At 37.6% G+C, this 72,089-nt stretch overlaps 1 protein-coding gene across 1 annotated transcript; it reads left to right on the forward strand.

The window, feature by feature from the left end:
* The first annotated feature begins 15,658 nt into the window (after positions 1 to 15,658).
* Positions 15,659 to 57,279, forward strand: FHL5 (four and a half LIM domains 5). The gene is made up of 6 exons (XM_044005057.1): positions 15,659 to 15,765; positions 29,513 to 29,681; positions 40,427 to 40,601; positions 41,683 to 41,852; positions 47,396 to 47,582; positions 57,042 to 57,279. The coding sequence occupies exons 1-6, from the start codon at positions 15,659 to 15,661 to the stop codon at positions 57,203 to 57,205; spliced, it is 972 nt and encodes a 323-aa protein (XP_043860992.1). The 3' UTR covers positions 57,206 to 57,279.
* Positions 57,280 to 72,089: the final 14,810 nt, after the last annotated feature.

Genomic DNA, 72,089 nt, shown 5'->3' on the forward strand with positions numbered 1-72,089 from the left:
AAGCTTCTTGTAGAAGGTAGGGCTTTAGCTGAGCTTTCAAGTAAGTCAGAGAAACTAGGAGACAGATGAGAACAACTTGTAGTCACACTTATCTTTTTGTTTATGTTGTTGTGGTGGTGGTGGTGGTAGTGGTGTTTTTTTGTTTTTTGGGGGTTTTTTTGTGGGGCAATGAGGATAAAGTGACTTGTCCAGGGTCACACAGCTACTAAGTGTCAAGTGTCTGAGGCTGGATCTGAACTCAGGTCCTCCTGAATCCAGGGCTGGTGCTTTATCCACTTCACCACTTAGCTGCCCCCTATCTTTTTGTTTTAACTGCTATTTTTTCTCATTTTTGTATCGCAGTAGAAAATTATCATCATAGTCTATTCAAGTTTCACCTATCTCCTTCCACTTCAACCCCCAGGGCCTCCTTCACCTTTTTCCTAGACTATTTTGTCTGCTAACCAATCTCCTTGCCTTCTGCCTCTCCCTTCTCCAGTCTATCTTGTATGCCACTACCAGAATACTCTCCTTAAAGCACAGGTCAGTCCTGTTACTCCTCTGTACACAAAAGTCTTTGCATATATTATAAACCTTCAGGTATGTCCATAAGAGAGAAGGATGTAACTTTCTGCATAATCGCTTGGACTAAGAATAAATAAACTTGAATTTTTTTTTTGCAGGCCAATGGGGGTTAAGTGACTTGCCCAGGACACACAGCTAGTAAGTGTCAAGTGTCTAAGGCCAGATTTGAACTCGGGTCCTCCTGAATCCAGGGCCAGTGCCTTATCCACTGCACCACCTAGCTGCCCCAGAATAAGTAAACTGGGATTCTGCTCCTGGTCCTGCTATCAACCAATTAGCTGTGTGATCTTGAGCATGTCTCTGGGTTTCTGCTCTCTCATACATTACATCAGCTGGCCTAGCTGATCTTTAAGGACCCTTCTGATGCTTATACTCAGTTCAATTGAATTTGATTTAATTGGAGGCAGCTGGGTAGTGCAGCCTCTGAGACTTGCTAGCTGTGTGACCTTGTGCAAGTCACTAAACCTCTGAACCGTCTGCTTTAGTTTCACTGTTTTTAAAATGAGGATAATAATGGTGCCTAACTCACAGGGTTGTTGTGAAGATCAGATGAAATAAGATTCTTAAAATGCTTAGCATAGTGCCTATCATTTCCTGGAAAAGATACTGGAGAGTGGCTTGCTATTTCCTTCCCCAACTCATTTTACAGATGAGGAAACTGAGGCAAGTAGGGTTAAGTGACTTGTCCAAGGTCACACAACTAATAAGTGTCTGAGGCTGGATTTGAACTCATGAAAGTAAGTCTTCCTGATTCCAAGCCCAGTGATCTATCTACTGAACCACCTAGTTATCCTTTGTTCTTCCACATTCTCCTCTTAAGGACCCTTCTAGCTCTTAAGATTCATTTCAATTCAATTCAATCTAACAAGCATTTTAAAGCTCCTCAGGCACTGCCTGAGATACTGGTAAATACAGAGATAAAAGCCAAACAGTCCATGACAAAGGAGCCTGGATTCTATCAGAGGAAAACAATATATACACAAATGAGTTAGATATAAAATATATACAAAGTAAGGAAAAAGTAATTTTGGGGAGAGGGAGCACTAAAAACTGTGGGAATCAGGAAAAGCATCTCATAGGAGGTAGGAAGTGAGTGGAATCTTTTGTGTGTGTGTGTGTGTGTGTGTGTGTGTGTGTGTGTGTGTGTGGCAATTGGGGTTAAGTGACTTGCCCAGGGTCACACAGCTAGTAAGTGTTAAGTGTCTGAGGCCAGATTTGAACTCAGGTACTCCTGACTCCAGGGCTGGTGCTCTATCCACTGTGCCACCTAGCTGCCACTGAGTGGAATCTTGAATGAAGCTAGAGATCCCAGTAGGTAGAGGCTAGGAGGGAAGCCATTCTGGGAATGGGGAAAACCTGTGGTATGGAACTAGGAAATGGAATATCGTACAAGGAGACCAACAAGGAGGCAGTCTGATTAGAATGCTGAGTGTGTGAGGGAGAGTAATGTGAAATCAACCATGAATATGGGTGGAAATCAGATTGTGAGGGGCTTTCAATGCCAGAGAAGTTTACATGTTAGCTTGCATGTATCTAAATCTCAACTTCTGCCAGAAACCTTTTCTGATCAGCCAGAAGCAAATATGAAGAAGTTCCTTCTTTCTGTGATCATCTCCATATATATGTGTATATGTATATGCATATATGCACACATATACATATATATACAGAGAGATAATATATCTATGTACATATAGATATGTATCTCCTTTGTAAATAGTTGTTTGCATGTTGTCTCCCCCATTAGCCCTATGGACAATGAATTTGTTAGAGGTGAAACTAGATACAAGGATACCCAATAGGAAGCTATTACATGAAGTCTAGGTGAGAGGGTTGAACTAGAAAGATGGCTATATGAATGAAGGGATAAGGATGGATTCAAGAGATGTTGTAGAGGTAGAATGTACAAGACTTGGGAACTTGTGACTGGATGTGGAAGGTAAAAGGGGGAAGAATTGAAAATTACTCTGAAGGTTCATATTTGGAATTTATGGAAATACGTTTAGCCAATAATCATAACATCGACTAGTAAATATTGACAGTCATAAGTCAATATTGCATCAACAGTCACTAAGCCTTTATTAAGGAGCTACTGTGTGCCAGGTACTGTGGAAAATGCTGGGGCCATAAAGAAAGGTGAAAGACAGTCCCTGCCCTCAAGGAGTTGACAATCTAATGGTTAATATAGAATTGGTTTCTGTAAGAGACACAAAGAATCAAAATCCCTTGGAGCCTAGCACACTAACGAGGTGGCTAATAAATGTTTTATGAACTAAGTCCAAAATTGAAGGTAAATAAAACTGTATACTACATAGTAACTAGATAGAGGCCATGTTTCGATTGTTTTCTTCCAGATACCTCATTAAAACACAACACTGCCCTCATTTTTATGATTAATGTTTCTTATCTCTGAGAGAACTTTTACTAAAGATGGCTGAGTTTTATTGGAGGGAGGAAAGAGAGGCTGTTAAAAAAAAATCCTTCCTGAGAAAACTAGGCTAAGCTAAAGGAGAGCTGCGGGAAAAGAAATAGAGCAGAATGGCCAAAGTGGTGATAAACATAGTTTGCTCTTAAGTGGGTCAATAAACTGATGTCCAACTTTGGCTAACTTTTAAAAAAAAGAGTTTAGTTTGTTCCAAGTCTTTTCATTGCTACTTTAAAAGCTGCTTTTAAATAGGTCATTGATTATAAAGCTCCAGGATATCTATAAAAGAGGCATGCAGAAGTTAATTTGGATTACTAATATAGCCTTGCAGTTAAGTATTTTCAAGCTATTTACTTGAAATTATTAACAAATGATAAAATGTGTATTTGCTTCCTCTTTCTTTCCTGATCAAGCACTTCCTGTTTCTATTGCCAAGTTTGGGACCACAGGCAATCACTTCATTCTCTGAGTCTTGTTGTCTTAATCTAAAAGATGAAGGACTTGAACTAGATGATTGTCAAGGTCTCTTCCAGTTCTAAAACATGATGCTTTCTGTTCTTCAGACCAAAGGATGCTGCTATCCCATAATAATAATAATAACTCATGGTTATATATCACTTGAAGGATTGCAGAATTTACATTTGATCATCACAACCATCTTCCAAAGTCAATGCTATTGCCCATTTGACAGATGAAAAATCTGAGCCTCTGAGAGATTAAATGATTTATCCAGTTATGGTTATATAGCTACTGAGATGGGATCCTATATGGGTTATATATGATATACATGGGTTATATAGTTACTGAGATTGAACCAGTGGCTTCCTGACTTCTAGTACAATGTTTTATTGTGAAAAAATAATTATTAATGATGGATTTCTTGGGGGGACCCAGTGATCCAGTTTTATTTGGGTTTCTCTTCTCACCACTTCAGAGGGTTCAATTTTTAGAAGGAAGTCCTACAATAGAAAAGGAGAATAGACCCTTTTGACTAGCTCAATGAGCTGATAGAATTATACTACACCTATCTGAATGCCGCCATTGTCGCTAAAGGGGTCTCCTACATTAGGCCTTGATGTCATCATGTTACAGCTCATTTTGATATGGACCACCTTCAAGTCATGTCAACCAATGGAGTTAATGATGCTAACTAATTAGCTTTGATCAGTGTGTGGTGACCCACCTCTATCAAAAGAAGATAAAAGCCAAACCCACGAGGCAGGCCCAATCTGGGGCTTGCACTCTAAGTTTAGAATACTGTCTGGGTTGGCGAGCGCTCTCCTTTTAGGACAGGGTAGGCTTTTAGGTCATGTGCTCTCTTAGAGACAATATGGTGTTGGGGTTTTTTCTGCTTGTGTTAAAGGCCATGTGGTCACTACTTTTATAATATTTTATCTATTTTGGGGCAGCTAGGTGGTGCAGTGGATAAAGCAGTGGCCCTGGATTCAGGAGTACCTGAGTTCAAATCCGGCCTCAGACATTTGACACTTACTAGCTGTGTGACCCTGGGCAAGTCACTTAACCCCCATTGCCCTGCAAAAAAAAAAAAATTATCTATTTTAATAATAAATACTGCCAAAAGGGGTGCAATAGCCATTATTATATAAATAGCCATTAATATATAAGTAGCAAATAATTTAGAAAACCCAGCTTAGTCCCCTATTAATTTAGCAAATACAATATGGCGACCACAAAATACACTATCCACTACACCACATTGCCTCTCTGGAGTGGAAAATGGTGGGTGTATTTTCAGTCAGGTGTCAAATGTCACACTGAAATTCAGAACATTATTATTATCATCTTAAGACAGGACTATTGTTTTCTACGGACAACTTTATTTCATCTCAGAAGACTATCCTCACCTCATGCTTTATCTGAAACATTCTCAATGAACAATAATGCCCCTTCCAAAGACAGTTTTGTTATGTGTATGTTTCTGCCAAATGCACTGTATTTAGATGTTACCAAAGTACTTAGGTAAGTAATGATATATTCATTTTGTCCCTTACTACTTTAAGGGATGTCCCTCACTGTTGTGAGGGATGATATGGCATGCACTAAAAAAAACAAGCACAATCTGTGTGGAGAATGTCAAAACAGAAGTTAGGACACAGGTGAGAAATTAAGAGGTGAATATAGGACAACACTCACTCAAGACTCTTGATTGTGGCCCTTGGTTGTATTGTCCCCAGCCTCATGGGAGGATGTGATAGGGAAATCTCAATACTGTCTTTTGTTCTACATTCTTACCAACCTTGAAGGAGGCACAAGCAGCAAACTGTCTTTGTCCACCCACTCCCATTCCATTCCACCCCGAAAATGCCCCTATGTAGCTCAGTTCACTGGAGGCTATAGAGATGGAGGTATTCTCCACATTTTAGAAAGCTTATTAAAGTCTCCTAAAAAACAAAAAAAAATCATTCATATATTTCCTTCCCCTTCCCTGGGGCATTATAAGGGCTTCACAGAAGGTAAGAATTGAAATAACCATTGCTTGCCTCCCTATAATTGGGGGGGGAAGGAATCCATAATGTCCCAATTTGGGGGGGGCACAGAATGTAATGGAATAAACATCAACTCTGAATTCAGAGAACCTATTTTCAATCCCATTTCTCATGTTCATAATGTCCTTATTTAAGAGGAGACAATTTGATATAATGGAAAGACAGCTAACTCTGGTGTCAGTGAACATAGATTTAAATCTCACCTCTGAGATTTACTAGCAGTGTAACCTTAAGCAAGTCATTTAAACTTCCATGGGCAGCCTTCATTATCTGTAAAATGAAGAGATTAGATCAGGGTTCTTCACTTCTTTGGCAGTTTGGTGAAGCCTATGGACCCTTTCTCAGGATAATGTTTTTAAATATATAAAGTAAAATACATTGGATTATAAAGGAAATTAATTATATTTAAATGCAATTACCAAAACATATATATTTTATGAATAATGCATCTATGCAATTATATATGTGCATGCATAAATACATACATACAAAAGGTTATGGAGTCCAATTTAAGAACCTCTAGACTGAATGATGTCTGAGGTCTAGATCTATGAATCTGTAACTGCTAAGAAGAAGACACCCCTATAACATCTGGTCATAGCCAAGGATGACAGAGTCCCTTTCTTGACTTTGGAACAGTATCATTTCACTAAATCATAAAGTTTTCTAAATGTCATCAGTTTTATTTTTCATACCTCACATTATATTTTAATGATCAAAACTTGAGACATTTCAATAACAGATATCTCAAACTGATGTCTAGTCAAGGGAGGAAAGAAATAAACAAACAACTTTTAGCAGCTTTAGAACCAGAGGGGAAATAGAAAATGTTGACAGGCCCTTATCTCAGTAGACAGAATAAAACATAGATGAGCACTCCTCTCATCAGCTTGTTTCATGAATTTGAAGAAGATGGTCATAAACCATTAGTCTCCAGAACACACATCAATGTCAGAATATATGAAACCCAATATATTATACAGTTAGACCTAGCTGTGTTATCAGGGAAGAATTATGTGATTACATGTAAAACTGTATTTATTCCTCTTATGTAAGTGGCTGAAAGTTTTTCCTAACAAACTTGTTTAACTCAAGATGTCAGGTTCAGAGTTTTGGACAAATTCTGTGTGTGTGTGTGTGTGTGTGTGTGTGTGTAGGGAATTTATACCTGGGCATTGCTTTGTGCCATCATTGCCACCCACTTATGAGGACTTCTAACACTGGAAGGGGAAACTTTAGCATTATAGCATCTTTGAGAATCATTGAGCCATGACTAGTCTTAACCCTGAACTATGTCCTTGGGTTTAGGCTCTATAAAGAAAATGAGAAACAGACATAGAGGGAGAGGACAAGAACTAAGAGAAGTTGATAGGGGAACTACACATGGAAACAAGGACTCAGGTCCCAAACCTGTAAGGCTGCTCCAGAGAAGCACATGACCCTAGGAGAGTAGGAATCTTAGGGTCCAGGACAGAGGGAAATCCACCACATGGCCTTAAAGATGGCAGCAAAATGAGTGACTTGCACTCATGGATTGCACCAGAGGCTGAGCTAGTTAGTAGCTGTGGTGTGGCAATGATGGAGTGACCAAGGAGAACCTATAAAGGCAGAGGAATTCCAGGTCCCAGAGGAGGAGGTGCTAAGCAGCGCCAAATTTCTAGACCAGCAGTTATCAAAGTGTGGTCTGGGAATCCTTGAGGATCTCCAAGACCCTTTTAAGGGGCTTAGAAGGTAAACACTATTTTAATAATAAAATCAAGACATTTAAAATTTATAATATGGTAAATATCAATATAAACCATATAAACCAAAGCTCTTTGGGGATCCTCAATAATTTTTTTTGATTAATTTTTTTTTTGCGGGGCAAATGAAGGTTAAGTGACTTGCCCAGGGCCACACAACTAGTAAGTGTCAAGTGTCTGAGGTTGGATTTGAACTCAGGTCCTCCTGAATCCAGGGCCAGTGCTTTATCCACTGTGCCACCTAACTGCCCCCTCAATAATTTTTAAGGGTGTAAAGGGGTTCTGAGACCAAAAAGTTTGAGAACCACTGTTCTATTTATTTATTTTTTTTGAAGGGCAGTGGAGGTTAAGTGACTTGCCCAGGGTCATACGGCTAGTAAGTGTTAAGTGTCTGAGGTCGGATTTGAACGCAGGTATTCCTGAATCCAGGGCCAGTCAGTGCTTTATCTACTATGCCACTTAGCTGCCCCCGAGAACCACTGTTCTAGACCAAGCTTCCTAGAGAGAAATATTTCTACAATGTTGTCCAGGAACTAAGATAAAGGGATTGTAGGTTACCTGTTCAAAGGGACCTTCTTAAAGGTCCTCATGCCCAATGTCCTCATTGAACATATGAAGAAATTGAGAGCCAGAGAAGCTGAATAATTTGCCCAAGGCCATAATAGTAGCAAAGTGTGCAAGTTGAGAATCTTAATGCATGTCCTAAATCCACATTTCACCATCTCCCATGATACTTTCCTAGGTCTACAGTTACCTATCTTACATATCAGCAAAATCTGTTATTTTTTTTTTAAATCAGGGGCAGTTAGATGGCACAGTGGATAGAGCACTGGCCCTTGATTCAGGAGAATCTGAGTTCAAATCAGGGTCACCTGGGCAAGTCACTTAACCCCCATTGCCCCAGGGGAAAAAAAAAGCAGCTCTCATAGGAAGTCACTTGTGTTTGATTATCTCATACTTTGAAGGACATGTAAATCTAGCTCTTTAGAATGACATAAAGCAAATGTGTTATCAACTAAAATAATTTGTATTTGTGTTTATGTGTGTGTATGTGTGTATGTTTGACTTTATATAACAACTCAATATGGCCTAAGCTACATGTCTTCAAACCAGTGAAAAAATTGGATTCCTATTGTTGTCTTGCTAGTTAGAAAAGTAAATATAACCATCAGAATTCTAAATTGACCTAAACTACATAAGAAAATTAACCCAAATAAGCTGTGGACTTTTATTTCTTTCATTTTTTTTCCAGGGGGGGGGGTGGTTAATGTTAATAATAGCTAACAGTTACATAGTACTTTAAAGTTTGTAAAGCTTTTTGCACTTATCTCATTTTATCCTCACAATAATCCTGGAAGGGAGGTGTTATGACTATTCTCATTTTAAAGATGAGAAAACTGAGGCAGACAGAAGTTATGTAGCTTGCCCTAGGGTCACACAGTTGGGAAGTATAGAAGGGCAGACTTGAATTCAGTTTTTCCTGACTCAAGTTCCCATGGGCCACCTAGATGCTTCATAATGAGTCATAAGTAAGGATCTAATCAGTTGTCTTCTCTGAAGCCTAAATTTGGCTCTGCTCAGCTCCATTCCAAGTTCAACTCTTATTTGAGCCCCAAACTTGGTCTGGTAGCTAACAGCAGGTGGCACATCTTTCCCTCTAGTCATTTCTTCCAGCAATATAAAACTTTTGAGTCTTTTTCTCAAACTGAAACAGAGGTCTCTCATGGTCTCAGTTCTGAAGATCCTTCTCAGACTCAGTTTAGAGATCTTTTGTGACTCACTCAAAGGTCTGGCTTTGACTAACTCTCCTTCTTCAAAAATGGAGTCTGGTATGAGAAGGCTCTTTTCTCTGTTGGGTGAGAAACCAAAATCCACACTTCTGCCAGCTGAGTCACAACTATGTAATATATTTTGTCCTATAGTCACCAATTCAGGGTAAACTAGATATTAGAGGTTCTAAGCTATCAATTCTAAGAGCCTCATATCAGATATGAAAATCAGAGGCTGGGAAGCAATATACTTTGGCTAGCTTCACCTGTTTATCTTTGCCTTTGTCTCTGTAGGCTGCTTTCTGCCTCTTTCTGTGAAAAAAACTTGTCAGATCAGAAAGGAACACCAATTTATATAGAAATAATTATAATGCAAGGTAGCATGTGGAAGCTATGAAAGTGAAATGAAAGGTACAAAGTATTGTGTTCATTTAAATGAAGGAGAGAACACATCAGGCTAGGTTATTAATGATCTTATTTTCTAAATCTAATGGCCTTTCCTCACTCTTCATCCTTCTTGACCTCTCTGCAGCCTTTGACAATATGAAATCATCCTCTTTTTCTTAACACTCTTTTCTTTCTACTTTACTAACTACTCTCTATTGGTTCTCGAAATGATCTGTCCAATCCTTCTCAGTCTTCTTTGCTGACTCTCCAACCAAGTGAATACCTGCTAATTGTAGGTATCCCACACAACTCTTTTCAGAAGTCTCTTCTCTCCTCCCTCTATCCTATTTCTCATGGTGATCTCATTAGCTCCCATCCAGTTTGAAGGCATGTAACTTAAACCACACTGAGTTGGTTCATATAGAGATTCAGTACACATACAAATACCATTTTAGTGGACAAAATATTTGCTTTATGTGTTCCAAGGAGCTAAATTCAATTATCTTTATGTTGATTTCTCACATTTACTTATCTAGTCCTAATCTCTATATTAACTTCTAGTTTCAAGTCTCCAACTGCCTATTGGACATCTCAAACTGGATGTCCCATAGATATCTTAAACTTAACAGGTCTGAAACTGAATTCATTATTTTCCCTCCCCAAGCCCTTCCCTCTTCCCAACTTTCCTATTATGGTTGAAGGTATCACTATCTTCCCATTCACGCAGGCTCAAAATCTAGATATCATTCTCATTCTCTCACTCCTCATTTCTAATGTTTTTTCCAAGTCCTATTGATTTTACCTTCATAATATCTCTCATCTACTTCTGCTTTCTCTCCTCTGATACTACCTCAACCTTAATGTAGACTACCATTTGCTCACACCTGGACTATTTCTATAGCTGATCTCTCAAGCCTCTCTCCACTCTAGTCTTCCATTCAGCTGTCATAGTGATATTTTTTTCTTTTTTTAAAAAAAAACAGGGCAATGAAGATTAAGTGACTCGCCCAGGGTCTTGCAGCTAGTAAGTGTCAAGTGTCTGAGGCCAGACATGAACTCAGGTCCTTCTGAATCCAGGGCTGGTGCTCTATCTACTGTGCCACTTAGCTGCCCCCACAGTGATCTTAATAAAGCAAAGGGCTGAACATATCACCCCTACCAATAAGTTAAGTCCACTAAGTTTCAACATATTCCAAAGATCCTAAATCCTGGGGAATAACCCACATATACTGTTGGCTACAGTAGGGCAACTACGTGGCACAGTGGATAGAGTGCGAGGCCTAAAGTCAGGAAGATTTATTTTTCTGAGTTTCAATCTGGCTTCAGACACGTATAAGCTGTGTGACCCTAGGTAAGTTCCTTAACCCTGTGTGTCTCAGTTCTTCATCTGTAAAATGAGCTGGAGAAGAAAATGCCAAACCACTCTCTTATCTCTGCCAAGAAAATTACAAATGGGGTAACAAAGAGTCAGACAACGGAACAACAACAAAAATCAATAAACCACAGAGGCTCCTTATTGTTACCAAATATAAAATCATGTTTGAGATTCAAAGTCCTTTTTAACGTGCCCCTGCCTCTTTCTCTTTTTATACCTTATACCCCCCACAAACCATGCAATACTGTGAGACTGGCCTTACTATTCCTGGAACAAGATACTTCCAATCCTAGTTATTTTTATTAACTGTCTCCAATACCTGGAATTCTCTTTCTCCTTATCACTCCTTCTTGGCTTCAGGTACCAGCTAAACTTCTATAGGAAGCCATTCCCAATCTTCTTTAATTTTAATTCTTTCCCCTATTGATTTTTTGTTTGCATATTGTCTTTCTTATTAGATTGTGAGCTGCTTTTGAACAGGGACTGTTTTTTTTACCATTCTGTGTATTCTCAGTATTTAGCACAGTGCCTGGCCCATGTTATATTATTGTTCAGTTGTTTCAGTTGCATCCTGACCCTTAATGGCAACTTTTTTGGGGTTTTCTTGGCAAAGATACTAAAGCAGTTTGCCATTTCCTTCTCCATTTCATTTTTTTTTTAGTGAGGCAATTGGGGTTAAGTGACTTGCCCAGGGTTAAGTGTCTGAGGCTGGATTTGAACTCAGGTAGGTATTCCTGACTCCAGGGCTGGTGCTTTATACACCGCATCACCTAGCTGCCCCTCTCCATCTCATTTTACAGATGAGGAAACTAAGGCAAACAGGGTTAAAGTGACTTTCCCAGGGTCACACAGCTAGTAAGTGTCTAAGACCAGATTTGAACTTAGGAAGATGAATCTTCCTGATTCGAAGCCCAGTGCCCTATACACTTCACTACCTAACTGGCCCATAGTAGGTGCTTAATTATAGGTTATCAACTGAATGACTGACTAGGGGGGGGAAAGACTTCAAGACAAAGATGACCTTTCATCTATTAACATAACATAGCCTATAAACAAGAATATAACACACATACATGTACTGTATAACAAAGCACTGACATTGGAGTCAGCAGTCTGAGGTCTTCTATTTGACAGCTGTAAAACCTTGGACAACTTAATTTACTTCTCTAAACCACACCTTCCTCATTGGCAAAAAGAGGGGAATAAAAAAAACCCCTCTGTTCTCCCTTCTAATTTTGATGTTCTGGGGTCTGTGTGGTTTTTTTCTAATCACATGTCTGCTATAGGCCCCAGTAAAGTGTTTTTAATTTTGACTCACAGAAGCCAATAATCATGACCAGACTGAGTGCCAGGTACAACTGTGGGTTATTCAACTAATGAGCAGGATGTCAGTGTAATTGGGGTTATAGGTTCAATGCTGACATGGTCCATTAAGTTTCAACATATTCCAAAGAAATACTGGGAAATAACCCACATATATTGTTGACTATAACAGACACTAAAAAAACTTGAGAAATTACCACACAACCAGCCCCAGTACTGGAAAAAAACAATTCTTAAAACTTATCCCATTGATGGGTTAGTAGCATCATCTTCAAATAGAAAAGGCAGATGAAAATTTATAGACAATCCTTGCTCTTGAGACATGAAATATTATGGGATCATAGAATTTGGGAGTAGGAAGAGATCTCAGAAATCCTCTGTTCCATAGGATCATAGATTTATAGCTGGAAAAGGAGACCTCAGAGAACATCTAGCCCAACTCCCTTATTTTAAGAATAAGTAAACTGAAGCCCAGAGAGGTGAAATGATTTTTCACTAGTCACATTGATGGTCACAACACAGGAATTTAAAAATTGTTTGATTATCCTGATTAGAAGAAAAGGGCTAATTTTATTAAATGCACCTTCAGTGAAACCCTAGGAAACTATCATAGACATTTGATTTTGTTCCCACTGAGTCCTGGATTGAATCAAATCCTCAAACCTGGAGATAATATAATGTTGCTTGATTATGGCGGGGAAGGAATGGGGAAATATGCTGATCTTGCTATAACTGTGGATTTGTATTTATAATTGTGGTTTTTTTATGTTGTCTACAAGATGCATCATCAGAGGTGAGAGACCCAAGTTTGAATCATAACAAAGTACCCTAAGATAGGGAAGTGTTTGAAGCTAGTAGTGAAAAAGCATATGAAAGTATATAGGTCCCAGTAGGGCAGCTAGGTGGTGCAGTGGATAGAGCACCGGCCCTGAGTTCAAATCCAGACTCAGACACTTAACACTTACTAGCTGTGTGCCCCTGGGCAAGTCACTTAACCCCAATTGCCTCACCAAAAGAAAAAAAAGGAAGTATATAGGTCCCAATGGCTCTAAGGTATGTAAATCCACTCATCTGATGAGGAAAACTAGGTTGCAAAAGGGGGCACAGAATCCGAAAATAATTTCACTTATCTAATTGTCTGTGGGGGAAGAAGGAAATGCCACAATCAGATAAATGCCACTATTCTCTGACACCCAAGTCCATAGCCAAGATGAAATATCACATGGAATGGCTTAAGTGACTTCTCCCCATATGTAAAATGAGAAGGTTGAATTAGATGTCCATATCATCTGATTATATCATCCCTATGACCCTATGATCCCAAGGAAATCGAGTATTTCTATTTTAAGGTAGAGAGGTTTCTTCTCTAAGGCACTTTAAGAAGCACCAGGCTATGCACTTTCCCACCTATACCTGAGAGTTGGGGAAGCAGATTTCAGGACATCCAACAGCCTCACCAACTAAGTCCACATGGGAAAAAGATAGAATTGAGTTATCATCAAGGATAAAAAAAGTTTTTAAAAATTAGACAAAAAAGCAGAGGTATCCAAGAGAGATGCCTAGTGTCCAATGGTTAGCACTTTGGGTCCATATTACAAGCTACAAACTTTTATAGCTTGTCTCTCACATGCATTTTTTTTTCTGATGTAGTCAATGTCCTTTTAAAAAGTACATAAGGTGGTGTACTGTTTTGGGAGAGCATATAAAAGGCAATGAGCTCTGGTCTCCCATCTTCATTTGTTGAAATCCCTCTTTTCTTTCAAGATCCATGTCCAATGCTGCCACATCTATTAAGTGCTCTTTGATCCCTAGTTAAAAATGATCTTTCCATCTTCAAATTTCTTTTAGCACTTTGCCCTGACCTCCTCTTTACATGTATCTCACATTACCATTTATTACAATTATTTGTGCACATGTGATACCATTGTTATTTGCATAAGTCTCCATGACCTTACAATGCCCTCATTTTCTATCTTCTTTCATAATACTTTTCGCCATGGGTTGTATATTTCAGCCAAACTTCTCATCTTTCTTACACCTCTTACCTATCCCCAATAGATGCTTTCCTTCTTCCAAAAAAAGCACATTCTGTTCTCTATGCCTAGAATGCCCTCTTTATTACCCTTCTATCCAACCTGTTGAATTCTTACTCCTCTTGTAAAGGCTATCTCAAACACTACCTTTTCCCAAAAGCCTTCCTTGACCTCCCCATATCAGCAATAACCTTTCTACACTTAAATATCACATTGCTCTTATGCACTCAGGTACTACCATTACTTTTATAGATGCTATATCCACTTACTCAATTGTAAGCTCATTAAAGACAGGGATTCTGTCTTATCTCTAGCACCTCCAATACCTAGCACATACTAGGTATTGCTATATACTGCTACATAAAGTAGATACTAAATAAATGTATGTTCAATTGAATTCATGATTTTAGGGATACCACATCTCAAAATGTTATGTTGACTGCTTTGGTCTACATTTTGGATAACTGTTGGAGTAAAATATGTAAGAAGCAATGGATTGCTTCAAAGGCAAACAACAGCAGTGGAGAAGAATAGAAGACATGATCTGGACAATCCATAGACTGTATAGTATGAAGTTGACTCAATTTAATAAACAATCCTTTGTTTTATAAGCTATGTTGGGAAATTAGCTTCTTATGAAAGAACCATAGTTGGACAAACCTAAAACCCTTAAAAATTAAATAGTCTTACTTTGTTGGTTTTAAAAAAAATACAAAACTCTTTAAAATATGGGCATCACCTATATATATTTCCAGTAAGTGTTTCCCTTTTGAATTTGTATCTTTGGTGCCAAGCAGAATGAATAGCACATGGCAGACAATTGAAAGGGAGGCAGATTGGCCCAGTGGTAAAAATGTTAGCTCTGGACTCAAAGGGTGTGGGTACAAATTCTACTTCTTATGCTTACTACCTGAGTGATTTTGGGTAAATCACTTAACATCCTTGGGCCTCAGTTTCCTCTTATGTAAAGAAAGAGAGAAAAAGGGAGGGAGGGAGGAGGGAGGGAGGAGGGAGGGAGGGAGAGGGAGAGAGAGAGAGAGAAGGAGGGAAGAGGAGAGAGAGAGAGAGAGAGAGAGAGAGAGAGAGAGAGAGAGAGAGAGAGAGAGAGAGAGAGAGAGAGAATAAACCATTGGTCATTTCAGCTCTAGAGCTATAAATAAGTTCTTGTTGACTGATTGAATTACCATTTATCTTTATTCTAGTAAGAGAAACCATAATTACATCAGTCTCTGCAAAGAGTGAAGCATTTATTATTTCAGCATCCAGAGAACAAATTAACCCACTGGAAAGTTGTAGTCAGCTGTTATTATTTCATGGGAGAGCTGTTTGTCAACTCCCCAGAGAATCTGGAGTTGAATGTCCAACATAAGACATTCAGCTTCCAACCAAACAGGCCCAGTAAAATATATCCCTAGAGATTAATATCAAACATTCCACTCCAATTCTCTGATGCTTGTTTTGGATTATTTTGATTGATGGTGGAATTAAAAACTCAAGTTATTTTTAAAAGGAGAAACAGACTTTTCTGTTAGTATGATAAATACAGATGCAGAACCCAAAGTCAATATTCCAGAGAGCTCCAGCATCTCAGAGCAAGAAAGGACCTGGAGACCATCTCATTCAACCCACTTATTTTCCAGGTGAGGAAAATGAGGCCCAGGGATATAAAGTTTTAGAGGCTGCTAGATGGCATGGTGGATAGAGAACTGGACCTGGGATCAGGAAGAAATGAATTCAAATCTTGCTATGGATGCTTATTAGCTGTTCTACCCTGGTTTTAAGTCCCTTATCCTCTATTGGTGTTTTTCCTCTTATGTAAAATGGAGATGCTAATATCACCTAATTTACAGAGTTATTGTGAAGATCAAGTGAGACCATATATGCAAAGTGTTTTACAAGCCTTAAAGTGTTATATAAATGTTTTTCATTATTCTTATTGATCATAGAGCTAGGTATAAAGAGTTAGAGCTAAAGCCCTGGTTTCCTGACCTCCAGTCCATTGCTCTTTCTATTATAAACTGGCAGTACTAAATGACCATGGCTAGAGCCTGACTTATCCAAGTATTGGTACATCCATAATTGCTTTTGATCCTGACAACAACCCTGTGAACTAAGTAATGCTAGTATTGATGTCCTCACTTTATTGTTGGGGAAGCTGAGATCTAGAGATGCTAAGTAACCTGCTCAGGATCAGCTGGAACTGGTATTAATAGCCTCGTTTTGCAGTTGGGGAAACTGAGGCCTAGAAAAACTGAGTGCCTTGCCAAGTGACAAAATAGCACTAGACACTGCACTAGAATGTGAACCTCACTACTCATCTAGTGTTCTTACCACTATGCCATGCTTCTACTTGTGCGATGCTTTTCCCATTTGCAAGTTTGTAAGTTTAAAAGGTTTCCCTGTTTGCAATAGAAATCTTTGGAAAGAATATGAAAGGAATTTAAGGTTCTTCATACACTTTGGAGAAGCAAACCACATGTATTCTGTTGAATACTCTTCAAGTTAACTAATTTCCCGTCAATTTCGCTATTTCCTAAGGCTAGAATATTATGCTCTACTTGTATAATTTATACTCGCCTTTCGAGAATCAGATCAAATGCTATCTCTAGGAAGCCTTCCCTGACAGCTTCTAGAGAAGGGGTTATTAACCTTTTTGGGTGCTATATGGTCCCAATGGCAGTCTAATGAAGTCTATAGATAGAACTCTCTTCAGAATAGTGTTTTTAAATAATGGAAGGAGACAACTAGATTTCAGTTAGATATTAATGAAAATAAAGCTGCATCTCTTTCCTATTCAAATTCACAAATCTCTTATTCCAAGAGGTCTGTGGTCCCCAGGCTAAGAACCCTTGCACTAGAGTAACACCTGTTTCACTGGGCTCTCCCACAAAGAGGACAGATACTGTTATTTTACCTTAAAGATCCAAATGGAATGTTACAGAAAGCATAGTCTGGCTGACAGTTTGGAGAGTTTTAGCTGTCATTCCAGAGATGCTTGTCATGCCAGTGAGGTGAGTGAAATGCCTATCACGTTTGTGTGAAAGTGAAAAAGAAAGACAATGGGTAAAATGTTGTTTGAACTTATGAAAAAAACCTTAGAAAGAAAATTGTATGAGAAATGAGTCTAGTGAAGACAGTTTTCCTCTCAAAGATGGAGAGAAGTTGGAGAAGCCAGGGAGAAAGTGGGCACAGAAATCTTTTCTGGTGAACCTGTTTTTGAATGTTTGAAAGTATAAATAAACAAATGAATGAAAATAGCATTTAATAAGTGCTTACTATGGGCCAAAAAGCAAAGATAGACTCAGCTCTCTAGAAGCTCACACTCTGAGGTAAACAACATAAAAAGGAATTTCAGCCATGAGGTGTATGAAAAGGCCCAGAAGATCTAAGGGTTCAGCAATAAAATTGATGTCAAGACCCAGAGGCTGATAATGTCTGGGGGTCTGATGGGTAGAACTGCAGGATAAATGGTATGACCTTGAGTACATTAGATGGCAAAGACAGGGGAGGTGATAAGATTTTTTGACTCTCCCTCTTACCCAAGTGATATGAGTAGTAAAGCAGCCTGGAAGAGTTGATGAAGGGAAAAGAAGGGTAGAGAGTTCTCCTAGAGGTGGCAGATTTTTTTTCTTTATCTTGTAAGAAAGATTCTTGAGAAGAGCTTAGACTTATTATCTTTGTTGTTGGTGTTGTTTTGGGGAGGCAGTCAGGTTAATAATTAATATTCAGTTCAAGTTTTTCTCTCTTCCATTTACATTGTTGTTATTGTGTATATTGATTTCCTAGCTCTTATGTTACTCTTCATCCTGGAGATCACATCAGCCCTGGTATTCAAACCTCATCAGTACCCTCTGCCCTCAGACCCTTCTGATTAGAGGTCAGAGTTCCTCCCTAAACCTCAAGTCAAAGAAAATTTTCTTTCCAGCCATCTCTTTCTCTTCCCCATCCCACGCTACCACGCTTTTTAGCCTCTTTTTTGTGTTGTCTTACCCCATTAGAGTGCAAGCTCCTTGAGATCAGGGACTATTTTCCTTTTTCATATTTATATCCTCAACACCTACTAGAGTGCCAGGCACATAGTAGGCACTTATTAATGTTTATTGACTAGATGACTGACTACTCTATATCAATTTATTTGTATTTTCACCCTTCTTTGAATTCTTCATATTCACTCTCTTATGTACAAAATGATATTCCATTATATACAACAACTGTGGTACAATTAATGTGCTACAATTAATTTAGTCAATTTTCTAACTGGTAGGAAACTACTTTGTTTCCAGGTAGTTGGTTTTTGTTTGTTTGTTTGTTTTTAGTGAGGCAATTGTGGTTAAGTGACTTGCCCAGGGTCACACAGCTAGTTAAGTATTAAGTGTCTGAGGCCGGATCTGAACTCAGGTACTCCTGACTCCACGGCCGGTACTCTATCCACTGCACCATCTAGCTGCCCCTCAGGTAGTTTTCTATTAAGGAAAGTGATACTATGAATCTTTAGATATATCTAGATCTAGATCTGTCTGTCTGTCTGTCTGTATGCAAATGTCAGTCACCTCATTTTACAGATGATGAAACTGAGTCCCAGGGGAGTTAAATGATTCACCCATGGTTACACAATAACATACATAATACTACTACACAGTAGTAGTCACCAGGATCAGGATTTGAACCCAGGTTCAAATTGGTAAAGTAAAGACCATATGAATTCTGAATGTCACACATTCAATTGGGGATACATCATTTAAGGATCTTCTTTTGACCTCCTGGGTTCTTTCAGGGCTTATCTTGCAACTGGTATAAAACAGTGAACCCAGAAGGTTGGGTACCATTTCCAAGATTATGCACGACCAGGTAAAAGGTAAATATAATAGAAATATGTATATACCTCTACTTGGCCAGTAGGGCTGTGGCATGGACATTTCTGGCTTAAAGGAAGCCTGTCCTTACAATCTATCCCCTTTATAGATTAGTATCAACTATAGCAATGTGGGTCTTTAAATTAAACAAAAAATTAAGACATACTTGTTGGTGACATATTCCCTATTTGAAATTTCACTATTTTTATGCATGACTAGGTTTGTCAAACACAGCCAACTAGGATCCTCCCAGCTCTCTCTCCCTCTCTCTTCCTCCTTTCTCTCTTCTTTTCTTTCCTCCCTCCTTCTATTACTTCTTTCCTGCCCCATTTTCCCTCCTCTCTCCCTTCTTTCCGTTATTCTGTCCTTCCAACCTTCCTTTCACAAATAAGTTATAAACACCTATTTATGCAGCATGCACTCTGCTAAGCACCAGGGAGAAATTAACTAAATCACAGACGGTTTTGCCCTCTAGGAGTTTGTAGTCTAATTTGTATGTATGTACACATATGATTTTTATAAATGAGAATATAACACAACTCAGAAGCCTGTGATTTAGTTGAGAATTGCCTTTACCCAAGGCTATCTGCAACCCATCTTTAACATACAGTCCAATAGAATTGAGTGAGGCAACTTAGAATATAATAAATATAGACAATGTCCTTAGGAGTTCAGGTGAAACGATAGCCTACTTGCAAAATGAGGGAAGCTCAAGGAAGGGCTTCATGGAGAAGATGGCATAGAAGTTGTCCCTTAAAGGATAGGTAGGATTTTAGTATGGAAAGATTGATGTGGGGAGGGCTCTTCTGATATAGGAAATACAGAAGCATGGGACATATTTAAGAAACAGTGATTACTCTAATTTGGTTACAGTGTAGAGATCATATGGGGTATGATATAAGATAAATGTAAATTGGGGCCAGATTGTGAAGAATTTCTGGGAAATGAAACAAGCATTAATTTAGCTCTTAGTGTCAGCTTGAGTCTTTTTATCAAAAATGCTTGAAATGGAGGCAGCTAGGTGGTGCAGTGGATAAAGCACCAGCATTGGATTCAGGAGGACCTGAGTTCAAATCTGACCTCAGACACTTGACACTTACTAGCTGTGTGACCCTGGGCAAGTCACTTTACCTCCATTGCCCAGCAAAAAAAGAAATTAAAAACAAAAAAAAATGCTTGAAAGTACTCTCATTACATATCCATTTTCCTCTGTTGTACTCAGTTTTGCTGGTTTTGTTATTCTTGCTTGTAATCTTACCTCCTTTGCCTTCCGGAGTATCATATTACAAGCCCTCTGATCCTTTAATGAGGAGTTGCTAAATTTTGTGTGATCCCGACTGTGACTCCATGATACTTGAATTTTTTATTTCTGGCTGCTTGCAACATTCTCTCTTTGACCTTACAGTTTTGGAATTTGGCTATAATACTCCTGAGAGTTTTTATTTGGGGATCTCTTTCAGGAGGTGAATGGTAGATTCCTTCAATTTCTATTCTACCCCCTGGCTTTAGGATATCAGGGCAGGGTTACATGATAATTTCTTAAAATGTGATTTCTAGACTCTTTTTTTAAAAATCATGACTTTTAAATAGTTAATTCTTAAATTATCTCTCGTGTCTATTTTCCAGTTCAGTTATTTTTCCAATGAGATATTTAACATTTTCTTCTATTTTTCAATGTTTTTGTTTCTTGGTGTCTCATGGAATCATTAGCTTCTTCCTGCCTAGTTCTAATTTGTAAGGAATTATATTCTTCAGTGAGCTTTTGTACCACTTTTTTCCATTTGAATGTTTACTTTTTAAGAAATTCTTTTGGGGGCTAGGTGGCACAGTGGATAAATCACCAGGCCTGGATTCAGGAGGACCTGAGTTCAAATCTGGCCTCAGACACTTGACAATTACTAGCTGTGTGACCCTGGGCAAATCACTTAACCCTCATTACCCTGCAAATAATAATTAAAATATAAAGATATTCTTTTAATATGTGAATTTTTGTACCTCTTTTTCCATTTGGCCACTTTTTTTAAGGTGTTATTTTCTTCAGGATTTGTGTGTGTGTGTGTGTTTCTTATACCAAACTGTTGCCCCTTTATTTTCCCCATTTCCCCATAATTTTCTTGCATCATTCCCATTTCTTTCCCAAAATTTTCCTCTAGATATCTTATTTTAATTTTAAAATCCTTTTTGGGGGGCAGCTAGATGGCACAGTGGATAAAGCACTGGCCCTGGATTCAGGAGGACCTGAGTTCAAATCCGGCCTCAGACACTTGACGATTACTAGCTGTGTGACCCTAGGCAAGTCACTTAACCCCAATTACCTCATTAAAAAAAATCCTTTTTGAGTTCTTCTAGGAATTCTTTTTTGGGGCTTGTATACCACTCACATTTTCTCTCTTAGGTTTTGCTTGTAGCTGTTTTGACATTGTTTCTTCTTCTGAGTTTGCCTTTTGATCTTCCCTGTCACCAAACTAACTCTTTATGGTCAGATTCTCCTTTGCTGTTGTTTGCTTATTTCCAAACCTCTTGACTTTGTGAAAGTTGGGCATTTCTCCTAGGGTGAAAAAGAGCACTGACCCAAGCTTCAGATTTTTTGTGATGCTATCCTAAGAGTTAATTCTGGGGGTCTGTAAGGTGGCATGATCCAAGGGGAAACATGGTCATTGTTCTCCTGGCCTGTACTCTAGTATTTACCCAGGAAGGAGCCATGTTCCCCTATAGACACAACTGATAGTGCTCCTCTTGTCCCTAGAACTGTGACAGGTCCCCTTCCCTCCTGAAGCTGCAATCACTGGTGTTTCTTTCTTCTTTGGAACTGAGACTTGGGGTTCCTACTCTCTTGGGAATGATTACAAGCATTCTTCTACACCATGGAACTGTGATCAGCATCCCTGTTCCCTTGCAGACATTAAGTGTTAGTTCTCTCCTTTGCCCTGGAACTGCAACCTAGAACTATGTATGGGTAGTGCAACAGGGTCCTGAACCCAGTGCCAACAAAGGGTCCCCTGTAATCCATTTCTTTTTTTTTTTTTAGTGAGGCAATTGGGGTTAAGTGATTTGCCCAGGGTCACACAGCTAGTAAGTGTTAAGTGTCTGAGGCCGGATTTGAACTCAGGTCCTTCTGAATCCAGGGCCAGTGCTCTATCCATTGTGCCACCTAGCTGCCCCTGTAATCCATTTCTGACCAGTTGTCTGACACCCTAACCATCTGTTCCCAAATCTATTGCTGCTGCTAGCACTGTGGCAACCTCCACTGAACTCTAGGCCAATCACCACCCTGGTATGACAGACCTTTCTTTCGACCTCCTAAGATGTCTTGTGCTAGAAAATTGTTTCACCTGCCTTTGTGTCTATACTACTGCTCCAGAATTCCATTTGAAGCATTATTATTTTTTGTGTGTGAGGCAATTGTGGTTAAGTGACTTGCCCAGGGTCACACAGCTAGTAAGTGTTAAGTGTCTGAGGCCAGATTTGAACTCAGGTCCTCCTGAATCCAGGGTCAGTGCTCTATCCACTACACCACCTAGCTGCCCCAGAAACATTATTTTAAAGTTTGGAGGGGAATTTGGGAAAGGTCAATAAGTTCCTGCTTTTACTCCAACATCTTGCCTCTGCCTCCTCCCTATTATGATGATGATGACTGGTCCTGCTGCCACTGCTATTACTATTCTTATTGCTGCTACTAGTGAGTATTTACAGCTGTTTTAAGGTTTAAAATATTTATCATTCCTTATCTCATTTGAATCTCACCACAACCCTATGAGGAAGATACCACAAATATGATTTACAAATGAGGGAACTAAGGCTCAGAGAGAGGTATGATTTGAGAACTCCCATCTGTTTGGGGGAGAGAGTGATGCAGAAGGTTCCAGAAACAAGGTGGAATTTGAACTAGGATTTACCAAATTTCAGAGTTGGAAATGGCCTCAGAAGACATGCAGTCTAATCCATAGAAGAAAAAATTTTTAAAGGTAATAATTCCTTATACAATATACCAGGAAAATGATCATCAAGACCACTTAAAGTGATCCAATGAGGGTGAACTCACTACCCCCTGAGGCAGCCTATTCCATTTTGGGGACATCTATAATTGTTCGGAAGTTCTTTTCCATACATTAAGCCTAATTATGCCCATCTGTTGCTCCTAATTCTTCTCTGTGAAGCCAAGTATGGAATCAATTTAATTTCAGAAGCAGAAAAGACTTTCAGTAGGTTAGATTAAGGAGAGTGTTCCAGGTAGAGGGAATAGCAATGAGAAAAGATAGAGGAGAGAAGACACAGGACATTTTCAAGAAAGAATCAGAGGGGCAGCTAGATGGCACAGTGGTTAGAGCACCGGCCCTGGAGTCAGGAGTACCTGAGTTCAAATCCGGCCTCAGACACTTAACACTTACTAGCTGTGTGACCCTGGGCAAGTCACTTAACCCCAATTGCCTCACTAAAAAAAAAAAAAAAAAAGAATCAGTAGTTTACTTTGAGTGGGGAGAGATAACTGGTATAATACATTGAAACCAAACATGAAAAGTCTCAAATTTTCATAGAATCTAGGTTTAATTATTAGCCAATAGTGAACCTTAGAAGGTATCTCAGCAGAAAAGTAACATGACAGGATCTACTCCTTATGGAGATGAATAAGGTAACACAGAGCATCAAATGAATTGGACCAGGGATGAAAGGAGAGGACAAAGAGTGAAAGCAGTGATACAAGTTAGGAGGCTATTGCCATAGGCTCAGTCTCAGTGACACTGAGGATATAAACTAAAAAGGAAAAGGGGAGAAAGATTTCAATTATGATGATTAAGATTGACAATCTTTTAAATTCTAAATGTAAATGTTATATAAAAACTATCTACTTGTATAGCTTTGGGCAAATTAATTAACCTCTCTGAGCCTAACTTCTAAGGTTTCTTTTAATTCTTTAGATTTGATTTATTAACAATTGGCAATAAAGCATGGGATGGGATAAGGGATATAGAGTGGGTAGGAGAAGGAAACCTGATGGTTTTTAATATGAATCAGACATGTATTTTTAAATATTTCAAGAGAACCAAATCTATTTTCCTCCTGTTTCTAAGCCCTCTATAACCTTTTTGAGAGTGCTTCTATTAACTGGAGAATGACATTTTCTGTTGCAGTAATCAAATATGGAATTCAGTGATCCTTGCAAAGAGTTTTGGTCATATTTCAGTGGGAACTTTCTGGCCTAAATATCTTTTTTTTCTATGATCTCAGAGGAGCACTGACAAAATCCATATTTTGAAACTCTTAGTAGTAAAGGATAATAAAATAATACCTTTATTAATAATGAGCATGTATTCTAATAACTATTTGCCAGAAACTTTTTTTACCAGGAGTAGAAATAAAAGGAGGCATAGGGATTGAATGTCTAATGGGAGTTGAGATGGATGGATTTATATTATGAAAATATTAAAACTAAAAAACAAATCATTCAGCATGCATCGTGTTAAGAAATTTAAAATGAAAAAAGTAGTTACTCCCAGTCATCACTGTTACATGGAAGTGATTTTAAGCTCTTGAAGTCTGCCATTAGAGCTTTATCTTTGACGGGTTCTACCAAATCGGAAAGGCCTTAAGTGTAGGCCCAATAACAGCCCACATGCCTGTCATCCACGGACCAGGTGAATACGAAGAAGCTCAACATCAAGCTGACCATAGGGCAATGACTTTTTTGACCCAAGCACCCACTGAAAACCATTTACTTAGAGTGGAGAGGAATTTCAATGTCAAAAAAGGTAAAATGAAGTATGGTTGCTTAAAATATTGGAGTATATCACATACTAAGATAACATAATACATATGTGTATGTAACAGGCTTTAGAGATGGTTTCCACTCATAACCCATTCTGAGTATCAAGTGCTTGCTCTCATTGGCAGTCATGTCAACATTCACCCTCTCTACCTGCTGTTAGCTTATTGATTCTCTATGTGGGTTCTAAGATTTATATTTTGATATTTCCTTGAAAATAAAGAAAAATAGACAATTTCTCTCAATAATTATCCCTGATCTTGATCTCACTTTATAAGTAAATGAAAGAAACATCTTTTTCCATAAATTCTCTCTTCCTCTCCATTTCTTCCCATTCTGCCTCTCCTCCTCCTCCTCCTCCATCTCTTCCTCCCCGCCCCCATCTGCCTGATCTCATAGATTAGACAAACATCAATGTTATTGGCTAAATAATTTATTAACAGTGTAAAAAAATAACACAAAGACATATTTAAATATTCCTAGAATGTATCTTCCATGTGAAAGATCACAGCCAGAGTTACTTCTGTTAGCTGCAACTACTGATGCCTCCTTACCATAGGTACCACAATTCTCTCAGAATAGAAGTCACAGTTCCTCAAGAATTCTTAACAAACTTCTCTATAGAATGAGTTAAACTTAATTCTCTCAAAATGTTTCTTCAAACTCTTTTCCATGACAGTTCATTCACTCAGACTCTTTTTTTTTTTTTGGTGAGACAATTGATGTTAAGTGACTTGCCCCAGGGTCACACAGCTAGTATCAGGTGTCTGAGGCCGGATTTGAACTCAAGTATTCCTGAATCCAGGGCCATTGCTTTATCCACTGTGCCACCTAGCTACCCCCACTCAAACTCTTAAGAAAAAAAATCATTTAGTCTTTTTTCCCCACTGTGCCTTATATGATATCTCTCAATCATAATAATCAACTCTTTACATATTCACAATTAAACTATAACTCCCCAAGAATATATTTCCTGTCTATCAAAAGCATATTAATATGGATTCAGGAGTACCCGGAGTACCCAAGTTCAAATCCAGCCTCAGACACTTGACACTTAACTAGCTGTGTGACCCTGGGCAAGTCACTTAACCCTTATTGCCCTGCAAAAATTAAAAAAAAAGCATATTAATAGTTAATGCAGGGGGCAGCTTGGTGGCACAGTGGATAAAGCAATGGCCCTGGATTCAGGAGTACCTGAGTTCAAATCTGGTCTTAGACACTTGACACTTACTAGCTGTGTGACCCTGGGCAAGTCACTTCATTGCCCTGCAAAAAAAAAAATAATTAATGCAATCTGTGGGAATGGCTAATGAAGCTGGTATTACACGTGGACTACCATTTTTGCTAAGGACCTGCTCCTTTTGCACTGGCTAGAATGTTTTGTTTTATTTTTTTAAAAACTTTTTCTTTAATTCTGGAAGTGTTTCAGTGGGGTTCGATACTCTTGCTAAATTTCCCTCCTACACACACACACACACACACACACCCCTCTCCTCTCCTCCCCTCCCCTCAAATAAACTGAGAGTATAAGTATAATTAAATAAATCCTAATCCACATAGTAGCTATGTCCAAAAAATATGTCTCTATACCTTGTGTCCATCAATTATCCATCAGAAGGTAAGTAAAATGCTTTATCATTGATCCTCCAGAGACATGACTGGTCATTACTTTCACCAGAGTTGTTAATTCTGTCAAAGTTGTTCTTTTCACACTATTGTTGTCATATAAATTGTTCATCTGGTTGTGCTCACTTAACTCTGTGTCAGTTAATAAGAGCCAGTATTCTCTGAAATAATAATTCTCATAATTTCTTATGATACAATAACATTGCCTTATATTTATATTGCACAATTTATTCATCCATTCCCTAATTATCTAAGAGGCAGTATAAGGTAACCCCCAAATTCTTTTCTTCCTCTCTCTTTCCCTCTTCAAAATTAGCAAGTTTGGGGGCAGCTAGGTGGCGCAGTGGATAGAGCACTGGCCCTGGAGTCAGGAGTACCTGAGTTCAAATCCGGCCTCAGACACGTACTAGCTGTGTCACCCTGGGCAAGTCACTTAACCCCAATTGCCTCGCTAAAAAAAAAAAAAAAATTAGCAAGTTTGTTTTGCTTTTGACTGTTTCCTACCTAGAGTTTTTCTGCCTCTTAATACCATACAACTCTGTTGGTTTCCCTGTTGAGTGTGATGTATTTTTACATGAAGCTCTCTGTATTTAAATCTTCCTTTGTCCATTTCAGATAGGAGCAAGATTCATCTGATGACCACTCCTCCCTCATTTCTTCCTGAATGTGTGTATATTTTTTCTTCTCATTCACTCTAACGATAGCAAGTTCCACCCCTTTTTATCCTCCTTTATACACTAGTGTTTTCATTCTTTTATCTTCCTTTCTCTTTTGTCTATTAAAACACTCAGAACTGAACCTATCCATTCCTAAGACCTTGTGTTTTTTCTATTTTATTCTTTAATACCCTTTGAAGATATCAAGGTTCTGAAGGGATACATGTTCTCTCCTATTAGAAGGTCAGCAACATACCCTCATATGTCCCTTATAACTGCTGAAATAAATTTACCTTTGTAGGTTTCTATTGACTCTTATTTGTATTTCCAAACTCAGTGCTAGGTCTTTTTATATTTTTCATCGGTAATGCTTTAAAGTCCTCAATTCCATTAAAAATTTTATTTTTTTCTTTTAAGATTATACTCAGACTTGTAAGTTTATTATTCTTGGTTGCAAGCCTCTCTCTTTTCCGTTGGAATATCATATTATAAAATCTCTCATTAATAGTAGAAACTGACAGGTAATGTGTGATACTACCTATAATTCTGTGTATTTAAAGTGCTTCATCCAGGATCCCTGTAATATTTGTTCTTTGATATGGAAGCTCTGTATTTTGAATATGACTTTCATAAGAATTTTCCTTTTGGGAATTTCTTTCAGGAAGTGATTTATGGATCCTTTTCATCTTTATTTTGCCTTCTGGTTCTAATAGATTCTGGGCAGTTTAAATTTATAATTTCTTAACATATTAATGCTCATGGTTTTCTGGGAGTTCAAGGATTCTCAAATTATCTCTCCTTGACTTGTTTCCCAAGTCAAGCTATCTTTATTTTTATTATATTTTTTCAACCTTTCCATCTTATTCTAATATTATTTGTTATCTCATGGAAACATTGATTTCTGTTTGGTCTGGTTTTCAGTGAATCCATACCCTGGGTAAGGTTTACCACTTTCTCTTCTAAACTATGTATTATTCCTTCAATTCTTTCCTGACTCATCATTCATTATCTGAATTCAGCACCTCATCTTATAACACCTTGTAGCATTTTCATTCTTGTTGTCTACTGTTATTTAGCTTTTTGTATGTAAGTCTTAATAGGTGCTTGGCAGAGTTATTAGAAGGTCAAATCTGGTGTCAGGGATATCTTGCTTCAAACTCATTCTGTGACACTTTCTAGTAATGTGATTTGGGGCAAGTCATAACCTTAGGAAACTTCTATGTTTTATCTAGTCACAGACTCTAAGTTGGTGGACTGGGAAATTCTCTCCCTACCATCTTCCCCCTGTGCTTTCTCCTATCCCCTGCACAGTGAAATCACAGATCTTTCAAATATTCATATATGTCTTATCTTAGGAAAGTATCCCCAAGACAAGAAGTAAAAGGAAGTACTTTGTATTTAAGATAAGAAGATCTGTATTTGAGCTCCTCCTTCATTAGTTTTAAATTATACAAATTTAAATGAGTAATTTAGACTCCCTAAGACTGGTTTATAAAATGGAAATAATAATACATGCACTGTCTGATTCCCTGGGTTTCTGAAAGAAACTAATAGGAAAATATACACATGTTTTATAACAGTTAAGTCAAATTCTATCAGCAACTATAATTAGTACCATCATTGCAATTGTGCATGCTATACTTCCTCTTGTGTCCCATAGTAATCAGTGTGAAAAGAAGCAATGGTACAGTCAAAAGAGCATTGAAATTGAAATCAGAGGATGCAGCTTTCTCTGGACCACTTCCTTATTGGGTATGGGATCTTGGACAAGTCACTTAACCTCTTTGGCCTTCAGTTCTTCATCTGTAAAAGGAAGGTGCTATGGATGAATGCCCTTTCAAGTGCTAAATCTATGGTTCTGTTAAACCAGCATAGCACTGGGAATTGATTAGGTGCCTTCATTTATGAAATGAATAAATGAAATGGGAAATGACGGTGTATATAAATTATTATTTCATTAAGTTGGAAAAGCAGAGAACTAGAAGCATTCCTATAGAATTCAACCTCCTGAACTTTCCCACAAGTGATAGCATACTCAGGGAAATGTTTGTAGATTGTATTTATTCCCCTGTGGTCAAACTTCCTCATTTCAACATAAACAGAACTTTCTGCTGATTGCTGGGGCTTCTGTGCATGGTAAGTACAAGACCCCTGTCATCATTTGGCTACTGACTTGATGCATGTTGTTAATTGCTCTTATAAAGTAGAATGTGTAGCCAGGATACGTGAACTGCCTTTAGTCAAAGTGCCACCATGGGGGGGGCAGAGGGAGGGCAGGGGTGGAGGAGAGAGAGAGGGGGAAGTAGAGAGAGAGAGAGATCTTTTTTTTCTGAATCTGTCTTGATTTCTTTAGGAAACATGCTGAGCTGAAGTGACTTTGAAAATTTCTGGCTCTTACCAAGCCAAGAACTCATTCCTTCCTATGAAAGGCAAAAAAAAAAAATGCATCCATATAATTTATTCCCTTCATATTTCATTTCTTCCTGAACAGAATCAACTCCAAAATGACTAATCAAACTCAGTGTCAACACTGCATGAAATTACTTTTTGGAAAGAAGTATACACTAAAGGACAACGAGGCTTACTGTATTCCTTGTTACGACCAACTCTTTTCTAACATCTGTGAGGAATGCAAGAAAACCATTGGGTGTGATTCAAAGGTAAGCCTTTGCCTTCTCCACTGGGGTCTTCTTATTCCTAGGCAGTAGAACTCACTGAAATGCCTAAAAATGAACATCAGAAACTAACAAACTGAACTGATTCTTTTGTATTTTCTATTTTTTCTCAAGATCAGAGGGAATTTAAAATCATTATATTATTGAGATGTGGCCATTGAACACATAATATCACTGACTCTTTAAGTTACTTCATCACAAATGTCAAAGAAACATTAAATTGTACTAGACTCAAATACAAATTCCTTTGTCTAGTGTTTAGGCCCTTTACAACCTCATTCCAACTAACCATCCTTCAGCCAAACAGACCTTCTTACTGTTCCTGACAAGTGGCATTCAATGTCCCTAATGCCCAGAATACATTTCTTGCTCATGGAGTGCCTAGTTTCCTTCAAAGATTAGTCCAAATACCACCTCCTACATGAAGCTTTTCATAATACTCCCAGATACTAATGCCTATCCCCCAATGACCTTTTATCTATTTTGAATATACATATGCACATGTGCAAGTAAATATATCTACATTGAAATATAGATAGGCAGAGTGGTGCAACAAATAGAGAGCTAGTCTAGAAGTCAGGAAGAGCTGGGTTCAGGTTCTAACTCTGACACATACTTACTAGATGAAACTGGGCAAGACACTTAGCTTCTCAGTATTATAAGCAACTCTCAAAGACTAAGTTCCAGAGAAGGTGCTGACCTCCCAGTATTTTCTCAACTGGGAGTGAAAAATCATAGATCTAGTCCCTACCCCCTATACTTGTATGTGTCCTTGGAGGTAGGGTCGATTTAATTTTTTACTTTATATTCCTAGAACCTAGCACAGTTTTTGTTTTTTGTTGTTGGTCCTTCACATTCTAAAAGGACCAAAGCGACTTCATGATGTGTCAGGGTCAATGTATACAGTGCTCAACTGTGGCTGATGGATCATATCAAGATAGGAAGACTCTACCACAGGTTAAGAACAAATAGTCCATTATGACCATTTGGGTCAGAGATGCCTCTAAATTTGTTCATCTTATGTTTCTTTTGAGCTCTGCAGCAATTCTGCTTTGCTCATAGAGAACATAGATGTGGACAAGCCATTCTGGGCAGTCCTGTGCCAGTGTCCCATGTCTCAGTATCGATAGCAAATTTTTTTTGGAGAGACACTGAGAGTGTCCTTTTATTATGGCTTCTTTTGATCTCCATGTGAGTGGCTGCTTTGTATGGGTTTTCTGAAAAACAGCCTTTTAGGCAAACATACATTTGGCATTCAAACAATGGTTCCAGCCCCCCTTGGAGCTGTGCCCTCTGCAGAAGAGTTTGAATGCTTGACAGTTCAGCTTCAGAAAGAAACTCAGTGTCTGGTATCTTATCCTGCAAGGTGATCTTCAGAATCTTCCTAAGACAATTCAAATGGAAATGGTTCAATTTCCTGGCATGGCACTAGTATACTGTCTAGGTTTCACAAGCATACAACAATGAGGTCAGCATAATGGCTCTGTAGACCTTCAGTTTGGTAGGCATATTAATATCTCTCCTCTACCACACATTCTTTTGTAACCTCCCAAATGCTGAACTAGTTCTGGCAACGAATGTGCCAATCTCATTATCCATGCATACATCCCTGCAAAATATACTGCCAAGGTAAGTGGATTTATGCACAACATTTAAAAATTCTCCATTTGCTGTAACCAATGGTGAATGGTGTAGGGATGGCTGGTGGAGAACCTCCGTTCTCTTGTTGTTAACTGTTAGGCTAGAATTAGCACAAGCAGTAGAGAATCAATCCATATGTGGTACATCTCAGTCTCACAGGTTGAACTGAGTTCACAATCTATTTATGAACAAAAAGTCACATACTAACTCTCCCTGGAGTTTAGTCTTGGCTTGTAATCTTTTCAAGTTAAATAATTTACTGTTAGTGTGGTGGTTGACCTTGATGGCATTTTTGCCCTCATCTGACAAGATGAAAATATGCTAAAAATCATGGGAGCAAGCACACAGCCCTGTTTCACTCCATTGGTGACTGAAAAAGCATGAGAGCATCATCCATTATCCTGAACCTGTGCAAGTATGCCATCACGATATTGGCAGATAATACTGATGAATTTCTCCAGGCAACCCAATTCTGTCATAGGGTATTCTAGGAGAAGTAGCATCTCTGTTGTGAGGACTGAAAATCCTTTTTTAGGGTTTCTACCTCTGGTGTCCATCTGTCATTGAGCTCTCACCAGTGGCTCAAAAAAGTTATAGTATGCACAGCAGCCACATGCCATTAAAACCATCTCAGCAGACAAGTTAAACCATGTTGAGGGTAATTCAAACCCAGTAGTGAGTTAGAGGGGTGTCTATCCCAACCATTTGAAGACTTCCCCAGAAGAAGAGGCAGATGTTTCAATGGGCCATGAAGGCTGTGGAAGCAAGTTCCTAGTGCTTGGTCAGACACCAAAGACACTGCATCCAGAAACATCTCCAGTTGTCTTGACTTTTGTCTTGCCACTGGGCTTTGATGACTGGAAGAGAGAAAGTGAAGCTAAGAACTTTGAGCAACTCTGCCTCAGTTAAATCCAATTTACATTCAAATCGAAAGACACTATACCATTTTATCTAGCACAGTACTGACACACAGTACATGCATGACAAAATCCAATTGATTGAATTCAATTTTTAAAATGTGTATTAAAAACCTACATAATAATTGATATAACATTTCTTGCCTTACAATGGGTACAAGGTAGGAGGGAGAGAATTCAGAAATTAACAGTTTTTTAAAAAATGAATGCTAAAATATCCCAAAGACATCCCCAAAAGGAGAAAAACACCTGTTTGTACAAAAATATTTATAGCAGCTCTTTCTGTGGTGGCTAAGAATTGGAAATCAAAGGAATGCCCATCAATTGGAGAATAGCTAAACAAGCCATGGTAAATTATTGTGATGGAATATTATTGTACTATAAGAAATGACAAGCAGGACAATTTAAGAAGGCCTGGAAAGACTTGTATGCACTGATATACAATGAAGTGAGCAGAACCGGGAAACGATTGTGCACAGTGACAGCAACATTTTTTGATGAAGAACTGTGAATCACCTAATTTCTCAGCAATGCAATGATTCAAGACAATCCCAAAGAACTAATGATGAAACATACTATCCAACATCAGAGAAAGAACTGATATTGATTGAACACAGACTGAAGCATGTTCTTCTTTCATTTTTTTCTTTTATTCAAGTTTCTTCTTTTTTTTTTTTTACAAAATGACTAATATGGTAATATTTTACATAATTGCACATGTATAACCCATATTTGATGGCTTACTACCTCAGGGAGGCAGGGGAGGGGAGGGAGGAAAGAAGAACAGAATTTGGAACTCAAAATTTTAAATTAAAATGTTTATTATAGGGGATGGCTAGGTGGCACAGTGGATAAAGCACTGGCCCTGGATTCAGGAGGACCTGAGTTCAAATCTGGCCTCAGATACTTGACACTTACTAGCTGTGTGACCCTGGGCAAGTCACTTAACCCCCTCTGTCCCACAAAAAAAACCCCACAAAAACAAAAAAAACAAAAATAGATAAATAATGACTCTCATAAAGATTTTCTAAAGATAGGAGAGCATTTATCTAGATTAGTAGTTAATCTCAGTCACTGTTTTTCTATATTAACATGATCCAAGCACTTTCCTTATCTTTTAGTATTTTTTCCTCCTTCAGATACCTTGAATATTAGTCCCTCAAATGCACTTATAATGCCCTGTAGATTGTAAAACCACCTTAAGGGTATTTATAATCACTCAAAGAAATTTGTTCTGTTCAGCCACATCATAAAGATCTAGTAGATGAAGAACGTCTACTGTTTAGATTTTAACATACATTTGGATGGACATTCCATATAGCCTATCCAACAGAGAGAGAGAGAGAGAGAGAGAGTGTGTGTGTGTGTGTGTGTGTGTGTGTGTGCACGCACATATATACATATACATATGTAAATACATGCACATGCATACACACATTTTATAAACACACATCTGGAATTGATAGTAGTTCAGGTGGACAACGGGTTGACTCCAAGGTTGAAAAGTAATAGGAGAGGTGGCTGGATTGCTTTCTGGAAAGAGAAAGCTCTTTTACTGACCCCAAGCTAAAGCTAAGGCCCATCTTTTCCAAGTAAACCATTATATCACCAGCAAACAAATCCTCCTTATCTCATCATATATCATTATTCCTTTAATTCCTGTCTTATTGATATTGCTAACATTTTTTCAAAACTATATCAAATAATAGTGGGCATTCTTTCTTCACTCACATATTTATTGGAAAATGTTCTAGTGTATCTCCATTTCAAAGGATGCTTGCTTTTGATTTTAGATACTTTTTGTGATGTAAAAATGTTGCTCTGTGCCTATACTTTCTAATGCTTTTAGCATAAATGAGTGTTAGACATTGTCAAAAACTTTTTTCTCCACCTACTGAAATGATCATGCAGTTTAGGATGTTTGGGGTTTTAATATGATTAATTATGTTGATTTTTTCCCTCATGTTGAACCATCTTTGCACCTGGGGAAGGCTTACCTTTTCAGTACTAACATTTGTCAGGGTTGCTACAGGAGAGTGATATTTGTAACACCATTGTCTTATAAGAAGTAAAAATGGGCAATGGAGAGGTACATAGTGTGTATGAACAGGCAGCGACAAAACCAATGAAGAATTCTAAAGAATAAGAATAAAGGATGTAAAGAGGAAAGAATGACATGTGACAGCCGAAGTGCATCACTTGTAGACTTGCAAAGTCAGGAGAAAGTAAGGAAAATTTCCAGTATAGAGGGTGAATATCCTATGGGCAACTTGTGGGGAGGAAAAGGGCATATGTTACACAGGATGGGCAGACATGGCTAGGATGCAACCTTCCTTGTTAGAGGGAATTCCCAAATCCATAAGCTCATGGATCCATTTGAGTATTGGAGTAGCCAATAAAAGTGCTTATGTCTACACTTTGTGGATTTTTATTTTTTAGTATAAAATAGTATTCAGTATTTGTTTAAGACATTTTCTGCATCTTTTATATCATGTGATTGTAAATGTTTTGTTTTTAGTGTAGCTAATTGTTTTCCTAATATTGAACCACCTTTTAATCCTTTGTATAAGGACAATTTGATCAGAGTGAATATTTGCCAGGATTTTATTTATAGTTATTGAATCAATTTTATTGATGATATTAGTTCTTTTTCTTTGTTTTATTCTTCCCTAGATTTTGGTATTAGGACTATATTTGTCTCATAAAAGTAGTTTGCTATAAAGTTTGGGCTTTTGTTTTTGTGTTTCTTTTCCCTCAGTTTTTTAATATAGTATAGTAACCTTAAAAGCTTGGTGCAATTTTATAAATCCATCTGGACCAGCTCTACTCCCCCTCCAGCTAGTTCAATTTCTCTTTCCAAAATTGGATTATTAAGAATCACTATCAGGTACATTAAATTAAAAAGATTTTGTACAAACAGAAGCAATGCAGCCAAAATTAGAAGGGAAGAAGAAAGCTGGGAAACAATTTTTACAGTCAGTGTTCCTGATAAAGACATCATTTCTAAAATATACAGGGAACTAAATCAAATTTATAAGAATGCAAGTCATTCCCCAATTAAGAAATGGTCAAAGGATATGAACAGGCAGTTTTCAAATGAAGAAATCAAAGTTCTCTATTGCCATATGAAAAAATGCTCTAAATCACTATTGATTAGAGAAATGCAAATTAAAACAACTATGAGGTACCACCTTGCACCTATCAGATTGACTAATGTGACAAAAAAGGAAAACAATAAATGTTGGAGAAGCTGTGGGAAAATTGGAACACTAATGCATTGTTGGTGGAGTTGTAAACTGATCCAACCATTTTGGAGAGCAATTTGGAACTATGCCCAAAGGGCTATGTTTGAACCCTTTGAACCCAGTAATACCACTACTAGGTCTGTATCCCAAAGAGATCATAAAAACGGGAAAAGGACCCACATGTACAAAAATATTTATAGCAGCTCTCTTTGTGGTGGCAAAGAATTGGAAATCAAGGGAATGCCCATCAAGTGGGGAATGGCTGAACGAGTTGTGGTATATGAATGTAATGGAATACTATTGTGCTGTAAGAAATGATGAGCAGGAGGATTTCAGAGAAACCTGGGAGGACTTACATGAACTGATGCTGAGTGAAAGGAGCAGAACCAGGAGAACTTTGTACACAGTAACAGCAACATTGTGTGATGATCAACTGTGATAGACAGTTCTTTTCAGCAATACAATGATCCAGGACATTTCCAAAGAACTCATGGTGGAAAATGTTCTCCACATCCAGAAAAAAGAACCGTGGATTCTGAATACAGATTGAACCATACTGTTTCTACTTTTGTTTTTGTTTTTTTCTTTTTTTGAGGTCTTTCCCTTTTGTTATGATTCTTCTTTCACAACATGACTAATGCAGAAATATGTTTAATGTGATTGTACATATATAACCTAAATCAGATTGCTTTCTGTCTTGGGAAAGAGAAAAATTTGGAACCAAAAATCCTGTGAAAACAAATATTTAAAACTATCTTCACATGTAACTGGAAAATAATAAAATACTTTTATGATTAAAAAAGAATCATTCTCAGGGTTCTATTATCATCCAACCAAAACAGTTATCTTCAAAGTTACCAATGATTTCTTAATTGTTGAATCCCATAACCTTTTTCCAAACCTTATCCTTCTTAACATTTCTGTATCCTTTGACATTATCATCCTCCCTCTCCTCTTTGTTCTTCTTTTCTTTCTAGGTTTTCAGGACACTACTCTCTCCTGGTTATCCTTTTACCTATCTTACCATTTCTTCTCACTTTGCTGAGTCTTCATGCAGGCTTTCCCAGTGAGGATATACCACAGGCCTCTCTGTGCCAGGTCCTCTTCTCTTCTCCTTCTTTATTATTTCATTTGGTCCTTTCATCAGTACCAATGATCCAGCTTTAATCTCTCTTCTGACCTTCAGTTTCCTTTTTCCACCTGCCAACTAGACATCTAGAACTGGATGTCATAGATGTCCAAAATTATATTCATTTTCTTTCCTCCCAAACCTTCCCCTCTCCAAACTTCCCAGTTACTTTTGAGGGCACTACCATTTTCCCAGGACCCCAGGATTGCAACCAAGGTGTCATATTTGAATCCTATCTCTCACCTTCCCCTCCCACTCCCAACATCCAATCTCTTGCCAGGGCCTGCCAATTTCAGCTTTGTAAACATTGTTGTAACATCTTCATAATTTCTCAAATGTGCGCCTTTCTTTCCTGGGATACTGATACCATCTTGATTCAGGGACTCATCTGCTTAAGCCTGAACTATTGCAAAAGCCTTCTATTTGGTCTGTCTGCTAACATGTTTCTCCCCACTCCAGTCCATTTTCCCCTAAGCCACCAAAGCTATTTTTCTAAGGCACAGGTCTGACCATATCAACCCCAACTCACTAAACTCCAGCGACTCCCTATGGCCTCCAGGATCAAATAGAAAACCCTCTGTTTGAAATTCAGAGTCTTTCATAACCTAGCCACAGACTTCCCTTCCCTCCCATCCCCCACCCACAACCTTTCCAGTCTTCTTATACCTCATTCCCCACCATATACTCTTTGATTCAGTGACACTGACCTCCTTGCTGTTGTTGGAACAAGAAATTCTATCTCCTGACTCCAGGTATTTTCTCTGGCTATTCCTTGCCTGGAATCCTCTCCCTCCTCATCTTGCTTCCTTCAAGTCCCAGTTAAAATCCCAACTTCTATAGAAGCCTTCTCAGTCTCATAATTCTAATGCCTTCCCTTTGTTGATTATTTCCTATTTGCATACCCCATTAGATTGTGAGCTTGACAAGGGCAGGCATTTTCTTTTATATTTCTTTGAATTACCAGTACTAAGCATCATACCTGGTAAATAGTAGGCATTTAATTAATGTTTATTGACTGTAAATTTTGGTATTTAATATTTTTAAGGTAATCTTTTTCTTTAAAATTCTAAGTTTTTATATATATATATATTACTACATATACTTAGGCTATGATCATTATTTTGATTTCTTCTCTCATTTCATCTTGTTCTATTTATTTTGATAATTTGATTTTCCTCCTTCACTTTACTCAGTTTAGCTTAAGGTTTATCAATTTTTTTGTTTATCTAAAAAAACCATTTTATCAGTTTTATAACCATTTTGGTTTTGATTTTAGCTATTACTCCTCTAGTTTTCAAGATTTCCTCTTTGGTGCTTGTTGTGGATTTACTTATGTAAATACACTAGCTGTGTGACCCTGGGCAAGTCACTTAACCCTAATTGCCTCACACACACACACACACACACACACACAAAGATATGCTAGCATTCTTCATTTTTACAATTAATTGTAATTTGTGCTAACTACATGATCCTTTTTAATTTTTATTTATTTATTTTTGCTTATTTATTTGTTTGTTTGTTTTGGGTGGGGTGATAAGGGTTAAGTGACTGGCCTAAGGTCACATAGCTAGGAAGTGTCAAGTGTCTGAGGCTGGATTTGAACTCAGGTCCTCCTAAATCCAGGGCCAGTGCTTTATCCACTGTGCCACCTAGCTGTCCCCACATGGTCCTTTAAAAAAAAAGTTACCATGTAGTGTTGAAAAATATGTATTTTCCTTAAATTTCCCATTCAAAAGCTGTTGTGAATCTTTTAGCTTGGAATCCTTCATTTAGTTTCTATATTTTCATTTTTATTTATCTTTTGTTGGATTTGTCCAGCTTTGAGAGGGTTAGGGTAAGTTCAAGTACTATAATTGTGTTACTATTTTGTTACTTTATTTTTAAGCAAAATTGGCTTTTTTAGTTAGCAATTTAGATGTGCTTGCCATTTGAAAAATGTTTATTGCTTAAATTAATTCATTGTCAAAGTTTCCTTAAAGCATAATATAATTTCTTGGGTTTTTTCTATTATTTTTGTCTAGATCTTGCTTTAATTGATATATGTAGCTCCCCAACAGGAACTTCTAGTAATATAATTAACCTCTGAATTTTGATTTATACAATTAGAGAGTTTCCTGGAGCACTAAGAAGTTAAGTGTCACATAGGGCCAAGGTCACACAGTCAGTATGTGTCAGAAGGCCTGGAATGTCAATTTAAAGCATTTGGGTTTTAGTTTTTTAGCAGTAGAAGAGTGACATGACCAAATTTGAATGGTTAACCTAATAGCAATGTGAATAATAATTTCAAGTATGAGAGTTTAGGTTGGGAGAGCAATTAGGAAACTATTAAAATAGTCCTTCAGAACAGAAATGAGGTCCTGAACTTTGGTGGTATCAGAGATTATGGTAAGGAAAGGAAAAATCAAGATTATTATATTATAAAAGAAGAATCCACAGTATTTGGCAATGAATAAACAACCTTTAGGTCTGAGAGAGAGAGTAGTTCTTACCAATCAAATAAGAAGAAATGACATACTTTATACATTTTGTTTAATTTTCCTTTACATTGTTTAACATTATATTTCTTAAAGAAAATGAATTATTTGCTTTATTTTTGGTTACTATAAATGAATGTGGAATATTTTTTTAACAGTATACTATTTGCATAAAGATAACAAGGCATAGCAGGTAAAGTATATGTCTAAGAGTCAGGAAGAAATGGGTTCAAATGTCATCTATGACAGTTAACCTATATCTAAAAGTAGAATGTACTACCTTGGGAAATGATGGGTTCTCTCAATCAGAAATCTTCAAAGAGAAGGTATGTGATAATTTTTCAAGTATGTTACAATCGAGATTTCTTCTGGGTCTAGGCTAGACTAAGTGGCTGCCAAGGTTTCTTCCAACTCTAAAAAATCATGGGGGTCTGTGATCCACCCAGAATTTACCTACTAAATCATAAATGGGTTTTAATTCTCATTACAGAGATAATTCTCATAATGGGAAGTACTTCCCTTCTCTTCTGACACCATAGTTCCTTCATGTTTTCATTTGAATAGTAATTGTATAATATTTCCTTTGTGGTTCTTAGTGTTCTGGTCCTAAGGGCCAACTTTTAATCATGATGGCAGCCATACTGTCTTAACTTGCAGCATCAATTAACCTGTTGGCAGCATTTAAAGGGGAAGGCACAGTCCACAGGAGGCACTAATACCAATCCCCTTTAGAACTTGCCCCAACTTTCTATGAAAAAAATATTTCAAGTTATAGAGACAGGATGATAATGATAACAATAATTAATAATAATAATAAGTAGCACTTATATAGCATTTTAAGGTTTGCAAAAACACTTTACATGTGGAACTTATACATATGGAACTTCACAATAACCTTGTGAAATGGGTGCTATTATTACTCCCATTTTTACACATGAGGATAGTGAGGTAGACAGAGATTAAGTGATTTGCCCAGGCTTACAGATCTAATAAGTGTTTGATGTAGGATTTGAATTCAGGTGTTCCTAAGGTCCAGGTCCTGTGCCCTATCCATGATAACACCTCACTGCAGAGGACAAGCAAAGCTTCAGCTTATTCTGCCACAACCTTTTGGTGATCCACCAAGAAGGCCTCAGGCTTTGTCCCATAATGAGCTCATAGATTTCTTCTCCCTGTAGATAATAGAATCACTGACAACTTTTCCCTCAAGCAACCAGCACACCTACTGGTACCAGGGTCCTGGGAGTCTTTCGTTTTGTCTTATAAAATGGCCTATTTTGCAGCAAATGCTTTTAATTAACATTTATTTACTGTCTCAAAGGATCTTTCCTACAAAGACCGACATTGGCATGAAGAGTGCTTCAAGTGTGCCAAGTGTAATCACTCTTTGGTGGAAAAGCCTTTTGCTGCCAAGGATGAAGTCTTGCTGTGTACTGAGTGTTATTCTAATGAGTATTCCTCCAAGTGCTTCCAGTGTAAGAAGACCATTATGCCTGGTAAGATAACAAGGACTCTTCAGTCTCTAAATAAAAGTGTCATATTACAGTTTTTAATTAAATTCAGGCACTTCAATAGACTAGCAGCTGACAAAGGATTATCCCTTAGTTTTGTGTAAGACATCTTTCCAAAGATCATCTAGTGTTGCTTCTCCATTTAAAACAAAAGCAAAAAACAACCTGAAAACCACTGTCTTCTCCCGGTACATAAATAAACTAAATTACCATGTGTTTCTCCTTAAAATGAAAGTTTATGATCATAGGAAGAATTCAAAAAGCAGTATTAAGATAAATGTGAAGTCCCCATAGTAACTAACCATATACCAAGTTATCCAGGGCATAATCAAATGGGATCAGAAAAAATGGTTTAAATAGTTTTACTCATCCCCAATTTCTTGGAGCAAACTTTTGGGACTTTCATGTATCATCCATTTTCATAAGGACAAAAGGCCAGAATGAATGGAGTTATAGGTTAATCCTTTCATTGAGACATACACAACCTTTCTTTTTTCTGCTAGTAACCCTCTTTAGGCTCCAAGTGTTCACTTGAAAAGTGCAAAAATGTTTATTGTTGGTTCTTAGAAAACAATTGGTTTTGGAGCACCTCAATATTCTACTCAATTCTATAGCATGTCCTTGACACTGGCACCATGAACATTTTGTGGGAGGGTAGGGAATTAATTCTCAAAAAGTTAAAGATGGATTCTGAGCATCCTTAGACTCTTTAAAAACTGGCATAGGTCTAAAATGCACAATTTTTTTTTCTATACCACTTGAAACTATTCATGTACTTCACTGCTATCACTTTCTGGAGGGCAACGTTTCCAAGTTGGTAGTATGTACAGCACTTGGAGTGTGTCTCCAAGAAAAACATTCTATTATTTTTTGGTGGCTGACAATAATATATTTTTAAGAAACAAAGAGTGTCAATTTTAATTAAGCCACAATCCTTCCTCCAAATCCAATCCTCCTTAACTTAAAAAATTACTAAAAAGGTTGAGGTATGGCTAGACAAGATGGAAGAGATATGCTTAAATTGGTTTTTTTTTAAGATTCTGATTTTTATTTTTATATTTTTCAGGCTCTCGCAAAATGGAATTCAAGGGAAATGAATGGCATGAAACCTGTTTTGTTTGCTATTCTTGCCAACAACCTATAGGAACAGACCCTTTAATCTCCAGAGAGAATAAAATCTACTGTGTGCCCTGTTTTGAGAAGCAGTTTGCTCCACGCTGCAGCTCTTGCAAGAAGGTAATTCATTCCCTTTAAAATTTGGAAAACATAGAATCTTGTAAGCTCACAGAGTTTTTATTTGGGCACATCATGGGCACAGATGAGGTCACTGGCTACATTTGATTAGGCTATCACCCTTGTATTTTGTTCATTTTAACAGGGAACCCAAACCTTTCCAGAACACTGTGTTCATGCAGTAAGAGTGTGTATAAAATCCACTAAGAAATGACTAATTCATCCTCCCCAATCAGTTTAGGACTTTTGATATTCAGTTCCATTGACTGCTGTGAAACATGAATTCCTGTTTTCAAGTTGGTGGCCAAAAGCGTTTTGAATACAAAATAGTTCTTAGAAAACAAATGTTGATCCATTGAGTGTAACTGAATGAGAGAAATACAGCTTTGGCTCAGAAAGTGTTGGAGGAAGCCAATTTAAACAGGATGCTCCACTACTCACTGTTATGCTCTGGCAATGCTAATGGCTCCTTGGTTTAAAGCTTTTGTATTTCCAAGTTGTTTGCCACTGGGCACTTGGCCCAAGGGAATTACATGATCATTAGAAAACTTTAGTCCTGACAGCAGGAAGGAAGACTGGACAAAACTGGAGCTTCTTTATCCTGAGTATAGAACCACAGAGACAGTCAAAGCATCATGTGACCTAGTAGTCACCTGAATACTTGGGGTGAGAAAAGTCCATTTTGGAGAGCATGAACTTCCCTCCATTCTGTTTTTTCTCCTCCAGGTTTTTGTGTGGAGAAAAATCCTCTGTTTCACTAGTTTGATGAAACTGGTCTCCATCCTATTAAGGACCAAGTCATGGTGCTTTGCTCTGCATTTAATTTGTGAAGTATTTATTTGTAAATAAAACAATACAAACCATGGACAGAACAGTCGGGCATGGCAACACACTCGTTTAAAATAATAATTCTTAATTTTTCAAAATTGTTTTTATCTAGTAAGGCAAAAGGCTACATGGGCTCCCCGACCCTACCTGCTCTCCCTCTCAAATATTGATTGATCTATCATCTGTCGATCTGTCTGTCTGATCGATTGATCTGTCTGTCTGATCGATTGATCTTTCTGTCTGATTGATTGATCTGTCTTTCCATCTATCTATCTGTCTGATCGATTGATCTATCCATCTATCTGTCTGTCTGATCATCTGTCTGTCTGATCGATTGATCTGTCTTCTGTCTGATCGATTGATCTCTCTATATGTCTGTCTGTCTATCCATCTATGTCTATGTCTACATTTGTAAATATGTATTGGCCCACATCTGTGATTTCACTAGTGTAGGAAGCTTCCTATTGAAGTTCCCTCTATCAATACATATGTGGAAAAGTTCTGAAGGTGCTGAACTGTCTTGGACAATTGACTGGGCCACTGAGAGCAATGGGATATTTAGACAATAGACAAGAATGGAACACCCAGACTATGCTTTATGCATACCCATGCTTAGGAACTTATGTGACTTACTGGGTGTCACAAAGCCAGAATATGTTAGAGCATGGACATGAACTCATGTGGTTCTGATTCCAAAGTATCCGTCCATTATGCTCTCTATCCATTATGTATCCTCCCACAAATATATACACATATATATGTTCATGGGTGTATGTTCAAATATATAATATGATAATTAGTATGATATATATACAGTATATAGCTAGAATAATATACATACATAAACCCATATATGTACATATGAAATTCTTGAGAGAAAGGATCATTTTATTACATCACTTAGCACAGTACCAAACATATAGTAGTTACTTGATAAATAATTTTTTAAATAATAATAAACATTTTTATTTAAAGTTTTGAGTTCCAAATTCTATCCCTCCTTCCATCTTTCCCCTCCCTACCTCCCTGGGGAGATAAGCAATCAGATATAGTTTATACATGTGCAATTATATAAAACATTACCATATTAGTCATTTTGTATAAACTTGAATAAAAGGAAAAAAATGAAAGAGTAAAAATAGAATGCTTCAATCTGTGTTCAATCAATATCGGTTTTTTCTTTGGAGGTAGATAGTATGCTTTATTATTAGTCCTTTGGAACTCTCTTGGATTATTATAATGCTGAGAATGGTTAGGTTTATTCATAGTTCTTCCTCAAACAATCATGCTGTCACTGTGTACAATGTTCTCCTAGTTCTGCTCACATCAGTTCATATAAGTTTTCCCAGCCTTTTCTGAAATCATCTTGTTTGCCTTTTATAATAGCACAATAATATTCTAACTTGATAGGTTCTTACTGATAGATTCTGTACCTGTGTCTATTCATTTCTTCCTTAATGTCTTCCTCTTATGGCTCATTATGGTGTGGAGGTCGCATAGAACTCTTGAAGGCTATACCAGAAGGATATTAACTCAATCTGGCCCTACCAGGCTGAAAGGGGACAGCTAAATGACAGTGTATAGAGCACCAGGTCTGGAATCAGGAAGACCTAATCTCAAATCTGGCCTTAGATACATAGTAGTTGTATGACCCTGGGCAAATCATTTAATCCTGTTTGCCTCAGTTCCCTCATCTGTCAAATAAGCTGGAGAAGGAAATGGCAAGCCACTCCAGTATCTTGCCAAAAAAACCCAAATGGGATCACACAAATTCAGACATGACTGAAATGACTGAACAACAATATGTTGGAATGGCCTCGATTATGAGCCCAGTAATAGATCATGTCTGTCAGTCAAAGATCAGCCTAACTCACTTTCAGAGAAATGCATCATGAAGTTAGTTGCAGAGAAATATGCTTTTTTGTATCTTAAAGAGGCTTAAAAAAACTCTTAAAGCCCATCTACCACATACATCTACCACAACAATCTCCATGAGGACAGTCCCCATCCAGGCCCTTCAAATATTTTTTTATATTTAAGTGTAAGTCTCCCTGAGCATACGAACACTGTTGGTGGTAAGATACCAATGACTTTTCCTCAATATGAATGATAACACTGTCATAAATAAAAGGCATCAAGATCATCAGAATGCATATGGATAGGACATGAGACTTCCACTGGGCTCCAGGCATACTTTGGGAAGCACGGCCCTGGTTTAGAGAGCTTTTTCGCCCATTGAGAGGCAGGGTTCTTGATAATATACAGACACAATTATATATAGTTTAAAACCATTCAAGTCAAAGATATTATTTTATTCAGAGACAAGGTTCTTAACCTGGGGTCCATGTATAAATTTCATATGGTTTGTAACTTTGGATGGGGAAAAAAGTTACATCTCATTGAAATTTAAGCATTTCTTTCCATTGTGAATGTGGGCAACAAACCATTATTCTGAAAGGGCATTCCTAGGCCTTATAAGACTGCCAAAAAGGTTCTTGACACATACAAAAAAAAGTTAAGAACTTGTGGTCTAAAAAAAAAATGATTTGACATTCCTCAGCTAAATGTCCTGTGTACTTGGGCCAAGATATAGATAGAGTCATGGGAATGATAGAAAAGTACTAGGCACAGGGAACAGTTTGTCTTCATGCTAAGAGATCCTGGGGTGGGGGCTTTTCTGCTTAATCAAAGCTACATATGACCTGGGTGCAAAAAGCCTGCATTTTGGCAGGGCAGGACGCCTTCATAACTATATATGAGTTTTTTAGGGTAATCAAGAATTTTTGAAATGTTTACATTGGATAAGAAATAGGGTATCCCTTGCCAGGTCCCACCCCACCCCATCCCGAAGGCTTCCATTTGGATTTGGAAACCACATAGCTTTTCAGGCAAGCTTAGTAATATATATGTATCTGGCCAATGTGACCAAACTTAGGAAAATGTTTTCCCAGTCAAAGGCCTTTGATTTCTTGACCTTTAAAAAATGTTTTGTTTTGGTTTTTTTTGTTACTGTTGTTATCAGTGTTGGCCATGAGCTTTTATTTTAGAAAGTGGAAATGTAATATTTTTCTAAAAGTAAATAAAGTCAGACCCAAAGTACTATGAATCCTAAATCCCTTGAGTTAAAATGGAGTCAAAACGTGATTTAAAAAATATTCTCTGATACCTCAATTAATTACCCACCATCTACTGAGCTTCATCTTTTTAAAGAAGAAACTTGTTCTAAATGCCACAGGATCAATCCAGGGCAAAGCCAGGCTGAGAACTGTGAGAAGGTAGAAATGCCAGGCCTAATCTTAGGCCACTCTACCTCCCACTAAGGGCCAGAATCTAATCCAAATTCTGAATGCTACAGGGTTTCTTCTTCCTAATTAAACAGCATGGGGGGGGCGGTGTCTGGTTCTGATTTGCTATGAATGTACTTTATTCAAGTTTCCAATCTTTTAAGCTTTGCTTGCTAGTTACTTTATAGAACAAATCAAAGAAAACCTGAATTCTGCTTTGGCTGCCGCAAAACAGCCAGCCGTTTTTGAAGTCTGTGAGAATTATTTTAAATTGCTTTATTTCTTACCATTATGCGTCCTATTTACTTATCCGAGCAGCTTTTAAAGCTGTTTTTTTTTTTAAACCAGAGGAAAATCTAACCATCCTCTGTCTGATATCTTTACTTTCCAAAAGAAAAAAGAAAATAAATCTCAGAACTAACTCATAACAGAAATAATTTTCTACAGAAGCATAAACCAGGAAGAAATGGCCCCATGGAATGTTTTTTAACCTTTAAATGCTTTAAGATATCCTCTACAGAGGACTTACAGAACAGTTTGCATAAATTCACAGGAACAATTGAAGATGTCACATTGCTCCCTGTATCATATAAGATTTACATAGGCTCACTGCAGAGTATGCAGCTTCAAACCACTAGCTTAATCTTCTCTTTTTAATCACATTTTAAAAAGCCAGAACTATGATTTCCTCAATGCAGAGAGCTCCTAGGGAGGTACTCCTTACAGTGCAAAGGTCTCTACTCTCCAACTTTACAGTCTGAAGAGAGTTGCCCGAGGCAATAGAGTTAAAGGCTTTGCCAAAGGCTCACATTATAATTTATGGCTATTTGTGGGTACCCCAGGTTGGCCGTAACATCCTCACTAGGTTGCAAATTGCTTTGTTGCACGATAGTGGGTGATTGATCAAGCTTTGCTGAATTTAATTGAATTTTAAGGGAAAATATGTGATTTCAAAAGCTTTGCTTTTTTTTGGTTTAGGTTTTTGAAGGAAGGCAATATCCCATTGCAAATGGATACAATAATAATAGTAATGATAATAGTTAATAATAACTAGCATTTCTACAAAGCTTTAAGGTTTGCAAAGCATTTTACATGTTCTCTCACTTAATTCTCTGATAACCCTGTGAGGAAAGTAGTATTTTTATAGATGTGGAAAGTGAGTCTGAAAGAAGCTTAATAACTTGCCCAGGGTCACATAGCTAATATATTTGTGAAGTAAAATTAAAACTCATGTCTTCTTGACTCCAAGTTCAGCACCCTACCTACTAGATCACCTTGTGCCTGAGTCAATACTGAGTTGGGTTGTAAAGGGGGAAGGGAATAAGGACCGACTATGCTCCTGGTGCTGTGTTAGAATGGCCTCTATGTCCCTAGCAAAACGTCCTTATTCAAGTGGGGCTCCCAAGTTCATCTGCCTTGTTTTTCCCAAATTAGGTGATAACTACTGGAGGAATGACTTACCATGACCAGCCCTGGCATAAGGAATGCTTTCTGTGCACTGGTTGCAAGAAACAGCTGTTTGGAGAAAGTTTTGTTTCCAGAGACGATCATCCGTATTGCCAAGATTGCTTTGCCAACCTTTATGCCCAGAAGTGTGAGGCCTGTAACAAACCCATCACTGGTAAGTTGCCCCATATTTTTCTGTGGCCCTTTCACATAAAGGCCATGATTTTATTTAGTGAGATGCATGCAAAAGAAAAAGTTATTTATACACCAGAAAAGCCTAATAATATTCAATGGTCAGCACCTCAATAAGTATTTACTGAACACAACAAAACACCGAGCACAAAGATATGGTCTTTCCCTTCAAGGAACTTTTTAGATTAGCTGGGAAAAAATGATAAGGAGATTATAAACTTCATCAAGGCAGGGACTGTTTCATTTTTATCTTTTTCTTCCCAGGACTTAACACAGTATTTTGCCCATAGTAGTTGCCTATTGAAGTGAATGGCAGTTAAGGAGTCAGTGATCAACAAGCATTTATTAAGTGCCAGGGAAGGGAATAAGCATTTATATAGAACCTCTGTACTAAGCACCTTTTTCCTTTTTTTTTTTTTTTTTGACAAATATCTCATTTGATCCTCACAAGAATGCTATGAGGTAGGTGCACTTATTATCATCATTTTACACTTGAGGAAAATGAGGCAAACAGAGGTTAAATAACGTGTCAGGGTTACACAGCCAGTGTTTGAGGTCAGATTTCAACACAAGTCTTTCTGACTCCAAGCCCAGTGCTGTATCCATTGTGCCAATGGCTGCCTCAGTTCCAGGTACTATGCTAAGCCCTGGGAATACAAAGAAAGGGTAAAAATGGGTGTGAATTGTAGACACCAGGGAGGGTTTCAGAAGTGAAATGGGATTGGAGTTAAGTCCTAAAGGATCCTGGATCCCAGAGATCTCAAAGGTCATCTAGGCCAGGGTTTCTTAAACTTTTCCCCCTTGTTACATCTTTTCGCCAAAGAAATTTTTACTAGATCCCAGGTATATAGGTATATAAAAAAGCATACAAATCAAACATTTACTGCCAAAATTTTTACAACCCCCATCTTCAGTTAGATGACCCCATATGGGGTCATGACCCACATTTTAAGAAGCTTTGATCTAGTTCAATCATCTCATTTTATAGATAAGGAAACTGAGGCCCAGAGAGATTAAGTTACTTGCCCAAGGTCACACAGTAAGTATAGTATCAGTAGCAAAATTTGAACCCAAGTCTTCTGATTCTAGAACCAGGGTTCTTTCTGTTCTGTCATACTACTTCCCAGAATTCTTTTGGCACACCTAATTCAGATAAAAACGTACCTCCTACAAGAGGCCTAACCTCATTCCCTCGTTTGCTAGGGTCTTATACTCTAGAAATTGCTTTTGGATTTACTTTGTGTGAATTTGCCTATTTACTTAGCTGTATAAAAGAGTCTTTTGGGGGCAGCTAGGTGGTGCAGTGGATGCATAGAGCACCATCCCTGGAGTCAGGAGGACCTGAGTTCATATCCAGCCTCAGACACTTGACACTTACTAGCTGTGTGACCCTGGGCACTTAACCCTTATTGCCTCAATTTAAAAAAAAAAAAAAGAATTTTTTCTCTTCCAATATAATGTAAGCTCCTTGAGGGCAGGAACTGCTTCTTCTTTGCCTTTGTATCCCAGCACTTTAGTACAGTGTCTGGCTCTTAATTAATGCTTGTTGAATGAATAAATGAATTAAGGAATAAAGGAATGAGTAGAAGGGAATGAGCAAAATTTGGAAGGACTAAGGAGAGGCAGTATTTATAAATGAGAATCTAAAATGATTTTCTACTAGGCCTATGCGACCTTCAAAAGGCAAGGGTTTAATTAAATGCAAGTATTGATATGAATAATCCACCATGGTAATCATGCAGGTCACACAGGTCAGACATTCATTAATCAGAATTTGAAATCCTGCTAACAAGTCTAGCATTCAATTTTTTCTCTGTTCACTTGAAATGAGTTTTAATTAAGAACTAGCCAGAAACCGGTACGATAGTCTTCTACCAAAGGAACAAAATGCCTGTAAAATGATCTGAAAATAACATTAATGGTAAATTGATCCATGCTAAATAGGTTTCCATGAATAAAATAAACATTACCTTTCCCTCAGAGACCCGGCTGAAATGTTAATCATAGAACAGGAGAACCACAGCTTGTGGGACACCTGCTCAGGTGCACACACAAAGCAGCAGCTCATCTTGGAAGTAATTTATGGACACATTTAGCAGTGTGGCAGAACCGTATTTCTGATCCCCACTCTCTTACTACATAGGCTCCTGGAGCCTACTGCAGTTTCCAAGATTAATATTTATATATTATACTCAATTTTATTCACTCTGCCTTGGTGGCACATGATTAAAGAATCACATTCCCCATACCTCCCTTTTTTTCACTACCTCCAATCTCAAAGGTGTTATGAAATACCAAGCAGACATTTCACCATCTTCCTCCCCACACACCCCACTTAATAAACTTCTCCCTACAATTTGCCACCAGGGGAATCCTTCTTTTATTTAATTAATAGAATTACTTCTACTTTGCACATTTTGGAGGGGGGTTGGGTAGCTACTGTTAGTACCCTCCAACTATAAAAGGAAGAATCACTTGGGTTGCTTGTGATCTCTAAATGGGCCTGTCCAATGGGTCCCAAGATGTACTTTTAAAAAAAATTCTTAGCTTAGTATGATCTAACAATCTTTAGACATCTGGATAAGAAAAAAAATCAGTCAAATGTTTTCTGGCTATTTCTAAATATACAGATGTTTGAAATGATGAGAATAAAATACCAGCTATTTGATGTTTTTTCCATCTGAATTTGTGATAGTTACAGCAATGTCACCCTAGGACCATATTATAACCATCATTAACCAAAATGATTGGACACCTGTGTACCTGGTTGGGTCTATTCTATGGTAAAGTTCTAATACAGAAAATAAAGGTCCTTAAGAGCCTCAAGTTGTACATAAAAGAAGCACATGTTAATTGAGAGCCAAAGCGTGATGTTTGATCAGCATCTGTCTGAAATGTTTGACAATATAGAACCCAGGTTGGTAGAAACAGATAATCTCAGCATGTACAGAAAATACATTAAATAACACAACAAACTTATATTAAGCCAGTCACCATTGCAAATAATCCCTTTTTAAAAGCTTATGTAGGGGGGCAGCTAGGTGGCACAGTGCATAGAACACTGGCCCTGGATTCAGTAGTACCTGAGTTCAAATCCGGCCTCAGACACTTGACACTTACTAGCTGTGTGACCCTGGGCAAGTCACTTAACCCTCACTGCCCCACAAAAAAGGTTATGTGCGTATGTACATATACTCACACACAACTTTTGGACATATATGTGCATATGCTTTATATGTACATATATAGTATGTATACATATATGTATAATAGTTAAAACGTAAATAAATCTGTTTCCCTGAATATTGGAAAATTGGCAAGGAATTCTGTGTATTCAAGTGCCAGACTCTTTTGGATACTAAAAAAAAATTAAGCAAAATTACAAAAATAGTCAATTACTTAGAATTCAAAAACCATAAATGTTCAAGTAACTGGATTTTTAAATGCTCCACTCACCTTTTAGGATAAACTGGAAAAAAGTTTTTAAAGATGGGGGGGCACGTGTGTAAGAAAGAGGAGGGAGAGAAGAGGGAAGAGGGGAGAGAGGAGAGAAGAGAGGACAGCAGAGGAGATTACAGGACAGGAGAGGGACATATGTTTGTATGATTTTTGTGTGAGTTCTTAATTCAGGAACAAAAATATCCACCAGTTTTCTCAGCCACTTATTTACAACAGAAAAAAGCAATGGTTGTGAAGAAATTCCCCCTCCTAACTCATTAACAACTGAATTGCAATTTATAGTATTAAAGATATGGCTAAGGCACTGAGAGGTTAAGTGATTTTGATATTCACACAGTAACAGGCTGTGATATGTGGCTACCCTAAATCAGAGAATAGCCCTTTAACCACTATGCCTCACTGCAAGTGAAGGTGGATCTTTAGGATTTAAAAAAGGATAACTTTCAAAGTTTATCATTATCAAAAAAGATTCAGTACAACCCCCTTCATCTTTTATATTTACATACTTTAAAATGAGAAACCATCTTCATGTTGATGGGTTGAAGGCCTGAACTAGTTTCTACACCAAATAAATGTTACATCAAGTTCATTTTAATTTTAGTGTTAATTATATTTGCCTATATTCTTATTTTCTGAAAATTAGCCACCCATGTAGCACGTGTGTGTGTATATATGGCAAAGCAGAATGTATATCTACATTCATATACATATTCATGTGGTAGAAATAATATACAAGATAAAACAAAACATATATTCTGTGTATGTTATACACACATATATATAAAACACATTATATATACATATATGTATTATGTTTTCTGTTTTGCCTTATAATGAAATCAGCATTCTGCTTGCCCTTAGCAAATTTAGGCAATAAATTCTCAACATCACATACCCTGTAGTTCATATCCTGTTGCCCTCCTGTTCAGCATACTCTGTATCTACTGAAACTCATATGTGTGAACTTTAAGTGAGCTACTTGATAACTACTTGTTGCTCCCTGGTTGGTTTTGCAACATTCTCTTTCCAATGAAGTTGAAAAAATGGAATCCCCAAAGCCTAAGAATATTTCAGCTCTTGGTAGATACTAATTGAGTGTAGAGTTGCATCCCTTTTGCTTACGTAGGTTGGTTAACAAATTGTTTGAGCAAGACAGCTAAAAGCCCACATAATGGAGTTTTAAAGACATCCTAAACTACTAACTTTGCTCTACACATAGCCTCCTATAATTCCCTACCCACTTTAGCATCAACATATTGCAGAGGGGAATTCCACCTTGCATGGAAAAGTAAATAGGCCCATCCCTAAGCTTCCATGTGGCAGCTAGGTGGTGCAGTGGATAGAGTGCCAGGCCTGGAAGTCAAGAAGACTCATAATCATGAGTTCAAATCAGTCCTCAAATACTTATTACCTGTGTGACCCTAAGCAAACCACTTAATCCTTTTTACCTCAGTTTCCTCATTTGTAAAATAAGCTGGAGAAGGAAATGGCAAACTACTCTAGTATCTTTGCCAAGAAAACCAAAAAAAACAAAAACCAAAACCTCCAAATGAGGTCATAGAGAGTTGAAAACTAAAACAACTGAAGAACGAAGCTTTCTTGTGTTTGCCTATACAAGTGGGGACACTGATAATTCTATTAGTTCTTAGTTCAATCGATAAAAATCATAAGCTAGGATTTTTTTAAATGGACTGACCACCAATCATTGAGTCCCCTTTTTACATCATTAAAATAATTGAAACTTGATGGAACTAGATAGTTCTTTAGGAGACCATCAGGAAAATTCAGTAACAATACATTTAACCACCCTCACATGGTTAAATATGTACATCAAGTAAAAAGTGCTATAAAAATAATTATTCTAGAAGCAACTTCCAGGGATCATCTTGTCTAACCCAATCTTCCTCCAAATATGCAATAAAGAAGGAGACAAGGGAGATTAAACTAGCTACAGAAATTTTATGGTCAATTCATCTTACACTTAAAGAAACAAAAACCAAACTCATTTAGTTATAAAATGTAATTGTCTGGATAAAGAAGCCCTTCTTGAAAACCTTTAGTAGTTTGAATTATTAATGTGCTATAAGGAATTCTGAGCTTTATAAACTATATTTATCCTCAAAAGGGAGAAACTCACGTAAAAGTGATTTTTCCCCTTGTCAAAAAATGTGCCACCATTTTGTATTTTCTTAGAGCAAGGAAACTACAGAAAAAGACTGTGGTACAGTGGGAAGAACACTGGCAGGAAGTACACTTGATTCTTAATCCTTTCTCTACTACTGACTACCTATGAAGCCTTAAACAAATCACTTGACCTCTCAGGGCCTCAGTTTTCTTATCTGTAGAGAGGGGGCCTGGATTCCCAGCTCTAAATCTATGAGCCTGTAAGCCTGTGATTTCTAATCCCTTGTAGCTCTGACACGCTCTGATTCTATATAAAGACAATTAAAAGACTGTGGTCTCTTCAAAAGGAATCACTAATATCATACCATTGTGTTGTTCTGTGCAAATGAAGTCTGACTTGTCTGTCATGGAAGGAGGAAATCTTTCTCTTTTGGTTTCTAGTTAATAGATGATCTCACTTTCAACAAAAAAGCCTCATTGCCAGAGAGTAAATGAAAATCTGAGAATGGCACAATTTGCTACTCTCTTACAAGTTAGGTCAGGCCTATTTCAAATCACTGCTACCAGCTGCTTCTGTTTTCATGTTCGAATTTAATTTGAGATGAACTACCTTGATGACTCTCTGCCACACGAATAAGGTTTATTTATGAACTTGAGAAATACCCCTGCATATGGAAACACTGAAGAAATTGAGGATGATGAGCTATTTGTGCATAATTTGAATATAATTAGCACACTAGGGCAACATTCATTGTTTATTAGAGATTTTTTTAAAAAACTTCATTTGAACCAATCAGCAGAGATTTCATTTATCCTTGCTTCATGCAGTATTACAACATATTTTTCTTTTGAAAAGCATTAGTTTCACAGCTAGATGGTACAGTATATAGAGCACTGGGCTTGGAATCAGGAAGACTCATCTTCATGAGCTCAAATCCAGCCTCAGACACTTTCTAGTTGTATGACCCTGGGAAAGTCACTTGACCCTGTTTCCTTCAGTTCCTCATCTATAAAATGAGCTGTAGAAGTAAATGACAAACCATTCCTGTATCTTTGCCAAAAAAACCTCTGAAATGGGGTCTTGAAGAGTCAATCATGACTGAAAAGATTCAACTAGTTCAAGAAACATGAAAAGATCTTGATATAAATTCTCTTAAGAAATATGAAATGCTTACTGAAAGAAATCAAGTAAGAATTTGAGGCTAGAAATGTCTTTGAAACCAATCCTCGATTGTGCAAATATGCACCATCATTTTAAAAAAAGAGTTATGGGAAGTGGAAATGTCAACACTGACACCTTGGTTTTTGGCTTGGGTGACTGGTAGGATGGTGGTACTATTGACAGTAATTTGGAAGAGGGAACAGAATTTGGGAAGGAAGAAGATAAAGAGTTTAGTCTTAGACATTTTTATTTTAAGATGTATAGGGGACAACCACTTCCAGATGTCCAACAGGCAGTTAAATATTTCATAGAATCATAGAACATTAGAGCTGGTAGAAACTTTCAAGATCATCCAGTTCACTTCCCCTGCCCTGCATTTGACAGGACATTTTGATGAGGAAATTGAGGCACAGAGAAGGGAAATGGACTTGCTTGGAGTCACACAGCTAGTGAGTGGTAGACCCTGGGCTTGAATCCAATCTTTGACCCTTCTATGTGGTGCTCTTCCAAAAACAACATGGTCCTATAATGTTACAAATGATAAATATGGAAATAAGGAAAAGTTTTATGGAATAATTCAAAGTAGGGGGAAAAAGTAGAAAAAAAAAGAGACCAAGTCAGAACTATAGCCTACAAACGAAGTGTGCATTTGCAATTAGTACAAAGGTTGCCTATTATTCCTAAAACAGAGTGTCCAGTAACCCTGTTGTGAGTTTCTTTTTCCTCTTCACTTATAAAAAGATGGAAGAAATTGCTCCAATGATCTAAACATTTCAACTGGTATATTTGGGAACTCTGAGCTAGCTCTCCTTCTGAACAAGGCTGCCTCATGAGATTCAACTGAAGGAAAAAGAATGCCTCAACATATCTTCATGCAGAAGTTGGATGATCATTTGTGAGGGATGCTGTTGAGGCATATGGATAGAGCCAGATGTTTTCTAAAGTTCCTTTTATAGTTCTAAGAACTTGGCCCTTAGTTTGCTCATCTGTAAGATGAATTCAACAGTCCAAAATTCATTCTTTCCTATCCAAAGGCTCCCCCTTCTTTGTAACTCCTCCATTCCTGTTGATGGTATCACCATCCTCCTATTCACCCAGAAGACCTCTGAAGTACCTTCTAGCTCTACATCTATTATCCTCTGAGTATAATATTTAAAATTCATCATTTGGTAAAATACAAATGAAGGACCAGGTAGCTCACAGCACTGGGAACAAGATCTTTTTTTTTTTTTAATCTGCAAAAGACCATGCCTAGGTTCTTCTCTCCTCTTTTAAGGCTCCTCTAATCCTGCTAAATCATTTCCATACACCCTCAGGGAATACAATTGAATTCAAAATTCCTTAGCCTGACTGCGAAAGGGGTGGGTCATGTGGAAGTGTGACTGTGTTTACCTTATATCTTTATCCATATGTCCTATGAGCTTCAAGTTGAGGTGATGGGGGCAAGTTCAGTATTCAATCCCTCACTGGGAAACAGGGTTTGCATAGCACACTCCTACTAGCAAGCCTAATCAGTCATGTCCACAAACAACTTGGTTATTACCATTATTTTACTTGAAAATGTCAATCAGGAATATAGTAAGAATGCCATTTCAGTAAAGATATGGAAGCACAGAATATCAAGAGGTAGAGATGTTTTTGCAATGCAATTTTTAATTTTTATTGGTATCTTTTGTTTTTATATCACCTCCATTTCTACATATATCCTTCTTTCCTCCCCTACTCAGTAAGCCACCCCTTATAACAGAATATTTTTTAAAGATAGAAAAGAAAAAATAGAAAGCGATGTAGCAAAACCAACCAACATATCACACAATTCAATGTTCCCTAACCATGACCCACTTCTCCAATGATGGAAAGGAAGGGGATAGGATCACAGATTTATAGCTGGAAGAGGGACTTCAAAGGTCCTCTACTCCAAATTCCCCTTTACACAATTAAGAATACTGAGTCCTGGCCCATCATCACAGAGGCAATACCAGTGGAGAGGAAGTTCAAATCTAGGTCCTCTTACTCCAGAAGCAGTGCTTTCCCCGCCCCCCACTGTACCACATTGTACCACAATACTCATTCTCCTGCTCTCTTCTTCAGAGACAAGCTTGATGATTAGAATTCTGTAGAATTGTTTTGCTATTTGGATTCCTGAAGTCATTGGGTATATCATTTTCTTGGTTCTGCTTACTTTATTCTGCATCATTTCACAAGAGACAGATTTATTTTCATTGTGATCCAATAGTAAGCTTTAACATATGGCTATATTTTTTTCTTATTTTTTCTCAGTGTTATTTTCTCTTTGAATTTGAAGATTGGGGGTAGGGAAGGTATTTACATTCTTATATGTTTATTTGCTTTTTCTGTACCCAATGTTTTTGGGGTTTTTTTGTTTGGTTGGTTTTGGTTTTTTTGTGGGGCAATGGGGGTTAAGTGACTTGCCCAGGGTCACACAGCTAGTAAGTGTCAAGTGTCTGAGGCCGGATTTGAACTCAGGTCCTCCTGAATCCAAGGCCAGTGCTCTATCCACTGCGCCACCTAGCTGCCCCTTTTCTGTACCCAATGGAAGAACTTGGTCTGCGAATGCAGATGATGAATTCAGGAGACCCCCTCTAGAACAGATTATGGGGCTTGAAATCAGACAGACTGGGGTTATGTTACTTGCCTGTATGTGAAAAATGTGTTTTCTTCTAAATTCCTTCCTAGCACTCGGAAGTCCCCAGTACATCTCTTTCCAGGAACGTCAGTGGCACAGTGATTGCTTCAGATGTGGGAAATGCAACATCTCCTTAGTGGGCAAAGGCTTCCTAACTCATCAGGAGACCATTCTCTGCGGGGAATGTGGTTCCAACACAGAGTCTGAGATCTGAGTGGAGCAACCTACCTTTCACCTGTGTTTCTTGAGGGTTTCATGCTCACTAAATCTAGAACTCACTTGAAGATGTTGTTGTTGTTGTTAATGATGTTCAGTTGTTTCAGGCACCTCCGACTCTTCATGACCCCCATTTCGAGTTTCATCCGCAAAAACAATGGAGTGCAATTTCTTTCTCCAGCTCATTTTAGATATGAGGAAACTGAGTTAAGTGACTTACCCAGGGTCACACAGCTAGTAAGTATCTGAGGCTATATTTGACTCTATTCACTGTGCCATCTAGCTACCCTGAAGGCAAGATATTGATGTTAATTTCTAAAAAGGCCTTTGGGAGAGACCTTGTCTGAATAGTTCTCTTGTACATTTTACCTGTAACCATTTTAACAGGCTGAGAAAAAGAAAGCTTGTCTGTCTCCTCAATCCAAGAATGTGCCTTTTCTTATATCACACTGCACTCTACTGTTAGATCCTAAAGACAATATCACTCCACTGAAACTGAATATGGGATTTCTATCTAGGAGTTCTAAATGAGTTATCGAGAGGAAAATGATCTCAGAATAACCATAGAGAACAAGTTAGTATATCCAAATACTTCAAGGAGAGGATGTGCATGTTTATCAAACTCAAATAATGTAATCACTTTCCACTTAGTTGAGAGATATCCTTATGCCACAAAATTGGGTTCTTTGTGAATCATAATCAAAGAAAAAAATATCAGACAAAACTCATTGACAAATACCACATCTGGGACTTTCATACAATGGATTTTTATCACTTTACTTTTCAATCTTGTTCACACATGCTGACACAGGCGCTGAAAAACTAAGGTATCATTTAGACTCATGCCAACTGTTTTCCAAACAAGCTTATTCCTACTTATGAACAAGAAAACTGAATTTCCTCCCCTAAAGCTAAGGTATACTGCCAAAGTGCCAAAGATGTTCTGCATGCCAGGAAAAATCCAAGAACAGAATCAGCATATACTATAGGTTTTTAAAATGTACATTTACAAAACAAATACTACAGATATCATGAAATGAAAGCTCTTTCTTTCAAACAGAATTAACCAGGATTATCCTTATGCCCTAAGACACAACTTTAAAATAAATAGATCTTTATATGTTGTCTTTTGGGGAAATGAGGTTTTAGGGAGGAGTTCAATGGTTTTGCATTTTAAAAAATGCAGATATAAAGGTAACGATAAGAGGATCTGACCCTGTATAATAACCATAGAGATACATTCAATCAGGATTTGATCAGTAACTAATTTCATGAACTGATGGGTCTTTGAAGTCTTTGCAAAAAAAGTTGGAAAGAAGGAGGAGGAGGAAGGATGATGCTAGTCAAAATGATGAGAGCCTTGATATATCTTCCATCTTGATGTCATGCAAACCCATTAGAAAGTTTATAGAAAAAAAAGAAAGTTTATAGAGTGGGACAGAGGGGCACAGATGCTTGACTTTGCACATCTAGATGATGAAAGATTTCCAACTCTCTCCTGAATTCCTTTCTCCTCCTCCTTCCCCACATCCTTTGGGGATACTTCCAGAAACCCTCTGTCCCTGTCCCACTATATACCCATTTATGACAATAGTCACTCAGAGAATCCTGAAACACTGTCTCTATCTCCATGGTAACTTTAACACTACAACAGATTCCAGGGAAGTATAATATACAAAGGCTTTACATAATGTAACTCTGCATGCACTTCAATCATTTTACCTTATAAAGTTGTAAATATGACTAAAATAGCATCATAGGAGATTTGATTAAAATTTGTATGGAAACAGAATTTTTGAAACGTTAAAAGTGCAAAGACATTTAAAGATGCTGATACAAAGATCAAGTTCCATGGAAATTTTGATAAAAGCTACTCAAAGTTTTTTAGGTGAACAGCGCCTGGACGTCTTCTCTATAGGCACATAGTAGAATATGAATAACAATCACCAGTATTATATGTTTCACGTATTATTCTAAAACTTAACATTATGAATGTGCTAAATTCTCAACAGTGATATTGGGTTACAGATTTAAAGACTAGAGAAGTGATGTCAGGTGGAAAACAGAGTAGTAGACTCATAGTCAGGAATACCTAAGTTCAAAACTTCCTCTGGCACTTACAACTTAATATGGTCACAGGCAAATCATTTCACTCCTCTCAAACTCAAGCTGTTACCAAGTTATTAGAGCAGTAGGTATCCCACCTTCAATAAATCACAGGTCTTTGACATATAGAGAAAACTATTCAAAAGGGGGCTGTCAGTCCAGTTTTAAAATGTTACTTTCAATTTACTGCTGGGTAATTTTTAAAAGTTTGGCATTTCTTGTAAACATCGATTTAAAACACCCACAGATTGATGTTACAAAAATCATCGTTCTTGCACTTTGATAATCACAGTTCCAAACTTAGAAGACTGATACAAATCATTCCCCTTGTACTCTGCTTCCAACTTTTTAAATGTATTGGGTCACACTACCACATTTGAAAATTAGTTTAGCCAACACTATTCATATCTATTAGAAGCAAAATTTTTCCCCATATATTCATGTTCTGTTTGGGAGAATCACTGGAATTAGGATAGACTCTAAAACTGAAACAAGAGGGGTGAGGGAGTGTTATTTTCAAAAATACACCAGGGCAGGGGCAGCTAGATGGCGCAGTGGATAGAGCACCGGCCCTGGAGTCATGAGTACCTGAGTTCAAATCCGGTCTCAGACACTTAATACTTAACTAGCTGTGTGACCCTGGGCAAGTCACTTAACCCCAATTGCCTCACTAAAAAAAAAAAAAAAAACACTGGGGCAGCTAGATGGTACAGTAGATAGAGCACCAGCCAGGGGTCAAAAGGACCTGAGTTCAAATTTGTCCATAGACACTTACTAGCTATGTAACCCTGGGCAAGTCACTTAATTGTGATTGCCTCTCTCCTCATCCCCACAAAAAAACAAACAAACAATTGGAAATTCTGCCCTCAAGGAGCTTGAGAGAGATTCATGGACTCAACATAACACACATGAAAAAACTGAATATATATACACAGAACAAGATAAGCAAAGGTAAACTAATAAAGCCTAACCGAGACAATGCCAAGTAGAAAAGTGAATAGAGTCAGATGGGACTCATGGAACCACAGAATTACAAAGGGACCTCAGTAGCCATCTAGTCTACCCTGCACCTGAAAATTAATTCTTGGCAAGTGATTTCTGGCCCATGCTTGAATATCTCTATTATTGAAGAATCTACCAGCTCTTGAGCTAGTCCATTCTACTTTTGAGCAAGCTCCAATTATTAAGAAGTTGTTTCCTTGCATCAAGCTGAGATCTACCTACCTGTAATTTCTGCTCATTGGTCCTAGTTCTACCCTCCAGGGCCGAGGAAAATAAGTCAAATCCCTTTTCCACAGATAAACTCTTCACATGATGTTCCATTCCTAAAGTCTTCTCTTTTCCAAGCTAAACTGCCCTAATTCCTTCAACTGATTTTCATATGATATATACCTGAGGCCCTTCACCATTGGATTTTCTCTTCTGTACATTCGTTAGTTTATCAAAGTCCTTCCTGATATAGTGCCTAGATCCAAACACAATATTCTGGACGCTATCTGACTAGGGCAAAGTGTGTATGTGTGGGGGGTGATCAATTCAAATATAAAAGACTTCTTGAAAGTGTTGTGTGAGTGACACAGATTAGTGGAGTGGAAGAAGAAAATTCAGAGGGAGAGAAAGACATATTCAAAGATGAGGGAAGGAGCAAATAAGTCATATTTGAATTCAAGCAACCTGATAGTTTGAAAGTCACAGTTTTTTATAAAGGGTAAGAAGGATTGAAGCTGATAAACTAGTAAATAGTCAATTGGTAGAAAGCTGTCAAATGTTAGATTGACAAGTTGAGATTTGATTTTAAAAAAGGCGATAGTCATACAACATTCTTGAATCATAAATCATTTAATGAAGATAACATTTTGGGAAGATTATTCAAGCATACGGTTATAGGATGAGTTGGCATATGGAGGTTACAAGAGATAGGGAAATTAGAAGGCTACTGTAATAGTAGAAGAGTCAGGACATGAGGACCAATGTTCAAATGATGGCTAAGTGGATTCAGGAAGACCTGAGTTCAAATTCGACCTCAGACACTTCACACTTACTGGCTGTGAGACCTTGGGAAAGTCACTTAACCCTCATTGCCCCACAAAAACAAACAAAGAAAACAAATGATGGCTAAGGAAATGCAACAGGAAGAGGATTTGTTGATATGGTGAGTAGAGAAATGAACTTAAAATTACTCCAAAGTTGAAACCGTGGATATCAATATAATATGGGGTCAGAGAGGGAAAGTATTATGAAAGGAAGAAGAAAATGTGGGATAGCTGAAAGCTTACTAAGTCATTCATTAGAAATATTTAAAAATTAGGTCATCTAAGCTTAGTTTTTCAGACAATGTTAGGACGGGTTTTGTTAGTTATTAAAAGTAATATCAAGATCATGTATTTATTTACTCCAGAGGCTAGATAGCTTTACAAAGAGAAATATATCACAGATTGGGCAGGTAATTTGGTGGCTATGCTAAAAAGGATTGGCCTTGGTAATGACATTGGTAATTACTGCAAATCCATCCCTACCACCTAACAAACCAATGAACCAACTGTTTATTAAGCACCTGCTACATGCCAGACACTATGCTAGGCATTTAGGGTACAAAAATGAAATAATCCCTACTCAAAAGGATCTTACATTCTAATGGGGAAAAATAAGTAGCTTAGGAGGGACAGCAGAAGGTGAGTTGGGAATTTTAGAAAGATTTCATGCAGAAGATGGTGCTTGAGCTGCATCTTTGAGGAAGAGAGGGACTGACTCTATGAGGTGGGGTAAGGGGGGAGCACAGTCTGAGCTTATAGGGTGGTTAGCATTTGTATGACTTATGATAAGTCAATATCACTGCCATATATGCATTGAAGTTAAAAATTTAGAAAAAAGTTATTTATTTTTTAAATATCCCTCTGATTAAATGATAAGTAGTTTATTTTTTGGAAGAAGAAGAATTACTTCACAAGCCATATCCTTTCTTGGTAAAATGCACTTTAGAGATAGTTAATAGTACTTATGAAATATAGACATATGTATCTAGTCACTGACAGTAGATGTTTATTAGTGCACCAAAGTTTTGTATCCCTTGAAGGTTGTATTTAATTCTTCACACTCAAGTAAATTTGGATTTTATGGAGTCTGTATTCCTGAAAAAGATTTCTTCTTCATTGTTACCTATTTTTTTTTCAAATTAGCTGTGCAAGTATTGAATAGATAAAGAATTACAGTTGTGAGTTTTTACTTCCATTATCTAGTAGAGCATGAATCACTTTCCTTAGATATCCATTCTTCAAAGGCAAAAGTTATCTACTGAGATGCTACTTGGGACAGGCACTATACTACTGAGTCACTTTTTTCAATGTACCCTCAAATACTAATCACTCTGTCGTGGTAACCTGAGAGAATCACAATTTCTGGACTTTTTCTTATTTTATTAAGGAGTAAGATTTTCAGTAATTAGTTTCTCATGGACCATCACTGTCATGTGATCAAATAAAAATTACATGAATGATGATGGACTATTTATTATATTTCCAACTTAAACTTTTATAATAGTCAATAAAATGTTTTTATCAGAAATAGCTGATTTCAATGTTCATTTTCCTGCTTTGAGTGTGACAGACCATTTCTATAACCAGTAGGATTATGCTAAAACCCTCCTTAAACCATATGATACAGTATGGCCTGCTCTTCTTGATGACCCTTCTCCATGAATACATCCTTCCCTGCCCCCTGCCCCCACTCAGTTCGCCTTTTTTATTCTCTCATTGTAGCTACTTCTTCCCCCTGAAATAAACTACTCAGCTTAACCAATCAAAAAGAACATAAGGATTTTTCTTTTCTCTCGTGCCTTGCAAACCATACACAATTCTGCAAGTTAATTTTTATAGGATACATACACTCTACTAGGGAAATAACATGACAAACAAAAGGGAAACTACTCTAGTGACCAGGGATCTTTTCAATGCTTCCTTGTGGTTCCTTCCTACTGCCAGCAGACCTTTTCTTACCTCCCCCTTGATCCTCTAATTCAGCCCTTCTTTCATGAGTCAGCCTACCCAATGCATATTGTAACATTCCATCTCCTTTCCTGTGTTTCTCCAGATATTATGCCTCTCCTCGTAGTATGAATATACATACCCTTCTTGCTTGCATACACCCTCACAGTCTTAAATGTATATCCAAGACATCAGGGTGGCACAATCTTATACATGGTGGTTAGCCCTATCTAGATTCAAGTAAAACTTGCTCATAATTCAGAAGGAAAGGTTTTTTTTTCCAAATCTATGCCATAATTTAGAATCTCTTCCTTCTTCCCCAAATACTTGGGGGAAAATGTTCCCCAGAAGTTCATAGGCCATTTCCTAAGGATGAAGCAGTTTTGTAAAGGAGAATATCCCTTTTATGTTACTCAAAGTGGTTAAATGTTCTATAAACCAGAACCATGTTTCTCAAATAATCCCTCTTAAAGGCCACAGAGCAGTTAGTTCCTAGTGTTAATGCCACAGTCTCAGCCTATTACTCCTGGTACGAGCAGGTAGAACAGCTCAAAGAATAGAAGATTTATTTTCAGACACACATACATAATAAAGGGAAGAATTTGGGACAAATGATTGAGGTAGAGGATGATGTTTTGCTGGGATAACCTCTTAGGGTGGTGATGACTGTTCTTCTTCCCTCTCTCCTTTCCCTTTTCCTTTCCATTCACATGGGAGACCAAAAAATCTTGAAATGATTGAGAAAAAAATCAAGGGACTTGAGACCCAGAGAACCCTTAGAAGTTTGTTAAAAGACATCCTTTTAAAGACATTTGGGTAAATGATCAGGAGTTGTCAAAGTTAAAGTCAATTTTCAAACCTAAGTTAGAGGCTTGCAAAGAAATCCTGATGAGAAGGTGAAAGGCATTTCAAAGGTAGGTTCAATGTCATTTGCCTCTACTGAGCTGGTTGTTCTGTTTCCCCAAAAACCTTTGCCCCTGAGATATGGATCTCCTAAAGAGATAAGATGCACAAAGATAAAACTGAAAACACTAACAAGCTCTTTATATTAGTGGAGAGAAAAAAAGCTAAATTTAGAAAGTCTGCCTACCTAACTAAAAGAGCTGAGGTCTAAGCCTCTGGGCTATGGGTTAAATAGAATACATTCCAATGGGGAAAAGATAGAACCTTAGCTAGGGACCCCAGCTAAAGCCAGAACTTGGAAGTCAGGAAACACTCCACGGCCAGGTGTCAAAAAAGAGCAATGCTTAGCAGTGACAGGACCAGTGAATCAATGCCCTGCAGAAACTACAAATCTGGCAGAAATAATTAATGGGCCTCATGAGACTGTCAGGGAACAGGCCCAGCTGAATAAGCACAATGACATAAGATACTCTTTTTTTTCTTGATGACCTCAATGGTTTCCATGAGGTTAATTATCATCTTTACACAAATGACTGTCAAGTTTAAATATCTAACCTTAGTCTCTTCGTCCGTCTCTGCTGAGCTGCAGTCCCACAACATAAGCTACCTATTGGACACTTTGAGCTATCTATTCCAGAAGCATCTGATGCCCACCATGTCTAAAACAGAACTCAATATCTTTTACCTCAAATTCACCCATTTTCCAAACTTCCCTACACTCTTTAGTCTGGGGAAACTGCACTTCTTGCTGTTCCTGACCCACAAAATTCCATCTCTCATCTCCATGTCTTAATATAGGTTGGCCCACATGCCTAGAATTGATTCTTTCCTTGCTTTTAAAAATCCCCAATTTGCTTCAAAGTCCAGCTCAAATTCCTCTAAGTTCTCTTCTGATTCCCCCAAGTAACTTTGTTCAAAATTATCTAATGAAGTTATCATGTAACTTTGGGGTTTTTTCTTTTTTTTCTTCCCTCCCCTCCTCGCCTAGAGATGGCTACCGTTAGATACAAATGTGTGTGTATACACACATATGTGTGTGTGTGTGTGTGTGTGTAAAATTATATATAATTATACGTTTATATATGAATATATATGTATCTATAATTATAAATATCTCTATATAATTTTGTATGTATGTATATATGTAGAATAATACTATACATACTTCTATTATTAGTTCTTTATCTGGAAGGAGATAATGTCTTCCTTCTTAGGTCCTTTATAGTTAAATTGGGTATTTATAATAGTCAAAATGACTTAGTCACCCAAAGTTGTTCTTAAAACAATATTGCTGTTACTATGTACAAAGTCCTCGACTCTGCTCATTTCACTCTTTATTATTTCATACAAATTTATCCATTTAAATCAATGAGCTTATCCATTTATGGCTTTATACAGCTTTATAGTTTAAAGCTGTAGTAGTTTAAAACTGCACTAAGACTAGTGGAACACCCCGTATCGTAAACTTATTAAACTTAATAAATGTTTTTTTATTATCTGATTCACATTAGTGGCATGAGTTATACCCCCACACAGGTGCCCTAACCACATACATTCTCTACATGTATGTCCCTCAACACATGTTTCCAAGACATGTACACTTTTCACATTGATGAAATATGTACTTGAGAGAGAGAGCCCCACGTGAAAGGAGTGGGAGCAAATTCTGTTTTTATATTTCTTAGAGTACTAATCTACTAAATCCTTTTAATTTGAAATAATTGTGTCCCCTGGCTACATAGTAAAAGTAAATATATCAGTAGTGGTTCATAAGCTAGTTTTGAGTGTATGTAAACCCACTGAGTATTTTGAACCTGGGATAATGGGTATCCTACTACAAGAGTATGGGGTATCCTTGGTACCACATAGAAGAATGCTATTTCTATTCTACTCTCTTAGCCTTGGACTCTTTCTTTTAAGGAAAGTCTATGGCTACTTACTACAACTTGCTTATCAATTGATATTGTTAGGTAGACTAAAGAATCTTTCTAGACATCTTTGGTGCGTCTCAGGCAAGAAAAATTTCTTCTGGACAATAGGGAGGAAAATAAATGAAAAACATAGAGACTCTAAGATTGGTGGGGGGGGGGATTGCAGAGTAGATAATATTATTTCTAGGGAGTTACTTGACCTCCCTAGAATTTGTCATGCTTGCTAAAAAATGGAGGCGATGAAGACATTGGAGCTAGTTACCCTAGGTCAATTGCAAATAAGCCAATTCAACTCTGTTTTCCCTCTGGGTCCCCGAATGACATTAATATTGCAGTAACTGGGGGGTGGCTAGGTGGTGCAGTGGATAAAGCACCGGCTCTGGATTAAGGAGTACCTGAGTTCAAATCTGGCCTCGGACACTTGACACTTACTAGCTATGTGACCCTGGGCAAGTCACTTAACCCCCATTGCCCTGCAAAAAAAAAAAAAAATTGCAGTAACTGTCTTCAATCCAGATACTCCAGTCTGGAGAGACTTTCCCTCAGGTACCCTGAGGAATGGCCCAGTTGGAGTCTAGTTTCCCATTACATGTTTGGGGTAGGGGAAAAGAAGGAAATTTCTAAAACTGGGAGGTCAAAAAGGAGTAGAAGGGGATAGCAAATTCAAGTTTAAAAGGCTAATCTGTGTTTTTAGAATGACTAGGGTACCTCTGTAGTTGAAAAAGGGAACTACTTACCATAATAGAATTATGATCTGGGTCTCTGCTGAGCAAAGATTATCTAGGTCAAGTACTTTCCCATGAATGGTAATAAACTTAGGGAGTGGATCTCCATAAAGGGCTCTCAGTGAGGCACATTAATGAGCTCAACAGACATCCATTCCTTCAGTGACTCAGTGACATTAAGATGTTGTTCCCACCAGAAAAAAAAAATGAGTTTGATTATTATGGAAATACCAATACAATTAACCCCATAAAGGTTTCTTTTCTTAACAACCCAAGGACCTTTTTCTGGAAACAGTCTGCAGCATCACAAACCACCCCCCACCCAACACCTTTTGTAGCTGTTTAATAAGAACCACCAACTTTATACTTGTATTTTGCCTCAAACAGGAAATATAAGGACAGAAGTGAGGAAAGAGAAGACAGGTAATGGTGAGAGGATGGAAGGGGGAGAGGGCAGAAGATTTGAATTGCTGTAAAATGGATTTTTTAAAGCCTTCAATCATTAAAGCCTTCATTCAATCAAGACTTAAAAATTAATTTTTCAAATGGAATATCCAAAAGAAAGTGAAATGGATGACAGCTACAAATAAGTGAACTATCCAATGCCAAATGAATTTTAAATTTGGGAGTCATACTCCAAAAATGATGCTTAGATTAATATCTTCCATTAGAATCCTACTCCAATAGTTTATTGCAGCATCTTGGAAAGATATGCCCATGAAACACAAGTTTTCTTTGTAAAGTCTTAAAGTATGGACCCAGTGATAGATTATATCTGTCATTGGGGGACCATCCTAGCTACTCTGGGGGGAGACATCAGAAAGTTGCCTGCAATAAAATAAACACTTTCTCCAATAACAGCAGCTCATGAAAGCCATCTAGGTATGAGGGGCATTGTTTTCTATGTCAGTAGAGGGAAAGAATACTGTCACAGGGAAAAAAACCAAGAACAACTGTGCATTTTTGAAGCACTAAAATGTCTTCTGTCTCTGATTTAGCTACAGTAGAAATACAACCCATCACCAGGCCCATAGTTGAAGACTTTGTGATGTGGTAAGACCTGCAGCAGCATATATTTTGCCAACATATTCTTCAAGAACTTCCACTCCTACATATGTTAAAGGAAAAGAACTAGAAGCAAAGGAGATGCTTATCAACTGATACATAAGTTGTGTAACATCAACGTAATGGAATATTGTTATGCAAAAAAACTAAAGTGTTTAACTGTACCTGCTTCTTTTTTGTTTCATGCAGTAGAAGTTGCAGAATATACATTTCCCAACTCCATCCATCCCTATTTTATACAATATGCCCTAAGGCTCTCTCCTTGGTCTTCTTGCCTTTACTCCTTCTAATCTGTTTGATTATCTCATCAGGTTCTGTGGAATCAATAATCACCTCTATGTTGATTATTCTCAAATCTTTTTATTCAATTCCAACTTTTCTGTTGACTTCAAGTCTTACATCTCCAACTGCCTGTTGGACACACCAAACTGGATGTCCTATAGAAATCTTAAACTCAACATGTACAAAACTAAACTCATTATATTCCCCTACCTCCCAGGTCTTGCCTTCTTCGTGTTTTTCTTATTCCTGTCAAGTCATCATCATCCTCCTAGTCACCCAGATTCTCAACCTAGGTGTTATCCTGGACTCCTCACTGTCTTCTATCATCCCTGTATCCAATATGTTGCCAAGGTCTGTTGATTCTGTCTTCACATCTCTCATAAATTTCACTCTCCCTTGTTGTCTCTTCCTTCCTTGGTTTTTTTGAAGTCTCATCTAAAATTTCCCCTTCTACAAGAATCTGTTCCCAATTCCCCTAATTCTAGTGCCTTTACTTTGTTGATTATATCCAATTTATCATAAATATATGCATGCATGTATATATGTGCATACACATATATAGACATATATACATGCAATACACACAAAACATGCATACATTCATACATATGTCTTGGCTGTACATAGTTGTCTGCATGTCTCTTTCCCAAGAGACAGTGAGCTCTTTCAGAGCAGGCACTATTTTTGCCTTTCTTTGTATCCCTAGTACTTAATACAGTACTGAACACATAGGAGGTGCTTAAGAGATACTTACTGACTTGTACATTTTTTAGTAATATTTCTTGTTTCTTTTTTTACAGCTTTGTTGATATCTGCCCATATTACAACAGACTTCTCTTGATATACTCTCTTGACACCATGAAAGCCCAGCCAGGGCAAATTCTCTTATAATCAAAACCAAAGATGACAACCACTTAAGCAAAACCAAACAATGACCATGTGACCATGTATGATCGCAACATTCTACATCCATAGGCCTACACCCATCTGAAGAAAGAAGGGGAATAAATGTCTTCACTTCTTCTCTTGGGACAAGGTTGCTCATTATGATTACACTTGGTTTTAATGTTATTTTAATTTACATTATTAGACTCATGGAAATTGTTTTCCTGGTTTGGTTTACTCCACTACAAGTCTTCCTAGGACACATTTCCCCCAACTCTCTCTGTTTATCTTTATTCTAACTCTCCCTCTACTTCAACCTTTAACCTTTGGTTTTCTCCCAGTTTTTTTTGTTGTTGTTGTTTTTGATAGAAATTCAAAAGTTTTATACATAAGTATTGTGTATTAGAGTCCTGGATATCTCTGGTACAGCTACAGAAATCATCTTTACCAAGCAATTGTATTGCTCACTATTGGTTTATCTACACAAGTCTCTTGTTTTTCACAGTAGCATCTAAGGATAATATATTGAAAGGATGTAGGGATAACTCAAAAAAGGACTTGGGTCTTAAAAAATGAAACACAAATGTATAGTGCTAATTAAGTCTTGATCAGAGTGATTTATTCTGAGTATCATCTCCTTAAGTTAGTCAATAAACTTATCTCTTACTTTCACAGGACATACTTCAATAACAACCTGAAAGAGATGTCAGATTCTGAAAAGAGTGATTTGTGCTATAAAAAAGAACCATTCTCTCTCTCTTTGGAGAGAACTACAAGGTCACAGACATACAGGCATAGAAAACTTCTGTGAAACCAGTCTGCATTACAGTATTCAGACTTCAGCCAAAAAGAAATGGACCATCACATAGAATAGGCCATATTATGATACCTAGATTACTTTCATGGAACTTTACTTCCCTTCAGTATTTAATGATTCAAGGTAGGGGGAAAAACTAGCAAGAAAGATGGTAAAAGAGACTTCAAGATTTCAAAATAAAAAGTAATGTCTTATCACTTAGAGCACACTGTAGTAGAAAACAAACAAACATCAGCTTTGGAGTCTCAGCAACTGGGTTTTGAATTCTAGGTCTGCTAGTTACTCCTTGTGTTACTTTACCTCAATTTCCCCACTTAAAAAATAAAATCCTTGGGCTAAGTGATCTCTAAAGGCCTTTCTAACTCTAAATCCAATGATCTTCTTTCATTCTATGAGACAGAATCAATGTTGCAAATTTTCATGACTCTCCATATTTACTCTCATCTATGTTAACTTTTTAATTTTTATTTAAATTTTCTATTTTAGCATTTACTTGATCATCAAAACAAACTTGTTGTTCAGTCATTTTTAGTCATGCCCAACTCTTCATGACTCTATTTGAGGTTTTCTTGGCAAATATATTAGGTTGGTTTGCTATTTCCTTCTCCGGCTCCTTTGATAGGTGGAGAAACTGAGGCAGACAGGATTAAGTGACTTGCCCAGGGTTACACAGCAGAGGCCAGATTTGAACTCAGGAAGATGAGTCTTCCTTACTCCAGGACCAGCTCTCTATGCCCTATGGCACCACCTAGCTGCCTTTTCAAAAATACAGTTCACTAATAAATTTTCCAGTTTCTAGCTTGACAGATTGTTAGACTGGTTTTTAAGTGCAGTCTGGCTTTTCTTAGCAATCTATCAAACTGTGAGACCATCCCTTTCCCTGTATGAGACCTATTCAGATGTATACAAATGGACACTAATATTGTAAAGTAATTCTCCTAGATAAAAACATAAACCATGTATACTACAATTTCAACTTCAAAACCCTGTGATTTCAGGGGTATGGGTACTTCTTCTACTGATGCATGTAACAATCCCTCTGTGACTAAGTCTTCAAGACTTGCTGTGGTTGAAATTAATTCACCTGTTGTCAATCTGAATATGATCCTCTGTGGACTTAACTAAGCTGGTCTCTGGACACCTAAGATACTATCAAACAAGGCTCATATTGAAACTTTTCTGGAATGGTAAGACCTACTGGAATGTATGCTCTGCTAATCTAATCTTCAAGAATATCAGCTCTTTTTTTTGTGGTGGCAAAGAATTAGAAATATAACACCTGCCCTTCAACTGAGGAATGGATATATAAATTGTGCTACATGAATGTAATAGAATATTATAATGCTGTAAGAAATGAGAAATATGATGATTTCAAAGAAACACAGGAAGATTCATATGAGCACAAGCAAAAGGAAATAAACAGTATACTCAATAGCATTGATATTAATGGGGGGACAAGAAATCCATCAATAAACATTTATTAAGTACCTACTATGTGCTGGGCACTGTACTAAGCCCTGGAGACACACAAAAAAAGCAAAAGAGTCCTTGCCCTCAAGGAACTTACAATGTAACACAGAGACAACATGCAAACAAATATATACAAAACAAGCTATAGACAGGATAAATAAGAAATAACAGACAGAATGCACTGGAATTAAGAGGGATTGGGGAAGGCTTCCTGTAGAAGGTGGGGTTTTAGTCGGGACTTAAAGGAAACCATGGAGGTCAGTTGACAGTGGAGGAGTGAGATCATTCCAGACATTGGCAAAAGCCAGAGAGAGTTCCCAGAACTGAGAAATGGATTCTCTTGCTTGTGGAATAGCCAGGAGACCAGTGTCCTTGGATTGAAGAGTACATGTGGGGGAGTAAGGAATAATAAGACAGGAAAGGTAGGAAGAAACTAAGTTATGAAGAGCTTTGAATCTCAAACAGAGCATTTTCTATTTGCTTCTGGAGGCCATGGGAAATCAATGGAATTTGAGTGAAGGTGGGGGTGGGGGGGTGTAGCATGTTTGGCCTTACACTTAAGGAAAATCACTTTAGGGACTGAATGGAGGATGGGTTGGAGTGCAGAGACTTGAGACCGGTAGACCCACCAGCAGTCCAGGCATAAGGTGATGAGGACAGTAGCAGTGGCAGAGGAGAGAAGGAGGTATATTTGAGAGATGAGGTAAAGGTGAAATCG

Source organism: Dromiciops gliroides, chromosome 4 (genome assembly GCF_019393635.1).
Source record: "Dromiciops gliroides isolate mDroGli1 chromosome 4, mDroGli1.pri, whole genome shotgun sequence".
NCBI classification, from domain to species: domain Eukaryota; kingdom Metazoa; phylum Chordata; class Mammalia; order Microbiotheria; family Microbiotheriidae; genus Dromiciops; species Dromiciops gliroides.

Bases quoted from the DNA above. Each gene is read 5' to 3' on its own strand.
- FHL5 (XM_044005057.1), top strand. From the start codon at position 15,659: ATGATAAATACAGATGCAGAACCCAAAGTCAATATTCCAGAGAGCTCC. The intron at 40,602-41,682 runs GTAAGATAACAA...TATATTTTTCAG, and splicing joins TAAGAAGACCATTATGCCTG to GCTCTCGCAAAATGGAATTC. The intron at 41,853-47,395 runs GTAATTCATTCC...TTCCCAAATTAG, and splicing joins GCTGCAGCTCTTGCAAGAAG to GTGATAACTACTGGAGGAAT.